Consider the following 72,089-nt stretch of genomic DNA (forward strand, 5'->3'; position numbering starts at 1 on the left):
TTAATTGCTATTTTTAGTAAATTGTGCTTTGTGAATTAATTTTGAATTTTGTTGGTTTTATTTTTATTCTTATTTTCATTTGCTTCCCATTGAAGATCCCCCACTTGTCTTGACTCGAAAGGAAACGAATTATCCCCAATCCCTGTGGATTCGACCCTACTCGCCGCTATATGTAAAATTTACATTTTTCTCGAGTAGGTATTTATTATTGTACAGGCTCGACATCTGTCAATTTTTGGCGCCGTTGTCGGGGACTGGTGCCTGATTAAGTTGTTTCTTTTTGAGTTCATTTTTTTTATTTTTCTCTTATTTTTTTTGTATATATTTTATGGCTGCTAACATTCCGTATTTTGGTGATAGACTGGATTTTAATTTTACAAGGGGTTATGAGACTCATGCTTTTTCTAATGATCAATGGGCTGTTGCAAATTGTGGAGCTTATTTTGCTTCGAATTTTTCACCCGACATATGCCCTGCATTTCAAGATGGTCAAAGTACTCCAATCGATACTTTTGGGGATTTTCCACCTCAATATCAAACGTGGCATGACCCTTATTCAAACGGGTATGAGCAAGGATGGTGGGATGATTCCACTTTTAATTATGAACAAAGGCCAATAGATTTTCAACAGCTGGAGTCTCAAGGACTGTCATCCATGTCAGGTATGTCTCTTGAAGAAATAGTTGAATTAATAGCTACTAACACATATCAAATTCAACAGGAGACATATCAAATTCAACAGGAGACACGTCAATTTCAACAGGAGACACAAAGGTTGATTAAAGAGATGGAAGATGGAAGGCGTGAATTGGCATCTACAATGAGCAAATTGATTTCTCCATTTTGTGAAGAATTGTCCTCAATGACTATTATCGACCATGAAGAAGATGAGGGTATAATTATCCTGACAAATGACATGGAACTGCAAGAGTTTCATGAAGAAGGATCTAAAGATGCAGCTGAAAAGAAAGTTGAAGTGTAAGACATGAGACCCCAATATCAAATTGTTCAAATGAATGAATCTAGTGAACAATCTCCAAATGCGGTGACATCTCCTCCATTCCTTAATCAATATTTTTCTAACTCTTATTCTTCAATTCCTGTTGGTGAAATTGATTTTATTATACCAGAAGATTTTAAATTTCATGACAGGAATAAGTTAAGGGTTGCGATGGCAAAATATCTCGAACCAATAAGTGCTCGTGATGGAGGAGTGACTGAAGATTTAGTGTCATCACTTGTTTGTTTGCCGCCATCTACTAATCCATGGAAGACCGTAGCTCGTGGACTCAAGAATTACTCTATTTACGAGGGCTATCAGGATTACATAGAAGATGAAGTACTGAAACGAGCTACACGATTTTATCCTCCGTGAATAAACATGACGATGTCTAGCCAAAGACATTAAAGAAAGGCGCTGCTTGGGAGGCAACCCAAGGATTCTTTTGTTTTAGTTTTCTTATATTTTCGGAATTTTTATTAAGTGTTAGTGTCATTTAGTGGATTGTTGTTTTGTGGCAGGAAGCTGGCAGTTGGACATGCCCACTCTAGTTGATCAGGCCTAAGGAATGAAACTTTGGAATTGATGGTCAGAAGACTCTAGCTTCTAAGGCGTGCCCACGCCTTCCAGCCTTTGCGCCAACGACAGTCAAAGATTGACCAGAATCCTCTCTAATCCCACTTTCTACTTTTCTCCTTTCTTGTCTTGTATGGTCTTATCAATTTCCATTGTCTCAGCTTCTACTTTTCAATTTTCTTTATTCTGTCTTAGTCCAAGGTTTCCCCTTTGTCTACCGTCGCTAGAGACTCTCTCTCTCTCCTCCTCGCGCCATTCATCGCACGTCGCTACCCGCTCCACCGTCACTATCTCTCTTATCAGACAGCTTTCTTTGCTCACATTGGATTCCAGCCACCTCACCCTCCTCCGCTTTAGTGTCTTACTGTACCTTCTCGGTGGTCAGGGAAGTTCCTCTCCTTTTCTCCTTATATTTCATTCATCTTTTCTACATTGAGGACAATGTAGGTATTAGGTGTGGGGGGATGGCTTCCATTATTATCTCCTTTTGCTTTGCTTTTAAAACACAAAAAAACACAAAAAAAAAGAAAAAAAAGGAGGAAAATGAAGAAAAAAAAAGAAAAAAAAGTGTAGTTAGTTGAGTTCTTTGCTATGATGAATAACTCAATCAAGGTGCATGGGCATGTGGTTAGATATACTAGCTATGCATTTTGTTTCTCCTTGACAATAGTGTTGAATGTTGAATATGCTGGACTTGACCCATTCTTGAAACTTTTGAGAGCTTTTGAGCCATGCATGAGCACATTATTCTTGTTTGCTCTATTTTTGTTTGATTGAGTGGGTATCGCACATGGTATTGGCATTCTAGAACTTGCTATTTTATACATGTCGAGACCACATTTTATTGAACTGGATGCATTTGAAATGATAAGGGCATTTAGGATTTGACCTTCTTTAACTTTCTACAAACCATGCCTTCATCTTGTCTCCCCGTAGTGAATCTATTTGAACTTTTATCCTTCGCTATTGTTTGATTAGCCGTGTTTGATAACCCATGACCTTTTTAGACTTTCTTGTTTAACCTGGTGTCGTTAAGAGATGTCTGAATTTCGTTGTTTGTGCAAGGCAAATGAATCTAAGGTGGCAAGTGTTGTCGGAATAGAAGTTGTATGGTGCTCTGTGCATCTGAGATAAAAAAAAAAGAAAAAAAGAGAAGAAGTCGGCAATGAGCTGGTGGGCAGAAGACTCCAGCCTGCAAGGCGTGCCCACGCCTTACAAGACATCTACTCCATTAAAAAAAAAAGAAGAGAAAAAAAAAACTCGTGAGCAGAAGACTCCGGCCTACAAGGCGTGCCCATGCCCTGCGTGCCGCTTGTTAAAAAAAAACAAAAAAAAAAGAGAAAAGGGGAAGAGTTTCGACACTTGCACAGTGGAAATGGCAAATGAAAATGCCTTGCCCGTGAAATTTCTCTGATGAAGCGTTGTGGTTATGTGCTGGATATCGGACATTCTCTTGACACACTACACCCTATTTTTACCTTCTTATCCCGCCTTTTACCTAAACCCCATTACAACCTTATGAAAGTCCATTTGATTTGTGTATTTAGTTCACTTTTAAGTGGTGGAGATGTGATAAATGTGCAAGCCTATGGTAATGCCATTCTGTGATGTTGATTTGAGCGTTCCTAGTATTCATATATTTTCTTTGAATTATAACCTGTCCGGTGTGTTCTCATTTTGGCGACACTGTCAGGGATCAAAGGTGCTTGTGTTAGTATAGCTTATTGCATGACCTTTGCTCTTTCGGTTGCACTTCTGAGCTCCGAAATGCTTGAGGGCAAGCATTGTCTAGGTGTGGGGGGATTTGATAGAGCAGTTATTTGGCACATTTTGCATTGTCATCTTGTTCTAATTTTGGCTATTCATGGTGCTAAGAAAGGGAATTTCACTCATATTTGATATTTGTGTGAATTGTAGGTGGTTAGCATTAAAAATGATATCTTGAGGTGAATTTTCAGAAGACTTCTCATTTCAGGGCGTGGCCACGCCTTAGAAGGTGGACGAAACCGAAAGCCGGACCATGGTCCACGTGAACCGCGAGGAGCACAGGATTAAAACTCCAAAGGCTTCAATTAAAAAGCAAAGAAAGGGCCAGACGTTTTTTGGGCTTCTGCTTGACTTTCTTGCGGCGGCTACAAAAGGCAAAAGAAAGCCAGATTCACGTATTAGGATTTTAGATAGCTTTAGTTTTCTTTTCCCTAGCCGTCAGACGTTGTAGACTTTTCTCTTGCTTTTTGGCTTTCACGTTTTTTACTCTTTTGCTTTGCTTTTGGCTTCTGTACAATTTTTCCTATTTGACTTTTGCTTCTACTTTCGCTCCAGGGGTACGAACACGAAACCCAACAAAGGGAAGCAAAGGTTTTTCAGCCGTTCCTTCGTTAATTCATCTTTTCCAATTCTTCGGCAATTAGTTGAATGAATTCAATTAAATCACGCGGGATTGACACGATGAGGAGCGGCTAATTTTCTCCTCTACCCAAAGGTTGACGCGAGGGCGCGATCCATAATATCTGTGAGATCTAACCGAATCTTCATTATTTCTTCCAATTTATTGCTATTCCTGCGTTTCCTGAATTAATTGTTCATGGGTATTTTATTAATTGAATATCAACGGCCGGGTATTTGATTTAATTTAATAGCCTACTGTCACATTCACTAAATTGAATCCGTAATTGTTCGTTTAGTTGATACCTAGTGACGACCACCATAATTGGTTTTATGTTGGGGAAACGTAAGATCTAGCTTAAATAAACCCTCTTAGCGTGTTTATTGGTTAGGATTGGGTTCTTCTAACTTTAATGCAATTGGGTAATTAAATTCCTACGGTCGTACCTAGGGTTGTTATCTAGTTAGGGAAGCAGTCAATGGTCGTACCTTGACTGTCGAAAAGGTAAGGAAGAATTGGTTGTCAGAGCTTATTGATAACTATAACCAATCTAGTGACGAATTGATGAAATATCTGTGCATCGATGATCATTTAATTGGACCGTGCCTGAACAGTTGATCCTTTGGGTAGAACTTTTATTAATTGCTATTTTTAGTAAATTGTGCTTTGTGAATTAGTTTTGAATTTTGTTGGTTTTATTTTTATTCTTATTTTCATTTGCTTCCCATTGAAGATCCCCCACTTGTCTTGACTCGAAAGGAAACGAATTATCCCCAGTCCCTGTGGATTCGACCCTACTCGCCGCTATATGTAAAATTTACATTTTTCTCGAGTAGGTATTTATTATTGTACAGGCTCGACACCTGTCAACATTATCATGATTTTACGGCCTTATTCTTGTGGAGGCAAATCTGCACAACCCAAGTAGTACCCTATACACGTTTCGACTAATTGTCTCCATTGATCAATTGAAGCGTTCGGCTATCACGGGTTGAGTATGGCGATAACTAACCATGACTAATGTCATTGTGAAAGCTTCCTTGATTTCAACCCTTTGTTGATAGGACTAAAATACATAACCGTTCTGCACTAGTATTTCACATAATCGAGTGAAATTATCAATGATTATAAGCATGTTTTCCATTATTTGTCGGTGATATCCATTGAACAACTCTTCCATCCATTCACGTCCAGTTAAAGAGCCGTCATGGTGAGGTATTTTGTCCCTGTCATGTTACGATGCAGTATCATTTAATTCTGCTGCCAATGCTAATATGGTCTCGTCCCTTCGTCCTCTTGTTGTGCTCCTATTATTCTCTGCCATAGTCCTAGTGCAGAGAAATAATAAGAAATAAGTTAGAAATTATAAACAAATTGACATATACATTTGGTCAAGGTGTGCGACTACATTTACCTTCACAGTTACTAGAGCACAGATGTTATTAAGATAGGGAAGTTATAAAGAGAGGAGAGCATGGGCAAAATTTTTGTGGCAATTTGAAGTCTTCAACCATATAGAAACTAAAGCGCTGACACCCATTAATTTACGCTAGAAGCTCACATGGCTCTTTGCATTCTGTGCTCCCCATTCATATCAAAGCTGACATTTTGTTGTGAAAGCCTGCTTTCAAATTGAATGGCTATTCGTTTGCTTTCAAAACTGGGATGATAACATTCAAACACGTTTATTTCTTTAATTATATGCTCCAAGGCCGGGAGCAGGAGAGGACAAAGCATGAAAGATGTGGCAGAGAGACACTCATGTTGACCCTTTAAATATTTTTTCCTTTTTTTTCTCTAAAATTTTTATTTAACTATTCACTTCTTTTACCAATTACATCTCTATTCCTCTGTAGGATACGACATTAGTTTGTTTAGGCAATACATCTTCGTCCTTTCAATAGTTCATATCAACATGTTTGTCCACTAGCAATGATTTTTTAGTGCATTCGCACTATTTTTTTGAGTAGTCTGAGCAAGACTGATACCCCCTGTACCTGCACATGACATACCTATTATTGGGACACGCTTGCCACTAAAGTTTTAGAATAATTTCAGAAACCTCACTTGGGGTTAAGGTTTTGATAATGAAATTAGTTCAGTTAGAAAAAGTAATATTAAAAAAGTACTTTAAGAAAAGAGATGAAACTTTTATTCTATCAATACCCTAATGCATGTATATAAGTTGTATTAGTAAATGACAGGTTGTCGAAACCTGTGCAATAATAAAACCTGCTCAAACTAAAAGTAATTTCTGTAGATAGCAGTAAGCAGAGTCGAATCTACAGGAACTGGGAGTAATTGTTCCTTTTCAAATTCACAGTGACAAGGGGGTGTCTTTATATCAAGTGTGACAATTTAAACAATTCAACTAAAAGTAAAATAATAAAAATAAAATAGCCAACTAGAAATTAAATAACAGTTTACTAAAATCTAATGAGTGATAATTAAGGATCTAGCCAAGGAATAACTTCAGCAATGGTTCACCTAATTGATCATCGAAGCAAAGGCAATTCCAATTATTTATCAATAAATAGGTTATAACTACCAAACAAGCGATGGCAGTCAACCCCTCCTTACTGTGTTGGTGATCAAGGTACACCCGTTAATCACTGCTCTAATTGAAAAATAATCCTAGGTACGCCCGTAGAATTTAATTCCCCAGTTGCCTAACGTATTAGAGGAGCTCTATTCTAACCAAATAACGCACTACCAGGGTTATTTTAGATTAGCCCGCGTATTTCCCCGACACAAATCTAATCATGCTAGTTGTCACTATTTTGAGGTAATTAAACAATTACGAATTTAACACCTCAATTGACAATAGATTATTAAATTAACTAATTATTCGGATCCAAGACAATCAATTAATTAAACAACCATAAGCACTGCAATCAGGGAATATGCAAATACTAATAAATTAAAAAAAAGATAAAATTAAATCGATCTCACAATTTTTAAGCGAATCAGAGCATCCGTTGTCCCTTGACTAGAGTGAGGGAATTAGTTCATATTTGATGAACTAAACCCATACAAAAGGGAAGCGAGAAACGCAGCCATTATCCTTTGAAATCTGGAAAATTCAACTTGTCCGAATATCGAATAGATAGTAATGCTACAAAAGGTAATTCATAGCTTCCCTTTCGTCTGACACACAAGAAGGAAAAAAGGGCTCCTAATAACTAAAGGAGGAAAAGTCAAAGTCCTAAGCTAAACTAAAAAAAATGGAAAAACTAAGAGGAAAGCCAGCCGTCCTTCCTTTGCTATTTTTTTGGTTTTTATCCTCTGCCTCCCTCAGATGTGCGGCGGCTCCCAGGAGAAAGAAACCCTTCGTCCGTCATTCCTATGTAGAAATTACCTAAATGGGCGTGACATCTTCTTTTCCAAAAATGTCCCTGGGGCAAGCTTTATCACTTGGGCTCCTTTTCTGCTAAATTGGTACTTATTATCATAATTTCGTTCTACTCCCTGAAATGAATGCAAAATACTAAAAAGTGAGTAGAATCCAGCAATTAATGCACATCGGGTCGGGTAATAGAGAAAATTAATAATAAAATAAATGATAAAATTGCACCCTATCAGTAAAAAAAAAATAATTAATACACATATTTCACCACTCAAAAAGTTTATATTTAATAAATTAAACAACACAAATAAGTAACAAAACTACACTAATGATCACAAGATTTAATAAAACATACTAATTATCTCTTTTGACATGATATTTGCTATGATTCTTGCTATTTTGAATAGAAAAATTTTAAAATTTTACCTTTCCTTTCCTTCCATTCTCCTTTACTAATATCTAACAATTAAATTATGAGAACTCGAGAAAATTATATGTAAGCCCTAAATTTATTTCATTTTATTTACTTTGTTCTTAGAAATATTATATATGACAAATAGTTGTTAAATTAAATGTCTATAAAATTGAGAATTTAGAAGTATTCTAGAATGGTGTAGAAAAAAAAATTATGTGAATCAAATAAACATATGATATGCATATTATAATTTGTGTCATTTGAATATATTATATAGTTGAATAAGTGACACGTCTAGTTAAATTTCTTTAAAATTAAATGTGTGAAAATCTACTAGATCAATGTAAGAAATTTTCCAAGAAAACACAAACAAAGTCAGGAATTAATGTATGAAATAACAAAACTATAGCCTTAGCAAGCAAATGAGCTAATATTGAAAGACCAAATCAACCTTGAGTTTCGGTTGAACTACCATGCAGCCAACAAAAAATAAGCCATCAGAATTTTGAGCAAAGAACTGAGGAAAGGACAAACAATTGGAGAATCTAGAACCGAGTGGAAGTAAGGCAATCAAATGTTAAACAAAGCCTGGGCGGTGATCTGCCAAAACTAAGCGGTGACCGAGTGAAACTAAAAAGAAGTCATTTGCTAAATACCTGGGCGGTGGCTGAAGGAAAATCAAGAGAAATCAGCCACCAAAACTACTAAGTCTAAGCGGTGGAAATGAGGAAACAAATAGGAGTCGGCTTGCTAGTTTGGGCGGTGGAACATTTGCTGAGTTAGGTAGTGACCGAAAGAGAGAAGCTAAATGAAATCATTTGTTGCTAACATTTGGGCGGTGGCTGAGAGGAAACAAGACAATTATTTGCCATGTTTAGGCGGTGACCAAAGAGAGAAATCAGAGAGATAGCGGCTACCAATAATCTGCTAAGTCCAAGCGGTGATTGAGTGGAGCAAATAGAATCTGATACATTAGTAGGGCGGTGGCCGAGAGCAAAGGAAACTAGGTAGCTCTTCCTTTCTTTCTTTCATTCAATCTCTACAAGACAATCGAGAGAGAGGAAAAATATTTCTGTTTCCTCTTTGTTTCAGCTTGCAAGCTCATACCTAACAAACCTTATTAAACCAAATCAAAACAGAGAGGGGAACTTGGCTTGATTCATTTTGATAGCAGAAACCGTGAGCCAAAGTGAGAGAGTGAGAGAGAAAGCTTGGGTAGCTTCTTCATCAGCTAACAAAAATTAAACAAACGAAGGCAAGGAGAATCGAGTTCCCGAGGAATTGAAACAGCAATTTGAGCAACCTGCAACATCGAACCTTAGGAGGAAGAGGTAAGAATCTGCCATAATTTCCTGCTTATTCAGTATAAATGGAATAATAAACGAGCTGCATGTGAATTTTACAAAGAAAATGAGCTCTTAGCAAGGGTGAAATTCTTAGGGGTGGGCACGGGTCGGGTACCCGCCCCTAACATGATTTGACTGACCCGACCCTAATATATCGGATCAGCCATTTGGCAACCCTAACTCGCTCCTAATATTTTCGGGTACCCGAATAGCGGGTACCCGAAAAAAAGGGGCGGGTCATAGGGTACCCGCCTCTAAAAAAAACTATTTTTCAATAAAAAAATTTATTTTCTACTTAATATCAACATGTTTTTCAATAAAAAAAAACATGCTTTTCCAATTAATATTGGTAGAGATATTGTAATTAAAGTCCATACATCACCATTCTCACACATTTCATCCAATAATCAAATCGATTTCATAAATTTAGTACATATTAGAATATCTAATAGACAAAACGAAGTTTCATAATAATTTTGAGTATATCACCATTTTCACACATTTCATACTTCTACAACACAACAAACACAAGGATAATAAGTATTTGGTAACTTCCCCAAGGATATTATGGTACAAGACCGCATCTCAAATAAGTCAATTGTGAAATCAAGTTCGGAAAAGAATTGAATAGAACTAATTATTTTTGAAAAAAATATGACCAAAATAATGTTAAAAATCTTCCCCAACTTCTTTACATCTTTGGAATAGACCTTATGGTATTAAGGTGATGAAAAAGAAAAATAAATTTCTTACACTAAATAAAAGAGACAAATTGAAGAGATATAATTGCAAATGAATGACACAAATATTTTAATTATCTAGCTAACAGAAAATTGAAACTCCAAACAAAAATCTTTGATTGAATTGATGCAAAATTTGTAGGAAAGATCGATGGAGGTAGAATAAAAATAAAAAAGATGAAAGGGATGAACAATTTTTATAACAGAGTTTCACAAATTTTTTTTTTCATTTTGTTCATGTTTCACCGAGAATATTCGCTTTTTTCAAAAAAAATGAGAAGAGTAGATCATATAGGATTAGAATATGAGGCTGCGAGCCACTTCACTTGCACTTAGAATTAAAAATTACAAAATTATAAAATGATCCCTACTTTTTTAATATTTATAAAATATACCCTACGGGTCGGGTACCCGCGGGTTTTTATTTTTCTGATCCGTATCCGTACCCGATTTTTCGGGTACCCGACCCTCATCTGCCCCGCTAAGAAAAATCGGATCGGGTATCCTATTTTTCGGATCGGGTTCATCGGATTTTCGGATCGGCGGGTTTTTTTGCCCACCCCTACTTAGCAAGGGTGAAATTCTGTTTTGAAGTAAATGAAGCTATTGTTGAATCCTTAATCCAACATTGGACTTATATGTGAATAATTATGTATTGCAAACTGTCAATTAATGTTAAACCCAATTAAAGTGATCAAATATAGTTTGGGTTTAATGTATCTAATAGGATGTGGGCCCTTTTATGTGTAGAAACTTATGGGCTCCTATTTCAATGATGGGCTGAAATAGGGCTCCAAAGGTAACAGGAATGTTACCTATAAATAGGGTTATGGTCCCCAGGTCACAGGCATCGTTTTAGTTGTTGTATTTCTTAATACCACAAAATAGCCCTTCCCTGATATCCCATCGTCAGGAAAGATACCAGAGAGAAACTAAAGGTCTCTCTCAAAGGATCGGTGAATACCTGTTGACCTGGAAGGCCACTCCAAATCTCTAGGGATTCAAGTATCAAGTTTATCAATATGGATTCAGGTACGCTTCCGCTATTTTACAGTTAATGTATTTCTTAATAATCACCATATAGATCTTGGATTTAATAGGTGATGGTTTTCACCAGTGGTTAGATTTAAATAACCACCCTAACAAGTGGTATCTGGTTGATTATTAGGAAATAATTTGGATTTAGTAATTCATAGTTTTTTTGTATTTAAAAAAAAAAACTATGATTGATTTAGTTTTTCGGTTGCATGGCTGAAAGATTTTGTCTCGTGGTTGAAGTTATGTGCATGATTCGGCTTTGTGTTTTGGCCTTTTATGAGTCGTTGTTTTCATGATCTAGTCATGTTCCGTTGCCGTTCATGTTCAGCCTTCATGTCGTGGAAAGTCAGCTTGCATGAATAGAGATTTTAATGAAATTCATGTTGTTATATTGCATTCAGTGGCTCCACGGATTGTTAGACACCAATCAATTGCTTTGCTATGATTACTGTGTTAAAATCAATTACTGTGCTAAAAGCCGAAAGCCAAAATGGCTTTTGCTGTGACTTTTCATTATGCTTTCGGTCAACACTTGAAGTTAGTGGGCTCCACGAATTCTTACATGTGAATTCATGAATTCGGTCGACATGAATCAAGTTTTGTTTGCTGTGATGATTTGGTTTGGCCAATTTAATATTTATTATGTTGATTCAATTTGTCAATAATTAGACTCTTTGGCCTGTTTCATTGTTTATAAATATGTATGCATTTATATTCAGAAAACTAGGGTTCTTTTAATTTAAATGAACCCTAATATAGTTAATAAGATATTTAAGACCTACAAAGTCCATATGTTTGGCCCACTATACATATAGTTTTATAAAGTATTTATGGACTTAAAAAAAAAATGGGGCTTGAATAATAAATTGGGTCAATTATGGATATGGACCTTTGGTCCAATAAGTTTTGATCCAATTGATCGGTTTGATCAGAGTTAACTAAAGTTGACTTTGATCAAAATTTTGTTTAATTTGTATAATTTTAAATTTGAACATTGGTATAATTATATATATTTTAGAATAAATTAATTGAAATAATATGCCACCAAAGTGACCTCTATTATGAAAATTAATTTATTTTAGAATATAACTAGTTGAGTACTTGTAATTTTATGAATATTGATCGGCCCAAAGGAAGGTCCATATTTAATAAAATTACATGTGCACTTGTGGTAATAAATACGTGATAATTATTTGGATTTTGCATGTGATTTATAAATTGGCCCAAAGGAAAATTTATTTTTGGACATGTTATTATTATCAGTATTTATTACTGCACCAAGATATCACTTAGAAATTAATATTTTTGTCCAAAGGCAAAATATTAATGGAATATCGATATCTTGAGATGGGGTTACCTTTATTTAAATTTATTATTGTTTTGGTTTATGTGAGCTTGTTTTAATTATATTATATTTTCTGTTCAATTGCAAATGATCTTACAAATATTACTGCTAACATCAATAACATTCCTATGCTGAATGGCACAAATTTCAAGTCCTGGAAAGAAAACCTCTTGATAGTACTTGAAGTAATGGATCTCGACCTTGCGTTAAAGGATGATTCTCCCCCACCTCTTACAGATCAGAGAACCTCTGATGAAAAGAGAAATAATGAGAGGTAGGAGAGATCAAATCGCTTGTGTCTGATGATCATTAAAAAGGCCGTTCCAGAAGCATTCAGGGGAACAATGTCAGAAACGACTGTAACGGCTAAAGAGTTCCTTCAGGACATTGAAAAAAGGTTTGTCAAGAACGAAAAGGCTGAAGTTAGTACGCTCTTAACACGCCTAGTTTCAATGAAATATAGTAGTAAAGGCAATATCAGAGAGTACATCATGGAGATGTCTCATCTTGCTTCGAAATTGAATGCACTTAAGTTGAAACTCTCTGAAGAGTTATTAATGCATTTGATTTTAATATCTCTTCCTACACAATTTAGCCAGTTTAAGGTGAGTTACAATTGTCAAAAGGAGACTTGGTCTCTAAATGAACTCATCTCACACTGTGTAGAGGAAGAGGAAAGGTTGAAGCAAGAGCAGACAGAAAGTACCCATCTGGTGTCAACCACTAATAATAAAAATAAGGGATTTAAAAGAAAGAAGGAAAAAGGAGCTGCAGGTACAGCGCCACAAAAGAAACAACAAAAGAAATCAAATGATCAGGGAAAGAATAGTTGTTTCTTCTGTGGGACTGAAGGGCATCAAAAGAAGCATTGCACCAACTATCACGCTTGGCGTGCTAAGAAAGGTATGCTTCTTAATTTGGTTTGTTCTGAGATTAATTTAACTTCGGTACCTAGACACACATGGTGGTTAGATTCTGGTGCAACAACTCACATCAGTGTGTCTATGCAGGGTTGCCTGAATTGCCGAAAGTCTAATGATAATGAAAGATATATCTACGTGGGCGATGGCAAAACAGTTCAAGTTGAGGCAATTGGAGTTTTTAGATTATTGTTAAAGACCGGATTTTATTTGGATCTCAATGAGACATTTGTTGTACCGTCTTTTAGACGGAATTTAATTTCTATTTCTGTTTTGGACAAATTTGGTTATTTTTGTTCATTTGGAAATGAAAATTTTGAATTGTTTCATGATTCAAAATTGGTTGGTTCTGGTTCTTTAATGCATTACGATAATCTATATTTAATTGATACGATTGCCTCATTTAATGAATCTCTGCATTTGAGTACTAGAGGAGTTAAAAGAAAATTAGCCAATGAGAATTCAGCTGCATTATGGCACAAGAGATTGGGACATATCTCCAAACGGAGAATGGAAAGGTTTGTGTCAAATGAAATTCTCGACCCCTTGAGTTTTACAGATTTTAATGATTGTATTAACTGTATAAAGGGGAAACAAACCAATGAAAGGAGATTTGAAGCCAATAGATCCTTAGACGTCTTAGAACTTATACATACAGATATTTGTGGACCATTTCCTACATCTGCTTGAAATGGTCAACAATATTTTATAACGTTCATAGACGATTTTTCAAGATATGGCTACATATATCTCATTTCTGAAAAATCACAGTCACTGAACGTGTTCAAAAGTTTTAAGGCTGAAGTTGAGAATCAACTCAACAAAAGAATTAAAAGCGTCAGATCTGATCGTGGTGGTGAGTACTATGGCAGATATGACGGTTCAGGTGAACAACGTCCAGGACCATTTGCTAAATACCTAAAGGAATGCGGTATCGTCCCACAGTACACTATGCCGGGTTCACCCATTATGAATGGTGTAGCTGAAAGACGAAATAGAACACTTAAAGACATGGTAAGGAGTATGATATGTCATTCTACTTTACCAGAGTCACTCTGGGGTGAAGCACTTAAGACTGTAGCATATATCCTTAATAGGGTTCCAACTAAATCAACTATCAAAACCCCTTATGAGCTTTGGACAGGGAAAAAGCCTAGTTTAAAGCATCTGCATGTTTGCGGGTGTCCAGTTGAGGCAAGGCCTTACAGGCCAAATGAAAAGAAACTGGACTCAAGAACGATTAGTTGTTATTTTATTGGATACTCTGAAAGATTCAGAGGTTACAAGTTTTATGATCCCACAACTAAGTCAATTTTTGAGACAGGAAATGCCCGGTTCTTTGAGGATGTCGAGTTTGAGAGAGAAAATACAGTAAGGGACATTGTCTTTAAAGAGAAATATATTAATATTCCCACAGGTGTCATTGCTCTTGCTCAGGACCCTATTTCTGAACTTGATCATGACTTGACAAATCAAGACAATGTCAAAGAGCAAACTATTATAGAAGAACAAACTCTTCCTCTTCAAGAACCAGTGCCATTAAGAAAATCCACTAGAGAAAGGAGAAGTGCAGTGCCAGATGATTACATTGTTTTTCTCCAAGAACATGAGGATGACTCTAGATTGATGGAAGATGATCCAATCAACTTCCGTCAAGCCATGGAAAGGTCAAATTCTCAAAAGCGGGTCGATGTCATGAATGAGGAGATTAAATCCATGAAAGACAATGACGTTTGGGATCTTGTCCCATTGCCAGAAGGAGCGAAACCCATTGGTTGTAAATGGGTATTTAAAATCAAGAGGGATTTGAAAGGTAATGTGGAAAGATACAAAACTCGTCTTGTCGCTAAGGGATTTACACAAAAAGAAGGTATCGATTATAAAGAAACATTCTCTCCAGTCTCTTCAAATGACTCTTTTAGAATTATCATGGCATTAGTGGCACATTTTGATCTTGAGTTACATCAGATGGATGTAAAGACAGCGTTTCTCAATGGTAACATTGATGAGACGATTTATATGGTGCAACCAGAAAACTTTGTATCAGGAGATCCAAAGAATATGGTTTGCAAACTTAAGAAATCCATCTATGGACTCAAACAAGCGTCTCGACAATGGTATTTCAAATTTCATCAAGTGATCATCTCATTTGGTTTTGAAATGAATTTAGTAGATGATTGCATATACCATAAGTTCTGTGGGAGCAAATATATTTTTCTGGTATTGTATGTTGATGATATTTTGCTTGCCAGCAACGATATTGGTCTATTGCATGAAACCAAGAAATTTCTAACTAAGAATTTTGAGATGAAAGATCTTGGTGATGCATCTTTTGTGTTAGACATACAGATACACCGTGATCGCTCTCGGGGTATTTTAGAACTATCACAAAAGGGTTATATCGAAAAGGTTCTCCAAAGGTATGGCATGCAAAATTGTAAACCAGGTGACACTCCTGTGGCTAAAAGAGACAAATTTAGTCTTGAACAGTGTCCCAATAATGCTTTTGAGGAAAAAGAGATGCAAAAGATTCCTTATGCATCAGCAGTAGGGAGTCTAATGTATGCTCAAGTATGTACGCGTCCGGATATTGCGTACATTACTGGGATGTTGGGTAGATATTTGTGTAATCCTGGATTAGATCATTGGAAAGCAACCAAACGGGTCTTACGATATCTACAGAAAATAAAAGATTACATGCTCACGTATCGAAAGTCAGATGAGTTAGAGATCATTGGGTATACTGATTCCGATTATGCTGGATGCAAAGATACTATGAAGTCAATGTCAGACTATGTCTACTTGTTGGCTGGAGGTGCCATATCCTGGAAGAGTGCTAAACAGTCCCTCATAGCATCTTCCACTATGGTTGTAGAGTTTATAGCTTGTTATGAGGTATCCAATCAGGGAATTTGGCTGCGAAATTTCGTCACAGGATTACGTGTAGTGGATGGCATTGAAAGACCACTCAAATTATTCTGTGACAATAAGTTAGCAGCCTTATATTCCAATAACAATAGGAGCTCGACCAAATCTAAACATATAGATATCAAGTTCCTGACTGTTAAAGAAAGAGTGCAAAATGGACAGTTATCAATAGAGCACATCGGGACAAACTCCATGGTTGCGGATCCGCTTACTAAGGGATTGCCACCCAAAATGTTTCATGAGCATACTGCTCATATGGGTGTCGTATTAAATGATGTATAGTTTTAGTGGGAGTTTGTTATTTTAAATGCTCTTATGATATTTTTCAGTTATTAAGGATTTAAGAATATTTTATGCATAAATAAAGTTTGAATTTATTTGCACTCTAATTTTGGTATGGTTTGATCTCATAAAATTTAAGGTGGACCAGTTGGAAATAGACATGTTTTGATCACATTACATGAAATTTCCATGCTACACATCCACATCATAATTCATGTCATTCAACTGCATTGATATATGTGACCATTGATGGGTCGAGTTACGAAATTGTAACAAAGGCCGCTTTGATCTTATATTGGTGTAATTGATGGACCGAATTGGTTACAGATACATTGTGATAATGACAGTAAAGTTGAGCTCATACGGTTAATTGCAAAACATAATTATAAGGTTACACATATAGTCCAAGTGGGAGATTGTTGGATCCTTAATCCAACATTGGACTTATATGTGAATAATTATGTATTGCAAACTGTCAATTAAGGTTAAACCCAATTAAAGTGATCAAATATAGTTTGGGTTTAATGTATCTAATAGGATGTGGGCCCTTTTATGTGTAGAAACTTATGGGCTCCTATTTCAATGATGGGCTGAAATAGGGCTCCAAAGGTAACAGGAATATTACCTATAAATAGGGTTATGGTCCCCAAGTCACAGGCATCGTTTTAGTTGTTGTATTGCCTAACACCACAAAATAGTCCTTCCCTGATATCCCATCGTCAGGAAAGATACCAGAGAGAAACTAAAGGCCTCTCTCAAAGGATCGGTGAATACCTGTTGACCTGGAAGGCCACCCCAAATCTCTAGGGATTCAAGTATCAAGTTTATCAATATGGATTCAGGTACGCTTCCGCTATTTTACAGTTAATGTATTTCTTAATAATCACCATATAGATCTTGGGTTTAATAGGTGATGGTTTTCACCAGTGGTTAGATTTAAATAACCACCCTAACAGCTATCGGACCGAAATGGAGAGAATTGAGAGCTGTTGTTTGAATCTCAGCCTATTAACGATGTAAAAGGGACAAATAATGTAAGAAATGCCTGCAACTTGTATATCTTAAGTAATATAAGAGGATTAGCTGAAGGAACTGGTGACAAGTTGGAAATTTGGGTTGAGACCGTAGGAAGAAAACTTGCTGGAATTTTTTTCCAGCCTCATCCGAGAGAAAGGAAGTGAAGAAACTCTAGCTGTCTTCTGCAAATTTTGGTTTTTCAATTTCGTATTAAGCTGTAATGTATTGTAAAGCATCTTAACTTCATCAAGCATGATAGAAACAAGTATAAACTTAAGTGAACATTGGAGGAGTTATAAGTTTCAAACTAGTTGTTTGTAGATAGGTTCGGCTGAGAGAAGGAAAAAGGAATTTTCCAGGTTTCTTTATGGATTCTGGTTCCAAACTTCTACATTGAGACTTAATTCATTGCATAATATTTTAGTCTTAGCATGCGTGTTAGATTTGAGTATGTAATGGACAGATTAATGGAAAAATTTCTTGTTTAAAAGCTGATTGCTGCCAAAATTTTTCCATCATGGCCGAGAGAGAGGAATAAACTTCTGATCAGCCTTTCTTTCGAATTTTAACTGTAAACTTTCATATGTGCTGCTTAAGGCTACTCTGTAGCTTGATAATTATATTTTGCATGATGAATTGGAGTTAAAACTGAAGAAATTATGGAGAAAGTGTCGTATATTAAACTGCTACATTGCTGAAAGATTTAGTTGACTGATGCCATAGCTGATGACAGATTTTGTGCGTGGCTTTTGGCCGAACAACTTGCTGAAACTATTTGTTATTTGCCTTGATTTATGCTGGACAGAATGTATACCAAGTGACTAGTGTTTTAAGCAAATAAATGGAGTTTTGTTGAAAATTTTGAAATGTTTGTGCTGGAATTCTTGCCTTGCTGACCGAGCGTGTGAGGAAGTGAAACTCTTATGACATTTTTGAAAAATTCAGGTTAATTGGTTGTGAATTTATATGGAGCATCTTATAACATCTTGAAACTACTTTTATGAGTATTTTAAAGAACTTAAAACTGGAAAATTAGTAAAATTTAAACGAGATTTAAACTATAGGCAACTTAGAATCTAGTTTAATCTAAAAAGGAAAGAATGAAAAGTCTATTTGCCTTAATCTTAGAATATTGGATAGAAAATGGTTTAATCTTAGACTAAACGTCTTATATATGTATATTTTTTTGTTTAAAATGATAAAGTTGATAAATTTCAAGATAAAATATAAGAAAAGGTTGGATATATTATGTCTTGTATTTTAAAGCCAAAACTTGACTTTAACAAGTTTAAATCATAAGGTAACACATGATAAGTGATTATCTACGAATTGTATCTTCATTTTAGAGTTCTAAATTCATCTCTGTGGGTAGCTGTGAGCCAGAAAGCAAACCCGAGACAATTTATTTGGAATTTGGTGAGTGTTTCCGGATTTGTATATTTAACTATTTATGTTTACTTAAGTGAAATTATGTGATAAATGTGCTTATTATTCATTGTAAAATGTGTCTTAATTGTCCTTCGTCTTCTAAGTCGGGAGTGTACTTAATCGCACTCAGCTTAGTTGAGTTTGAAGGTTGATAATTGACCAAATATTACTGTAAGTGTGCATAAATATAAGCCGTATATGTACTTTACCACATCGGCTGAATTGGGCCTCAAAACCCTCTGTTTAACTGACTATTCGAGCCAACAAAGGGCTTGGTCGGATAGGACGGAAGCTTTGGACAGTGTTTCGGTATACTTGAGTATTACCCTAAAGTTGGGAGATTATTGAACTGATTATTGAATGTAGGGAATTGTTTATTATTTTGGAGGACATAAAGAGGTGAATTGGCGGAGTGTGCAATAATATTGGAATGAATATACAATGACATTGAAATGTGTGTGCAATGATATTGAAATGACTCCAAGGAGGAGTTTGTATCCTTTTGAAAGTGACTATACAGTAAAATGTTCATTACTTGCTTAATTTTATTGGTTTTAAGTGTTTATTGAATGTTATTTATTCGGCAAACCTCATTGAGTTTTAACTCAACCTTTTAGCTTTGTTTTCCTTACAGGAGCTGGAGATTGAAGAGTGATTGGATTGAATTAAAAAGTTATTTTGGGAAGATCCGTTACCGTGTATATATTGTAGTCATAGTTTCTTTTGTATTTTGAGATGGTTGAATCTTTTGTTTTGAGTTTGGTGTGATATTAAGAATGGATGTTTATAACATGTATTTTGTTTCTTTTATTGGAAAAATTTATGTTTCAAGCTGATTGGAGTTGTACCTAAGAGTGAATGTTCAGCTGTTCAATGGTAATGTTATCTCTAAAGTTAATGTAATTGAGTGAGCCCTGGCGAGAATCAGGCAGGCGGTCCGCTAACTTGTAAGGTATTCCCTAAGAGAAGGTGGGGTCATCACATAAATAATTAGAGTAATAATTAACTATTAGTAAATAATTAATGAAAATAGCTATTGAAATTTCTTTAATGATGAACAATGACTTATATTTATAAAATAACATCAAATATATCTAATGGAGGAAGGAGGGAAAAAAAAGGCAAAATTCAAAAATTTTTCTGTTACAAGAATCATATCAAAAGATATGACTATTGTGTTTTGTTGAATCTTGTGATCATTATTGTAGTTTAGTTGTTTATTTTTGTTGTCTAATTTATTAAATGTGAACTTTTTGAGTAGTGAAATATGTGTATTAATTGTTTTTATTCTTTTACTAATACAATTTATATACATGTATAACAGGTATTTATGCAAAAAAGTTTCATCTCTTTTCTTAAAGTACTTTTGTAATATTACTTTTTCTAATTGGACTACTTTTGTTATCAAACCTTAACTTCAAGGAAGGTTTGTATAATTTTGCAAATTTCAGGAAAAGCTAGTAAAATTGTTAGAAACCTCAAGGGAGGCTTCTAAAATTACCCCTAAAGTTTTTAAAAAAAGCACTCAGCTTCGAATGTGGGGAATAGGTATGAAATTACAACAAATACAGATGCCTTGCCTTTTGGGAAAACAACAAGACAAGCGCCTGTCCAATTTAAATATACGTAAAAAATTAGAGAAATAAACATATAGCCTCACAAATGTGGTCCTCAATGTGACCCCACTACACTACTACACAAACAGAAATTGGAATTGTTCATACAATAGTTTCCCAATGAATAGTTTTTCAAACTAAAATCACGAGTAGTAGGAAAATACTCGGGCCACATCCCGCAAAGAACAACTACAGTCTAGCAAGTGTAATGGACACTTGGTGCTAGGAATGAACTATTATTATGCCTCACCTTTCTTCATCATATGCCTTGCGACATATGCATACTGTCTAGCATCATCGAACCGCATGAAGATAATGCGTTGCCCTAAATTCGTATCTTCGTTGAGGTACAAGTCTATTTTCACCTTCCAATCAAAGGGGATATCCATCTTCGAAACAATGTTTTGATAGTGCTCAACTTTGTACATTTCATCTCTATTTATGCAATCCTTTTAGTCGCAGATTGACGCATCCGTGAAGTTGCCGATCTTGTTTAATGCGTCTTCGATCCTATCTGTAGATGATATAATGGATTTCGTGCCTCTGGAACTCTCTTGCTAGTCGGAGTTTCCCAAATTGTAAGCTGGTTGCTTACAACTATTGGCTCTCGGAATAGGTGAGATGTAGTAAAAATCCTCCCCTTCCTAAGAGGGGAGGAAGCTGGTTGCTTACAACTATTGGCTCTCGGAATAGGTGAGATGTAGTAAAAATCCTCCCCTTCCTAAGAGGAGGTGCTAGAAGGAGGCTGGGACGAAAATGAGGCTTTGGCCTTACCTTTTTGACTTCTCCTAGAGGTAGACTGGTCAATTCCCCACTATTCGAAAGCAATTGGTTGGCTAGCGGACTGGGCTCTGATTCCTATAGCAGTCTCACCGAGCATGATAGGATTGAACTACTCATAGAGGCCACATCTGAAGGGCTCAGCGAATTCGGCAAATTCGTTGTTGCACTGTCCGTTAAGCGAGAAAGTAATCAAAATTCTAACATGGTAGCAATTATAAACGAAAATGCAACACGAATTTATGTAAAAAATAGGTAGCTACCATTGCGGATGCCAATCACAAAGATGTACCTAAGTGCTCTACAAGGATTGATAAAGCAAATGAGGAACTGGAAGCAATTAATTATTATGGTTGAGTTGGATCAATAGAAAACACTAACCGACTACAAAGCAGCACAATGGTCAGAGCTAGCAGTGAAATTCTAGGTGTCCTTTTCCCTTCCTATGCCACGAAAACTAGCAAAAAAAGTTGTCATTTTTTCTTGAACCGATAGAATCTTGATTGGCACTGAGCTATAGTGACTTTATGACCATGGTTTTGACGCAAATGATTGGCTATCTGCCCATAATTCCATTCTAGTGGTCTGAACTAGTCCTATATTTTGGACACCTTGAAGGTGATATAAGCATCAATGAAGTGCTCGTCCATTTCGGGAGTCCACACGAACTTATCACCCATTTTCTATAGAAGAAATTAAAATTGTTGAACCAAGCCAGGTACATCAATGTTCAAATACTAATAGGATGTCAGTGAATCAAATACCTTATGGTTTGCTTCAAAGTTACTAATGCACTCTTCTATATTGTTCGAGTCAGTGGATGATTGGACTGTGCAGTCGGAGATGTAGCTGATGGGAGAAGCTGAAGACAAAGAAAAAGTGAAACTATTATATGTTACGTGATAATGCAATGGGAGTAGGCAATTTTAGTTCATAGAAATTGAATCAGGCCGTACACTAACTATCGAACTGCTTGTGTTTGCTCAGGGGCATGACTGAGCGATCATTGATATGGCAAGCAATCAAAAATTTGGATGCTCAATAGTTTGGAAGACGGCTCCCAAAAAAATGAACTATGCATTTTTTCATTGTCGTTGAAGTGATTCAATTGTTGTACAAATACGACAGCCAAGAGGGAAAAAACAGCAACTAAGGTTGACAATTAATTTTACCCTACACAACTCAACAAGAAACATTATAAAAAGGATAAAACTACGTATCATTTTGGTTCACTACTCAATGCTAATAATTTATCGTGTAAAAAAACCAAAAGTTCACTAACTGCGGAGTTCCATAAAAGAAGCGGGGATTCAATTAATTTTTCCATGAATGAAAGCAAGTTTGGAGTGAATAGAATACTCAATTCAATACCAAATTCAGCAATTATAAAATTCATGGATGAAGTATGATTCAGTTGATGCAGTAGGTTGCAGTATTAGAAAAAAAAGCTTAATAGCAAAACGTGGTTGGGGTATAAGAATGGAAAGAGGAAAGAGTATTGGAACAGCAAGAGGAAAATGCACAAACAATTTTGCCTATCCAACAATCATTTAGTCATCTAATGTAATGAAGGACTTCAAATGAGTTGGGTATTGCTGAATTACTGAAAACAGGAGATATGTGCTCATGAAATGAATTAGTAAAGCAGTGCAAAGAAAGGAACATTTAGGCTGTTATACCCAAAATCGTTAGGGGCATTCGGCTTTTTGTTTTGTGACAGGTTGTCGAAACCTGTGCAATAATAAAACCTGCTCAAACTAAAATTAATTTCTGTAGATAGCGGTAAGCAGGGTCGAATCCACAGGGACTGGGAGTAATTGTTTCTTTTTAAATTCACAGTGACAAGGGGGTGTTTTTATCTCAGAGGTGACAATTTAAGCAATCCAACTAAAAGTAAAATAATAAAAATAAAATAGCCAACTAGAAATTAAATAACAATTTACTAAAATCGAACGAGTGATAATTAAGGATCTAGCCAAGGAATAACTTCAGCAATGATTCACCTAGTTGATCATTGAAGCAGAGGCAATTCCAATTATTCATCAATAAATAGGTTATAACTACCAAACAAGCGATGGCAGTCAACCCCTCCTTACTGTGTCGGTGATCAAGGTACGCCCGTTAATCACTACTCTAATTGAGAAATTGTAAGGATCGGAGACAACCTAAGAGGGGGGTGAATTAGGCTTTCAAAAAACCAGCTAAAATATAATCAATTTTTTCCACAGACAACCTTTCTTTTCTCAAATGCCTTCAATGAACAAGATAACACAAGATCACAGGTATACGTGAGATGAAGAAAAGAACAGTTTATGTAGAAAAGCAGTAAATGAAAGTGAAGAAGCAAACCAGGCTTCAAACACAACTGAGGTTTGAACACCACTTTTATATACCAAGTTACTTCAAGTTGAACAGACTTGCAACCAATATTTTGTGTACAAGGAAGGGATCACTTCCTTCTTGCCCCAAACCACACTTGGTCAAGCAAGAAAGTTTTACAAACACTCGCAAATCCTCACTATGCTACACTATTGAAGAAGCTGTGTCACACTTGAAAAACTGCACGAAGATTGTACAAGCAAGGAGTACAAATGTTTCTGTTTTGTATTCTAGCACTCGAATCACTCACAATCTGATGTAGGCTTGATGTACAAAGTTGTCTTGAGGTGGTTGACTTTATTCTTTTTATAGGAGACCAGAGAATTCCTTAATTAATGCTGTCAACGGGTAGAAGGCAGCTGAAGAGTCAACTAGCCGTTGGTGCTGTCGGACGTCCGATGGTTAGTTTTTATGCGTCCGAACGAGATCAATGAGTTCTGGAAGTTTTCTTGAAATCCTTCAGACGACCGATGCGTTCAGAGTGTTGTGTCCGAAGAGCAGCAACACTTGTCGGACGTCCGATACGCAGGTGTTGAGCGTCCGATCATGATTAGTAGTCATCGAGCCTCTGGCTTGTCTTCTTCGGACGTCCGAGTCTGAGTTCTTTTCTCGTCTGAAGATGCTCAAAGGATATCGGACGTCCGATACTTTCCTTTTGTGCGTCCGACATCATCCTCAGCAGTCTTCATACTTTTTGATCTTCTTTTTTGCTTTAAAGCCTCAGACCTGTTTGGTTCATTTCTGAAAAGGATTTCTACAAGAGGTATTAGAAATATCCATTTGTTTTGTAATCATCAAAAGATATGAGTTGAGATAAACAATCTCCCCCTTTTTGATGATGACAAAACAATTGGATAGAGCAAAAATGTAGCAACTCCCCCTAACGAAGTGCATAAGTAAATTTAACTCAACTCCCCCTGAGACTGACTCCCCCTAACTAGTTGCTCTACACCACCAGTGTTAAACCAAATCCAATTCCAATTCTCCCCCTTTTTGTCATCACAGGATTTTGAATCAATATTAACAATCACAGTATACAGAAGCAATATCATCCCATTAGTAGCAATATCAGTATAGACATTAACAATATTCAGCACAATTTGAAATCAATTAGAAACATTCAAACACAAACACATAACCAACTATAACACTCATTCAAAACATTCATAACAAAACACTTAATTATAACAAACAGAAAAAAATAGTAGTGCTAGATATTACAGACCAGGTGTTCAGCACTTAGTACAAAAGTGCAATGCAAAAAGATGAACTATAATCCTAGATAAAGGTGCAGTGACCTAGTAGTGCCTAGATGGTGATTTTAGATGATCCAGGCCTTCTCCTGGCCAGACGATACTGTGCAGGATCCTCTTCTTCCTCAGTTTCTTCATCACTATCTTCAGATGCTTCCTCAGTTACTGGAGCCTTGCCTTTATCCTTGGGCTGAGAACTGGAAGCTGGTGTGGTCTCATTACCAGTAGTTGGCCTTGTGGGCTCAGATCTTGGTTCTTTCTGATGAGCAGTCTCATTTGTCTCAGGTATAGGGGGCACAAGGAGATTCCTTTTTTCAAGGAAAGAGGATTGTTGAGCAGAGGTCATGGTCATCATGAGACCATCTTCAAGAAGCATAACATGCTGTTTGAGGTCCTCAAGCAAGGAGATGACCTCAGAGTTGGAAGAGAAGGATTTACTAGCAGATTTTCTAGGATGAATAGTGAAAGGAGAAACATAGCCTGACTGATCATGGGGAGTTCTAGGAGAGGTAGGGGTTGAATGCAAATTTTTTCTTCTAGACTCGGCCACAGTCTCCTTGTAGCACCAATGACCATCAAAAAATTTTAGGTTCTTTCTTTCAAAATAAGTTTTGGAGAAAACTGATGAAGCACCTTCTTTTGGAGATTTGCCAGAAAAGGGTATGTCAAAATGAGCAAAAATGGGGGTCAGAAATCTGCCATAGGAAAGCTTCCTACGACTATCAGTACTGATTTTGAGCAGAAATTTGCACATCACAAATCCAAAATTAATGCGAATTTTTTCAACAAAGCAGTAGAAAAGATAGAGTTCCATTTTGTTTGCATCTGTCCTGTGGCCATCAGTTGGCACCAACAGATTCGAAATGATGGTAAAGATGATCAGATTCTGAGGACTGAGATCATCCAACCTTGCCTCAGCAGGGGTGTTGAATTTGGTTTGAAAATAAGTCATGAGTTTAGCATTGTAAAAATGATGATAGGCAGAAGGGAATTCCTCATACGAAAAGAAATTTGCAATTTTTCCCTTAAAACCAGGTTCAATACTAGTTTTCAGAATAGAATTCACAATGTCAGGAGTTAACATGATGTCTACAGAGTTGACCCTAGAGATGAGTTCAGTGTGTGATGTACCCTTTCTAAGATTAGCAAAAAATTGATACAGCATGTCCGGATAGAAAACATTAGGAATGGTCAAAAGATGAGTCCATTTCTAGAATTCAAAGAGTTTGATGACAGGTTCAAGATCTAGCTTACGAAATTCAAAAGGAATGATAAGCCTTTGGGTGATGAACCCTTTTTGAGAGACTAACTCAAATCTGCCTCTGGCTTCATCATCGATGAACTTTGGTAGAGGAACGGAATCAGGTGCAGGCTGAGATACTGGATTCTTCCCAGAACGTGTCCCTTTAGAGGTTTGAGTGCCAGATGCACCAATATTTTGAGTCTCAGCCCTTGTCCTTGGAGACTTTTTGATGAAGGGTTCAGGTGTTGGCTGACTCTCAGTAATGTTTTCTTCATTCTGCTGATCAACAGAGGGATCAGCAGATTGCTTTTTCTTGGATTGGGGAGTTCTCTTCCCTTTTGCAGTCCTTTTTCTTTTACTAGAAGACCTTGTGACAGTTTCATCACCTTGGGTAGCCTGCTCTGGTTCCTCATTTCCACCAGCAATGTTCCCTTCAGAGATCTGCCCTTCCATTTGTTCATCAGATGATTCAGGAGTTGGAGTAACTAATTTTCTTTGGGCAGTCTCCTTCACTTTGCCTCTACGAGTCACTTTCTTCCTTTTTGGTGCCACAGGAGATGGATCAACAATTTCAATGTCTTCATCCCTCAACTTAAAAAACCGTCCGGCACTAGTAGATCCTCCCCTCATTCTAACCATGATGCAATGTGGATATGATTTCTAATGCAAAATGTTGTGTATAGAAGGAAAAAACAGTAAGAGCCAACAAAAGTGCACTATGATGCCGCAGGGAGAGGGTTATATGAGGTTAGGGTTTTGTATGTAAATTGGGAATTTTGGAGTGGTTGGGTGTTAGGAGTGCCTTTTATGAATGGTTAATGAGCAGGAGAGGTGTAATGGAGTTGGTTGAGTCAATTTCTCGGAACTTGGTTTGAGGAGAGAGGAATTTGAATTTCAAATTTTAGAGAAACTGAAAGGTCGCGTCCGAGACTTATGAAGGAAAATGAATTGAGAAGAGTGGATAACGGTCTTATAGGACACATTTTTGAGTGTCGGACGTCCGAACGAAGTGATGCGTCCGACACAACCGTCCGAGCCAGGGATTTTCTGGACCTTGGATGAAGAACACTGTCGGACGTCCGTTCCAATTCATCGGACGTCCGATAAAGATTGACTGAAAAAAAAAACTTAGAACATTTTTTCTGAAACACCCAATTTAGTCCTCAAAGACACAAATTGATCTAGCGGAAGAGCTTTTGTGAGGATATCAGCGATCTGTTCTTTAGAACAAACAAACTCAACACGGATTACCCCCTTTGAGACAAGATCGCGAATAAAATGATGCTTTATATCAATGTGCTTAGTCCTAGAGTGTTGAATGAGATTTTTTGTTAGATTGATTGCACTAGTGTTGTCACAATACATGGGTACACATTCATATACTAAATCGAAGTCATTCAATGTGTTTTTCATCCATAACAATTGAGCACAACAAGCACCAGCAGTAACATATTCAGCTTCAGTAGTGGACAATGAGATAGCATTTTATTTTTTACTAAACCAAGAGACCAAGCAATTTCCAAGAAAGTTGCATATACCAGTAGTACTTTTTCTATCTATTTTACAACCACCAAAGTCGGCATCAGAGAATCCACACAAAGGAAGTTCATGACATTTTGGATACCACAAACCAAAATTTAAGGTTCCTTTAAGATATCTTAAGATTTTTTTTACCGCATTCAAGTGTGATTCCTTTGGACAGGATTGAAAACGAGCACATAAACACACAGCAAACATGATGTCAGGCCTACTAGCAGTTAAATAAAGTAAACTTCCAATCATACCTCTGTACTTTTTCTCCTCAACTTTTGTACCTTCTTCATCTTTGTCGAGTTTGGTAGATGTGCACATAGGTGTCCCAACAGGCTTTGAATCCTCTATTCTAAATCTTTTCAGCAACTCCATGGTGTATTTTGTTTGATTTATAAATGTTCCATCTTGGGTTTGAATCACTTGGAGTCCAAGGAAGAAGTTCAGTTCTCCCATCATGCTCATTTCAAATTCTTTTTGCATGATGATGGAAAAATCCTTGCACAATTTTTCATTAGTAGCACCAAATATGATATCATCCATATATATTTGCACAATCAAAAGATCTTGTGAGCTTTGTTTTGTAAAAAGTGTAGTGTCTACAATGCCTCTTTTAAAACCATTTTCAATCAGAAATCCACTCAGACGTTCATACCATGCTCTAGGAGCTTGCTTTAATCCATATAAAGCTTTTGAGAGTTTAAACACGTGATTTGGATAAGATACATTTTCAAAACCAGGAGGTTGGTCAACATAGACTTCTTGATCTATAAATCCATTTAAGAAAGCACTCTTAACATCCATTTGAAATAATTTAAAATTCTTGAAACATGCAAATGCTAAAAACATTCTTATGGATTCCAGCCTGGCTACTGGTGCAAAAGACACATCAAAGTCTATTCCCTCTTCTTGAGTGTATCCCTTAGCCACCAGCCTAGCCTTATTTCTAACAATCTCCCCTTTATCATTCAATTTGTTTCTAAAAACCCATTTTGTGCCAATGATAGGATGGCCTTGTGGTCTGGCAACCAGAGTCCAGACTTTGTTTCTTTCAAATTGGATTAACTCTTCTTCCATAGCTGAAATCCAGTGCTCATCATTCAAGGCATCAACAACATTTTTAGGTTCAATATGTGATACAAAAGCAAGATTATCTACCAGGTGTCTAGAGGAACAAGTCCTGACCTTTTCAGAAGAATCACCAATTATAAGCTCCCTGGGATGATTATGAGCAAATTTCCAGGCTCTTGAAAGATCATTAGGAGTAGTGGTATCTCTATTATTCACTTCTTCAGCTGGACTGACTTGAGCATCATTATCCTTTGAATCAGTTTCTGGTGAAGCAGAGTCATGGTCATTGATTGCTAGTTTCTTTAGTCCTTCTTGAACACCTGTGTCATCATCTTCACCACAACTCATAGAAATGTCACCATTAGATTCATCAAAAGTAATGTGTATAGCCTCCTCTATAATCAATGTTCTACGATTATAAACTCTGAAACCTCTTTTGTTTTCACAATAACCCAAGAAAATTTCCTCATCAGATTTCTTGTCAAACTTTCCAAGATGTTCCTTGATATTCAAAATGAAACATTTACAACCAAATACTTTAAAGTAGCTGACAACAGGCTTTTTGTCATACATGAGCTCATAGGAAGTCTTGTTCAAAATTGGTCTTAGAAGAACTCTATTCATGGTATAACAGGCTGTGTTTATGGCTTCAGCCCAAAAATATTTTGGTAAATTGCATTCACTAAGCATGGTTCTAGCAGCCTTTTGGAGAGTTCTATTTTTTCTTTCTACAACACCATTTTATTGAGGGACTCTAGCAATAGAGAATTCATGAGTAATACCATTATGATCACAGAACTCTGAAAAACCACAGAACTTGAATTCTGTCCCATTATCACTTCTAATCCTAACAATTTTCAAGCCAAGCAGATTTTGCACTTTAGCAAATAATGAGGTAAAGTTCTTAAAGGCATCATCTTTATGAGTAAGGAATATTACCCAAGTATATCGAGAGTAGTCATCAACAATTACAAAACAATATCTCTTACCACCAAGGCTTGCAGTCTGTGTAGGGCCAAATAGATCAAGGTGCAGAAGTTCAAGTGGTTTTGAAGTAGAAACACATTTCTTAGGTTTAAAAGAGACCTTGACTTGTTTTCCAAATTGGCATGCATCACAGATTCTGTCTTTTTCAAATCTGATTTTTGGAAGACCTCTAACAAGTTCCTTTTTAGAAATTTCTTTCAGCAAGTCCATATTGAAGTGACACAACCTTTTATGCCATAACCATGGGTCCTCATTTGCTACTTTGAGACATTTGAGATATGAGGAATCAAAATTTTCAAGATACACAACATAGACATCATTAACTCTTTTTCCTTTGAAAATAATGTTGAACTTTGAGTCAAATATAAGACATTCAAGCTTTTTGAACAATACAAACAGATTCCTATCACACAATCGGCTAACGCTTAACAGATTGTAGCTCAAATTATCAACAAGAAGGGATAAAAGTTTGATCATTCTTACCAACATCGCCAATGCCAACAGTTTTGGCTTTGTTATCATCTCCAAAAGTTACCTTTCCACTTGCTTTTTGCTTGAGTTTAATAAATTGTGATGCATCACCAGTCATATGTCTTGAACATCCACTATCAATGAACCATTTTGATTCTTTAGCACTGTAATCCTGGTTCACCTACACACAAACCCACAAGATAATACTTGGTACCCTTTACATGTTGGGTCCTTGAGAGTTAGTCTTATGTTTGACTATCCACATGCATCTCATGCCATTCCTCATATTTTTCTTAACATGACAGTTGCTGTACATGTGACCAGATTGATAACAAAAGTTGCATACTGACATAGGATTAATCAAATGAACAGGTTTAATGAATCTGACTTGCCTTCTTCTGTGGATAGCAAACTCATTTGTATTTTGGTTCAGTCTTATTCGATGAGTATTAACATAAGGTACAGTGTCATTTTTTTGAAGATGATTCTGTTTCACATGATGTAACAATTTACATAAATCATCCATCCTTTTTCTCAAGCTGCATTGCTCACTTTTGAGTAAGTCACAGTAATTTTTCTTTTTGTAAAGTTCAGCAAGCACATTAGTTTCAGTCCTTTTCAGGTTATCATTTTCATGCTTAAGACATTTGTTTTGTCGAAAAAGATTTGCATTGTCTTGTATTAGAAAGCTGATTTTTTGCTTCAGTTCTTTGTTTTTAGCATAGGATTCTTTCAAGCTGTTATGCATTTTTTCTAGAAAAGAATTGACATCATCATCAGATTCACTATCACTATTGACTTGAGAGTTGCATTGTGTTACCTCTTCATCTCCAATGGCCATGAAAGCTACTTGAGCAGATTCCTCTTCTTCTTCAACTTCGCCTTCTGAGTTGCAATCATTCCAGGTAATCTGGAAATTGTTGAACTTTGGTTTTCGTTCAATCTTGTTTTCCTTCTTTTTCTTCATTGGACACTCATTTGCATAATGTCCAGGTTGGCCACATTCAAAGCATTTATCATTCTGCTTCCTGTTGAACTCTAGTTTCCCTCTATTCCTGAAGTCGTTAGTCTGATTCTGGAAGGAATTGCTGGATCCGCCTTTCCTGAATCTTCTCTTATTGAGAAATCTTTTGAAGCCTCTTGTGATGAGTGCAATATCACTGTCATCACCTTCCAAGTCATTTTTCATCCAGTGAGGCTGTTTCATTTTCATCTTGTGAAGCTTTCAGAGCAATACTCTTCCTTCCTTTTGTGTCTTCTTCTTTCTGCAACTTAGATTTAAGTTTCAGTTCGTAAGAGGTTAGAGAGTTAATCAGAGATTCAATGGATAAGGAATTTAAATCCTTGGCTTCCTCTATGGCAGTCACTTTGCTTTCCCAATCCTTTGATAGAGCATTCAGAATTTTTCTGTTCTTTTCACCTAGAGAGTACTCCTTCTCAAGCACCTCTAAATCTTTGATCAGATCATTAAATCTACAATACATTTTGTCGATGTTCTCATGAGGCTCCATCTTAAAAGATTCATACTTGGTGACCAGAATGGATTTTTTCTGTTCTCTTACGTTGTCACTACCCTCATGAATTTCTCTTAGCTTATCCCACATTTCTTTGGCAGATTTACACCCTTTTACTCTAATTGACTCATTTGAGTCTAAGGCACTGTAAATAACATTCATGGCTTTGGAATTCAATGTGAGATTGGTTCTATCTTGAGCATTCATCTCAACTCTTGTTTTTAGCCGCAACAAACCTGTTTCTGCATCAAGAAAGTTAGCATCATGCGGTCATTCATTCACAATAAACCACAGCTCAATATCAATGGATTGCAAGAAGATAATCATTCTTTCTTTCCAGCTAACATAATTGGAACCAATAAACATGGGAGGCCTAGTAACAGATTGCCCCTCAACAAACATAGCATGACTGGTTGTCATCTTACTCCAAGCCGCTTGAGCTTAATCTCTAGGAGACCAAGCTCTGATACCAATTGTAAGGATCGGAGACAACCTAAGAGGGGGGTGAATTAGGCTTTCAAAAAACCAGCTAAAATATAATCAATTTTTTCCACAGACAACCTTTCTTTTCTCAAATGCCTTCAATGAACAAGATAACACAAGATCACAGGTATACGTGAGATGAAGAAAAGAACAGTTTATGTAGAAAAGCAGTAAATGAAAGTGAAGAAGCAAACCAGGCTTCAAACACAACTGAGGTTTGAACACCACTTTTATATACCAAGTTACTTCAAGTTGAACAGACTTGCAACCAATCTTTTGTGTACAAGGAAGGGATCACTTCCTTCTTGCCCCAAACCACACTTGGTCAAGCAAGGAAGTTTTACAAACACTCGCAAACCCTCACTATGCTACACTATTGAAGAAGCTGTGTCACACTTGAAAAACTGCACGAAGATTGTACAAGCAAGGAGTACAAATGTTTCTGTTTTGTATTCTAGCACCCGAATCACTCACAATCTGATGTAGGCTTGATGTACAAAGTTGTCTTGAGGTGGTTGACTTTGTTCTTTTTATAGGAGACCAGAGAATTCCTTAATTAATGCTGTCAACGGGTAGAAGGCAGCTGAAGAGTCAACTAGCCGTTGGTGCTGTCGGACGTCCGATGGTTAGTTTTTATGCGTCCGAACGAGATCAATGAGTTCTGGAAGTTTTCTTGAAATCCTTCGGACGGCCGATGCGTTCAGAGTGTTGTGTCCGAAGAGCAGCAACACTTGTCGGACGTCCGATACGCAGGTGTTGAGCGTCCGATCATGATTAGTAGTCATCGAGCCTCTGGCTTGTCTTCTTCGGACGTCCGAGTCTGAGTTCTTTTCTCGTCCGAAGATGCTCAAAGGATATCGGACGTCCGATACTTTCCTTTTGTGCGTCCGACATCATCCTCAGCAGTCTTCATACTTTTTGATCTTCTTTTTCTGCTTTAAAGCCTCAGACCTGTTTGGTTCATTTCTGAAATGGGTTTCTACAAGAGGTATTAGAAATATCCATTTGTTTTGTAATCATCAAAAGATATGAGTTGAGATAAACAGAAATAATCCTAGGTACACCCATAGAATTTAATTCCCCAATTGCCTTACGTATTAGAGGAGTCATTTTCTAACCAAATAACACACTACCAGGGTTATTTTAGATTAGCCCGCGTATTCTCCTGACACAAACCTAATCATGCCAGTTGTCACTATTTTAGAACAATTAAATAATTACGGATTTAATGCCCTAATTGATAATAGATTACCCAATCAACTAATTATCTGGATCCAAGACAATCAATTAATTAAATAACCATAAGCATAGCAATCAAGAAATGTGTGGATACCAATAAATAAAAGGAAAAGATTAAATTAAAACGATCTCACAATTTTTAGGCGAACCAGAGCCTTCGTTGCTCCTTGACTAGAGTGGTGAAATTAGTTCATGTTTGATGCGAAAAACTCGCACAAAGGTGAAGAGAAAGCAGCGGCCATCGTCATTCGAAATTGGGAAAATTCACTTCGTTTGAGCAATCGAGGAAAACGAAAACTACAGAGGAAAGTTCAATGCTTTCCCTTTGTCCTAACATCCGGGGGAAGCAAAGTACTAAAAGACAAAAAGGAAAAGTCAAAGAAAGCAACTAAGCTCCTGACATGCGCAGGAGAGGTCCTAGTCAAAACTCAAAAGCCTCCAAAGGCAAAAGGAATCCCAAGCTAAGCTCCAGCCGTCCTCTCCTCTGCACACTTTTTCTAATTCCTATCTACTGTCTACTCTAATGCTTGCGGCGGCTCCCTCCTCTGGAGAGGAAGAAGTAACACCAGCCCTGCGTTCCTTTTTCTTCTTTTTATACTGTCTTCCGTGAATTACCAAATAGGACTTGTATCTCCTTGTTCCAAAAATACCCCCGGACGCCTGCCCTTTGAGCTCTTTCCTGATAATCATCAAATTGGCTCTTATTATGGTATTTTCGATCTACTCCCTGAAATAAATGCAAATTACGAAAAGTGAGTAGAATCTAATAATTAATTCATATCAAGTCAGGTAATAAGAGAAATTAATAATAAAATAAATGACAAAATTGCAACCTATCATTTTGTAACGACAACATCAAAGTATATGGAAATCAAAATTTGATGTGTACTTTGTCGATTATTTCTCTCTTTCCAAACTACAGATTTAAAGCAAACATCTAGCCCCAGAATTTGATGCATACTTTGACGGTCATTTATTTATTTCCCAACTATAGATTCAAAGCAAGCAGTACCGGCTACATATTTATATTAGGGAAATAAAAAGATAGATAAGTAGTTGTGCTGCAGCGCTAAAATTTATTATGGGAATGTTAGGGTAGTTATTTATATTTAACATTTGGTAAAAACCATCACATATTAAACCCAAAATTTATATAGCGATTATTAAGAAATAAATAAACAGTAAAATTGTGAAAGCGTACCTGAATTCATGTTGACAAACTGGTATTTGTATTCCTAGAAATTTTGGGGTGGCCTTCCAGGTTAATACGTATTTGCCAATCATTGAGAGAACATTTTTAATTTCTCTCTGGTATCTTTTCTGACGATGGGATATTAGGAAAGAGTTATTTTATGGTACTAGAAAATTCGACAATAAGAATACGTGTGATTTAGCGACTATAACCCAAATTATAAATAACATATTTGTTATCTTTTGAATTCCTATTTCAACCCATCACAGAAATAGAAAATACGCTTAAATCTTTACACATTGAAGGGCCACACCCTATTAAATACATTAAATCCAAATCATATTTGATCACTTTGATTGGATTTAATCTTAGTTGACAGTTTGCAACACATAATTATTCATATATAAGTTCAATGTTGGATTAAGGATCTAACAATCTCCCACTTAAACTATATGTGTAATCTTGTAATTATATTTTGCAATTAATCGTATGAGCTCAACTTTACTGTCATTACTAAAATGTATCTGTAGCAAAGTCGGTTCGTCAATCACACCAACATAGGATCATAGTGGCCTTTATTATAATTTCGTAATTTGACCTATCAATGGTCACATATATTGATACAATTGAATGACATGAATCATTGATGTAGATTGTAGCATGAAAATTTCATATAATGTGATCATAACATGCCTATTTTCAACTGGTCCATCTTAAATATTTATGAGATCAAATGATACCAAAATCAGAGTATAAATAAATTTAAACTTTATTTATGCATAAAATATCCTTAAAACATTAATAACTGAAAAATATCATGAGAGCATTTAACATAATAAATTCCTACTAAAACTATATATCATTTAATAACATGACACTCATACGAGCAGTATACTCACGAAATATTTTAGGTGGCGATCCTTTGGTAAGTAGATCCGTAACTATGGAGTTTGTCCTGATATGTTCTATTGATAATTGTCTACTCCGTACTCTTTCTTTAACAGTCAAGAACTTAATATCAATATGTTTAAATTTTGTCGAACTCTTATTGTTATTGGAATATAGGACTGTTGACTTATTGTCACAAAATAATTTGAGTAGTCTTTCAATACTATCCACTACATATAATTCTGAGACAAAATTTCACAATCAAATTTCGTGGTTGGATGCCTCATAACAAACTATAAATTCTGCAGCTATAGTAGAAAATCCTATAAGAGACTGTTTAGCATTCTTCAAGATATGATAACCCCAACTAGCAAGTAGATATTGTCTGACATTGATTTCATATTATTTTGGCATCCAGTATAATCGGAATCAGTATACCCAATCATCTCAAACTTATCTGACATCTGATACATGAGCATGTAATGTATTATTTTCTGTAAATACCGCAAGACCCATTTGATTGTCTTCCAATGATCTAATCAAGAACTGTTTAAATATCTACCCAACATCCCAATAATATATTCAATATCCAAATGCGTACACACTTGAATATATATTAGACTTCCTACAGTTGATGCATAAGGAATCCTTTACATTTTCTTTTCTCCAAAAGCATTTTTAGGACACTGATTGAGACTAAACCTGTCTCCTTTAATTAGAGAGGTGTCTCTTGATTTACAATTTTGCATGTCATATTTTTGAAGAATTTTTTCGATATAACCCTTTTGCGATAATTCTAAAATACCCTGAGAGCGATCCGGTATATCTGTATACCTAACATAAAAGATGCATCATCAAGATCTTTCATTTCAAAATTTTTAATTAGAAATATCTTGATTTCATGTAATAAATCTATATCGTTGCTGGCAAGCAAAATATCATCAACATACAATATCAGAAAAATATATTTGCTTCCATAAAACTTATGGTATATACAATCATCTACTAAATTCATCTCAAAATCAAATGAGATAATCACTTGGTGAATTTTGAAATACCATTGTTGATACGTTTATTTGAACTCATAGATGAATTTTTTAAATTTATAAACTATATTCTTTGGATCTCTCGATACAAAGTTTTCTGACTGCACCATATAGATCGTTTCATCCATATTACTATTGAGAAACGCTATCTTTACGTCTATTTGGTGTAATTCAAGATTAAAATGCATCACTAATGCCATAATAATTCTAAAAGAGTCATTCAAAGATACCGGAGAAAAGATTTCTTTTTAGTCGATACCTTCTTTTGTGTAAATTTATTAGCGACAAGACGAGTTTTGTATCTTTCCACATACCTTTCGAATCTCTTTTGATTTTAAATGTCCATTTACAACCAATAGGTTTCACACCTTTTGGCAATGGAATAAGATCCCATATATTATTGTCTTTTATGAATTTAATCTCTTTATTCATGGTATCGATCTAATTTTGAGAATTTAAACTTTTCATGGTTTGATGGAAGTTGATTGGATCATCTTCCATCAATTCAGTGTCATTCTTATGTTTTTGGAGAAAAATATTATAATTATATGGCACTGCTCTTCTTCTTTCTTTAGTGGATCTTTTTAATGACACTAGTTCTTGGAGAGGGAGAGTTTATTCTTCAATAACAATTTATTTTTTGACATGCTTTGATTTGTTATGTCATGATCAAAGTCAGAAATGAGATATTGAATAAGTTCAATGATATCTGTGAGAATATTGATATATTTTTCTTTAAAGATAAGGTCCCTTACTGTATTTTTTTTTCAAACTTGACATTCTTAAAGAATCGCGCATTTTCTGTCTCGAAAATCTATTTAATCGTGGGATTATAAAACTTGTAATTTCTGAATCTTTTAGAGTATCCAATAAAATAACAATTAACCGTTCTTGAGTCCATTTTTTTATTTGGCCTATAAGGTCTTGCATCAGTTGGACATCTCCAAACATATAAATGCTTCAAACTGGATTTTTTCTCTGTCCAAAACTCATAAGAAGTCCTGATAGTTATTTTAGTTGGAATTCTATAACGAATATATATTGCAATTTTAAGTACTTCTCTCCAGAATGATTTTGATAAGGTAGAATGACATATCATACTCCTTATCATGTCTTTAAGGGTCCTATTTCGTCTTTCAGTTACACCATTTATAGTGGGTGAATCTGGTATAGTATACTGTGGAATGATACCATATTTCTCTAAGATTTAACAAATGATCTTGGAAGTTGTTCATTTGAATCGTCATATCTACCATAGTATTTACTACCACGGTCAGATTTGACGTTTTTAATTCTTTTGTTGAGTTGGTTCTCAACTTTAATCTTAAAATTTTTAAACACATCTAGTGATTGTGATTTTTGAAAAATGAGATATATGTAGTCCTATCTTGAAAAATCGTCTATAAACGTTATATAATACTGTTGACCATTCCAAGCAGATATAGGAAATAATCCACAAATATTTGTATGTATAAGCTCTAAGATGTGTAATTACCTATTAGTTTCAAATATCTTTTTATTGATTTGTTTTTCGTTTATACAGTTAACATAATCGTCAAAATCTATAAAAATCAAGGGGTCGAGAATTTCATTTAACACAAGTCTTTTCATTCTCCGTTTGGAGATATGTCCCAACCTCTTGTGCTATAATGCAATTGAATTCTCATTAGTTAATTTTCTCTTTACTCCTCTAGTACTCAAATGCAAAGATTTATTAAATGAAACAATTGTATCAATTAAATATAGATTATCGTAGTGCATTAAAGTACCAGTATCAACCAATTTTGAATCGTGAAATAGTTTAAAATTTCATTTTCAAATGAACAAATATAATCAAATTTACCCAAAGCAGAAATAGAATCAAATTTTGTCGAAAAGATGGTACAACAAATGTTTCACTAATGTTCAAATAAAATTCAGTTTTTAACAATAATCTAAAAACTCCTATTGTCTCAACTTGAACTGTTTTGCCATTGCCCATGTAGATATATCTTTCATTATCATTAGGCTTTCGATAATTCAAACAACCCTGCATAAACACATTGATGTGAGTTGTTACAACGGCATCTAACCACCATGTATGTCTAGGTATCGAAGTTAAATTAATCTTATAATAAACCAAATTAAGAAGCATAACTTTCTTAATACACCAAGCGTGATAATTGGTACAATACTTCTTTTGATACCTTCAACTCCACAGAAAAAATAACTATTCTTTTGTTGATCAACTGATTTCTTTTGTTATTTCTTCTGTGGTGTCGTACCTGCAGTTTTTTCATTCTTCTTTCTCTTAAATCCCTTACTTTTATTATTAGTGGTTAAGACTAGATGAGCACTCTCTATCTGATCTTAATTCAACATTTCTTCTTCCTTTACACAGTGTGAGATGAGATCGTTTAGAGATAAAGTCTCTTTTTGACAGTTATAACTCACCTTAAACTGACTAAATTGTGTAGAAAGATATATTAAAATCAAATGTACTAGTAACTCTGTAAAGAATACCAATTCAAATGCATTTAATTTTGAAACAAGATGAGGCACCTCTATAATGTACTCTCTAATATTATCTTTACTACTATATTTCATTGAAATTAAGCGTGTCAAGAATGTACTAATTTCAATTTTTTTGTTCTTCACTATTTTTTTTTTCAATGTCCTGAAGAAACTCTTTAGCTGTAACTGTCGTTTCTGATATTGTTCCTTTGAATGCTTCTGGAACGGCCTTTTTAATGATCATCAGATACAAGCGATTTCATTTCTCTCACATTTTCTTATCTCTCTTTTCATCAGAGGTACTCTGATCTGTAAGAGGTGAGGGAGAATCATCTCTTAACGCAAGATTGAAATCCATTACTTCAAATACTGTCAAAAGATTTTCTTTCCATGACTTGAAATTTGTGTCATTCAGCATAGAAATATTATTGATATGATAGTAATATTCGTAAGATTATTTGCAACTGAATAGAAAATATAAAATAATTAAAACAAATTCACATAAACTAAAATAATAATAAATTCAAATAATGGTAATTCCATCTCAAAATACCGATATTCCATTAATATTTTGTGTTTGAACAAAAATATTAATTTCTAAGTGATATCTTGGTGTAGTAATAAACACTGGCAATAATAATATATCAAAACTAAATTTTTCTTTGGGTTAGTTTATAATTCACATTTAAAAAAGTCAAATAATTATCAGGTGTTTATTATCACAAATACACATGCAAGTTTGCTAAACATTAACCTTCCTTTGGGCCAATCAATATTCACAAAATTACAAGCACCTAATTAGTTATATTCTAAAATAAATTAATTTTCACAAAAGATATCACTTTAGTGGCATATTATTTCAATTAATTTATTCCAAAATACATATAATCACACCAATATTCAAATTTAAAATTACACAAAAATTTTGATCAAAATCAACATTGATCAACTCTAATCAAAACTTAGTCAAACCTGATCAAATCAGTCAAATCAGTCAATTGGATCAAGACTTATTGGACCAAAAGTCCATATCCATAATTTGACCTAAATTTATCTTTTAAATCTAAAATTTTCTTGAAGTCTATAATACCTTATAAGACTGTATATTTAATGGGCCAATCTTATGGATTTTATAAGATTTAATTGTCTTATTTAGCTTTAAATTAGAAAAATCCTAATTTCCTTAACATAAATATATGCATATTGGCTCTTAAAAAGAAGACAAATCAAAGAAAATTTAAATATTAACCAAATTAATTTTATAGATAAAACATCGAAATCAGAATGTTTTCTTGTCAATTTTAATCCTTAAGAGTAAGGAAAAGGACGAACGACTTCTCGAAACCAGAAACCAAATTAGCTTACATCATCAAAAGCATATAAATCCCACAAAATATCATTTATGCTAACCGATTGAGAGTTTCACAGAATTGCATCCATGCATTCTTTCTTATCAATTTTAATCCTTAAAAATAGGAAAATTAAAAGAAACCCCACGTCTGCCAACTAAAGTTTGACTAAAACGGAATCCATTGAATTATATGAAACCAAAACACTGAATCAACGTAACTAACATCATAGCAATCATGTGAAAAGCCGAAACAAAAACTAAAACATGAAACAAAAATTGGATGGCCACGAATAAGGTCTAGATTCATTGGGCATGCAGCAAAACCAAAAGTGATTGCAATTTTTTATTAAAAAATTCAAAAACTATGAATTATTAAATCCAAATTATTTCCTAATAATCAATCATTTCTTGCTCTGATATCACTTGTTAAGTGGTTGTTTATATTTAACCTTTGGTGAAAACTATCACTTATTAAACCCAAAATCTATATGACGATTATTAAGAAATAAATTAACAGCAAAATTGCAGAAGCGTACCCAAATTTATATTGATAAATTGGTATTTGAATTCCTCGAGATTTTGGGGTAGCCTTTCAGGTCAATACGTATTTGTCAATCCTTAAAAAAGTTCTTTAATTTCTCTCTGATATCTTTTTTGATGATGAGATATCAGGAAAGAGTTATTTTGTGGTATTATAAAATATGACAATAAGAATACGTGTGACTTGGGGACCATAACCCTATTTATAGATAACATTCCTGTTATCTTTTGAATTATTGTTTTAGTCCATCATAGAAATAGAAAATAGCCTTAAATCTCTATACATTAAGGGTCCACGCCCTATTAGATACATTAAATCCAAATCATATTTAATCACTTTAATTTGATTTAACCTTATTTGACAGTTTGTAACACATAATTATTCACATATAAATCCAACGTTGGATGAAGAATCTAACTGGGAATAGTGTCAGGATCCTGATTGAATAACCTAGGTTTAGACATATTTCAATTGTGGAGGCAATAGTGTGCTAGACACAAAGCAATTAGACATCACAAGTCTGGACTGTGTCGTTTAAAGAAAAGGAAAATATGCCTAATAATAGCTGCCAAAAAATTGCTTCAGTTAATGCGAAGGAGTGCTCAATATTATTGGTAATGGAAAACCAAGTGCAGCAATTGATAATTAAATAGGTGCTATACTGGTGCCTCAGAGACGACTACCAGATTTTGTAGAGAGATGAAGCTTGTGCCATTCGCCGATGAGCCTTGCATTTGAATGAAAGAAAAGGCCACCAAAGTATGTACCGGCTAAAACCCAATAAAATGCATGCGGTGGCAATCGCGATTGGAGGCAAAGGAGTGATAGATCCAAGGATTGGCGACTGTTGCTGCGAAGCTGGAAGAACGTAAGAGGTAAATGTTCGGGTGTGAGTTGTTTTGTTTCACAACATTGATGGGCCTCGTGTTGAGGACCCAACGATTAAGCATTTGAGCCATCCAACCATTTGACACGCGTTGAAATACGTTAAAAGGGTGTAGATGAGAGGACAGTTGCGGGGCTGCATGACAAGGCAAAGACAAAAAAAGAAGTCTGTTACATGTCGGATAAAATATCTGGTAAATCCAAATACCTTTTCTAGCTCTTATTCCATATACACTTAAATAATTCAATCCAAACGACGGTTTTGCATATATTACAGTGCCTAGGATTATGTGTAATTATGTTAAGAATGAATTTGGATATACACATGTATGTTTGTTTTTTCAGATTAAATAGTAGGAGAATATTTTGAAGGTTTAATATAAGTATTGTTTATTGGGGAAATAATTTGATTTATATTAATTGGATATATATATATATAGTGAATATGGTGTGTTCAAATTAACAGGCATTTAAATTACATAGGAATAGATTTCTAATATAGTATTTGGTAAAGAATGATTAAAATAGTGAAATCGCACTCTAGAGAATGCATGGATAGAAACATTTTGACTAAAAAAAGTGAAAAAATAAGAATTGTGGAAAAATGCATTGATATTTAAAAGAATTGTATTTAATTAATGTGAAAAAATATAGTTTATTAAGAATATGAGTTGAAATGTGCGTGATCCTGATGACGACTATACTTAGGAAGCAGTTAGCATGAAGTGGCAGCTCCTAAAAGAAAAAAGCAGGTATAATAAGATATATGTTCTACAGAAGAAAGACTTGTTCCCAACAAAAATGACATTGACACCCTTCTTTAATATTTTCTCCACTTAAAAAAGCTCGAAAGATAATTCAAAGGTAATAATAATTTGTTCAAATTAAATAATTTAACAAAGAAAGCATTATTATTTAAAATTATAATAATAATCTTCATCCTATTTTTAATGAAAAGTAAACAAAATAATTTCCTAAATTAATAATGAAAATGAAAGCACATTCAATGAAAATGATATAAAACACAAATTATTTAATTTTGAAAGGAAAATATTAATTCTTTACATCAAAAACAAACTAATTGTTTGTACAAAATAATTTAATCAGAAAGATAAACATTTTATGGAAACAATAACATCCCATTTAATAATGAGAAGAAGAATAGTATAAATTACTCCAAAAACAAACTAATTGTTTGTACCAAATAAATTAATCATAACAATAAACATTTTATCCAAATAATCACAGGGCATTTAATTATATAATAAGAATAACATAAATAATAACTTCTTTTTTTAACATAGACATTAATTCCTACTACAACGGAATATAATTTAATGACGAGCACAAATATTTATTCAAAACTTTATTAATCAAAGGACAAATTAATTACATGTCCCACATAGGGGTTAATTCTTTTTAATAGGTAATTTAATGAAAAGGATAAAGATATACTAACAGTATTTAATAATAATGAAAAACACAAATACGAGATAATTAATGAGAAGCATAAATATTTATTCAAATCTTTATGAATGAAATGAGGAATATTAATAGGTCACGTTTTTGTGATATATTTTATAATTAATTCCTTCCTATTATCTTACCAAATGTGCATTAATTGGCGAATTCTATTTACTCTTGGCATTTATATTGATCACAGGGAGTTGGAGCAAAATATAGTAAAAAGATAAAAATTTACCAAATGTAATTTGAACTGACAAAGGTAGTTCAGCACAAATAGGAAATGTGCCAAAGAAAAAGGTTATGTACTGTCGACAGTAGGGTGTTATGTATGGAAACGCAAATCTATATGATCAATTTTTTTTCGACATCGAGGAGTCTAAATATCAAGGCCACCAACCTGATTACAAGAAAAAGCAAAGAAGAAAAGTGTAACGCCAAGAATGTCAATGTCCATAACTAACAGCTTAGATCCCCACCACATATTTTGGATAAGTAACAAATGACTAAGGTCACAGTCTAAAAATGGTGGCTACAGTTGAGCCGCAATACACGTGAATGATTCAAATTACGTAGGGCTCTAATTCAGCACGTGCTGTTTTGTTTTTTTTTTTTAATAATACAAATGTGAGAGTTCGAAGTCAAGATTTAAGACCTTTTACCTATACTTATTTTTTGAATCACTCAATTTATCCCTACCCCACTCCACATGTGCTATTTAAACCTTATCAACCTAGAAAGGATTTTTCCTCGATTCCTTGACATTGACATTCTCGAGTCAAAATCTCTAACCTATGGAATTTTCTTACGTTCATATAAATTTTCTCTCACTTTTAATTTCATTCTAGAGTTTAATCCACTAGTGCTATGATTTTTCCCATGCAGAGTGGATGAACGCGGATCCTCAATATGAACGTGGCATTGACTGAAATATAGCTCAACTATGGTCTCGATTTGATACATCGTTTTGAAAATTTCTTCCTGTTACATATGAATATCAATGCAAACTGTCTTCACAAATTATGACTTAGAAATATCTACTAATTATTTGTATCAACACTTGTTATTCCTAAACACCACACCACCAATCCAAGGGGGGTTTTCCCAATATTTTTTTTTTTAAATAGAGTAACCATTTGGTCGTATAATAATTGGAGAAATATCCATTTCAGGTGCAAAATGAAATACTCCTTCAAGAATCAAAGGTGATATATATATATGTATATTATATACACATATACATACAAACATACATACATATGCATGGAATTTTGATCGACTAAAGGCCACTACAATGAGTAAAAGCTATTTAAGAAAGTATCTCTAACTCCGACCGCATATTGGATTCTAATTTTACACCTACAACTAACATGTGGATAAAGTTTAATTTTTAACATAAAAAAAATGCAACATATATTTCTCTTTACGCAATCTATCCTTCACTTAGTGGAACTTTCTGTGTGAGGTTCGAAATAGGAAATTGTGGTAGAGTACACCGATGATCCTAGAGTCATTGAAAGTATGCCTTATTTTAATAGCGATGTTTTTTTTTTAAAGAACCTTATACGTCTTTTAAAAAATAAGTTAGTTGAATTCAAGTGGTAATATAAATGGAAAACGTCATTGTAGTTAAAAGAATAAAATAAATAGGTGATATCAAAGCTTTCTTGGAATTTGATTGACCAATTAATTTGATTATATAGGTACCGGTATGCCAAGATAAAGGAGGCAAAAGTACGCAATAAAAAATGTCATGAAATGTGAAACCCCAATGATATTTGAATTCCCTCACACCCCCACCCCCCGCCTCCAAAAAAAAAAGAAAGAAAAAAACCCAAAATGGAAAAATACTGAATTGTCAACTTTGAACGTTAAGACTTGTTTTCTGAAATTCCTAACAGCTAAATCCACTCAGCAGTTTTTTTTTTAAAACAAAGTACAAATTGGTTTCTTCATTGGGTTAATACAGGTCCAAGATAGCAGTGTTCATCCTATGTACCGCCTCAAAACAGGCATTACTTCATGCATTTCCAAATGACAATACATATATCCTAACTGCATGATTTTGTCAATGCTGAATAATCAATCACAATCTACCTAATCTCAGCAGAAGCCACTTACACATTGCAATACATAATATTCGATCAATTAATATGTCGTTACCACGTAAAATGTAAAAAAAAAAAAAATTTAGCATAGTATAAACACGTTTTTCAATTAATTTTTTTTTATGTTTTGAATTGCTTTTTTAATACATCACTTTATATAAAGTGTTATAATATCATCATAAAAAATTTTTTCAGATAATCTTCAATCCAAAAGACTCAACCTTTTTTTTTTTTTTTTAATTCAATCAAGTATTTGAGCTTCCAAAAAGGGAAAAGCAAAAGTGCGTCCATGCAACGAATACTGTCTATATCCATGCATGTTTATATGCAGCCAATATTCTCCACAAGAAGACAATTACAAACTAATGATGAGAATGTGAAGTAGACGCGTTTCCTCCTGATTTTTATTTTGTCAACGAACAAAATATATAGGTCAAAAATAGCTGTAACTACATTTCATGATTAGGTTTAGTCTCCGCAGACAAAGCCAGAAAATTTTGTTGATAGCTGGTAAAAGAACTAGTTTTTTTTTTTTTTTGTTATTTTTGTTTTGATCATTTCTTGTATAGTTGAAACTTTCTAATGGAGTGGACCCCAACATTTTTTGGCCTAAACATGAAACAACAGGTCTCAAGTCTAAACTGATAATAAGCTAACAAACGTTAAAGTACCACACGTAAGATCCAACTAAAAAAAAATGGGAAATATATTTGTAGAAAAAAAGGAAAAAAATGGAAAAAAAAGATTTGCAAAATGCGTTTTGCATAATCATATGCATAGTCGGGGATGTGAACATTAGTATTTGTAAGTATTCTAGAATTTTAGAGCTCCATTTAGATTGGAAATTTTGGATGTTTTTGAAAGAAAAAAAAACTCTAAAAATGTGATGTATATAAGGTAAAAATGTAATTAGAAAAAAGTATCCTGAGAATATTTTAAAGTTTTTCTATAAAAACCTAGCAATCTAAATTGGACCTTAAAACTTAAAAATAGTAAATTTACTTTGTCAATGTAATTTATAAATTATTCTAGGTGGATTATAAAAGGTTTTAACCATGAACAGCATGATTTTTTTTTTTTTTTGGCTACAATTGATTCGAACTTTAACAGACTAGTGCAAGAGCGTTGCAGATATGTTTTATTAATTATTTTTTAATTTTTATTGTAAATGAGAGGACTAGAACTCAATACCTCTTATTTATAATAGCTACCAATTTACCAATCCCTCGCCCCCAACGGATATGTCAATAAAATGGGCAGCTGTACTCGATTGAGAATTTACAATTTTCACTTGTTGTAGCTATAAATTTTTCAACGCTTACTTCTCAAAGGTAATCCTTGTTTAAACGACATTGGTTCGCACTTTCTTCTCCAAAATTTCAAAAATATGAAAAAGAAGAAAGAAAAAAAATCCATGCTCGATCGCCCGTTAAAAGTAAAAACCCTCCACCAATATCCTAGAAATAAAAAGAAGGATGAAAGAAAGTATTTTGAAAATTGAAAATCGCAAATCAAGGTGCATTCTTTATTGCTTGTAGATCCACATCATTGTTCAAATCTTTCCTGCGTTTAGCCAGGAAAATATTTCAGTGGGGACCCAAATAATAATCAGTAAATAAAACAAGCAGGTGTGGAAAAAAATCCTCTAATGCTCTACAATCCATTTAAGTATCATTGTTTTAGAGTATCACAAGTAAATGAAACTCCCCAAAGTAATGAGTTTATATTAATAGTCATTTGTTTGCTATTCAAAATTGCTACTCAATTAGTCATTAGTTTACATTTTCTATTTGATTTCTACAAATTATTGGGGTACTGACAAAATTTTTAGCAACTGAATACCTTAAATGTATAATTTACGTTGGTCAGTGGAAGCACACTAACAAATTAGTATGGTAAAAATAAAAATTTTTTAAGAATTGTACTCTTAAAGTTGAAATTTTCCTTTGTGCCTGGCCCGCTGGCCAATAAATAGATCTGCCAGGAATTGTTTCAAACATCCTCAATTCATACCACAGAAAATAATAACAAGTATCTACTCATACCATCCTCTTGCATTTCTCTGTAAATTATTAGGAGCTTTAGCTTAATTTGCTTTCTCCTTAGTTGTCTAACAGCCAAAAAGATAAAGGAATAGAAAAACAGAGAAATGACGACAATTAAAAGTCATAAAACAAAAATGGAACAATTTGAAGTGGAAAGCTCAGCAGTGATCAGCATTGCATTTGTTTTTCTTATTAAGAGTTGTTTCCACGAAGCAAAGAACAGCAGCACTCAATGAAGTAATTCAACAAATTAATGCTATCCTGTCCCATGAATTATGTGGCAGCTGTAATGTGAAAGAAAACCAATCAAAATAGACAGGATAGCTACTTGATTTTGAAACCAGTTGCAGAATTCAGATGTTGAATATACTAGTCACAGAGCAGACTAGTGATGTCAAATCTCTAGGTAGAGGACATTTCAAGACTTCGATAATTATCATAAAGACATATGCTAGATTACTAGTTAGTGAAACAGTTTGGTTTTTCGTTTTGTACATCTGATACGTACCCTGCATGAATGTGCACTTTTGACAGCAAGGAGTTATGTATTGAAACGCAAATCTGTATGATCACCCCTTTTTTTTTTTCCACATTTAGGAGCCTAATTCTCAAAGGATAAAATACATATGACCTTCTTGTAACTTTGAATAATGTTGTAAGAACCCCTAAAGTTTCAACATAATCATACAACCCCTTATTGTTCTGTACAAAGTGAAATATGAATAGAAAGTACTCCACTACTAGTAATAGTTAGTATGTTTGAATAGGAGATTATTTGGGATAATTTTTTCAAAAAAAATACTATAGTATTTTTTTATGTGAAATAGAAAGGTGATTGAAAAACGTGTTGATGATGCAAGTAAATAAAAGCATCCAAATAAATACTATCCAAGTGATGGAAGTAGACATGCTCCAAAAAATAATTGTGATGGAATCTTATCATCCACTTAACTCCCTTATGATTTGCATGAATATTTACTTTAACTCTCTATGGCTTTTGTAGCTGTTTATATAGTCCTCTTTTGATCTATGTAAAGTTGGCTAAAACTATTGTATTAAATCAGTACTTAACTAAGGACAATGCTAGTATTTCGACTAACGATGTGATAAATATTATTTTTTTTGCCAAAATTTCATTTTATATAAAATATAGTTGCTAAGCTGGATATTTGAAGCCTTAAAGAGATCACGTGATAATGAACCAAACTACAGGGGAAATATGTATAATTTAGCCAAATATCGAGGCCTGCAACGTAGTTACAGCGCAAAAGCATAGAATAAAAAGTAAAGTCCTTTAACATCTTTTACTTTTCATAACATCAAGAATATTGGTATCTTTAACTATCTATCAGCTAAGCTTAGACTTTGGTGTCCTTTAAATTCCCAAATTTCGTGTGCCTTTAAATTCCACACGTCCTCTTTAAACCTTAGCAACCTACCAAGGATTTTTCTCTGATTTCTTATCATTCTCGTGTCAAAATCTTTAAACTATGGAATTTTCTCAGCGTCCAATGTTAAGACTGGTTTTCTGAAATGCCTAACAGCTAAGTCCACTCAGCAGTTTTTTAAAACCAAAGTACAAATTGGTTTCTTCATTTGGTTAATACAAGTCCAAAATAGCACTGTTCATCTCGTGGAAAAGTTACTTAGATCATTTACAGAAAAATGATACCATTCACTTTCAAATCGGGTATAAAGCAAACTTAATAATCTGTGCAGAAACAATTAATACAGAAATGACATGCCCATTCTGTTTGGGTTCTCGATCACTCCTTGAATGAATTCACATCCAAGTCCGTTACATACGTGAAAGAATTTATTAGCACTGGCTGATAATTTTATTACTATGTTGCTTTCTTGATTTTTATTTGGATAGCTATTTTCAGCAGTTTCTGTAAAAAAAAATATTATTGTAATGATTTGACATATGTTAGATAAAAAGATGATTGAAAGATATATCTATACAGTTATAGTGTAATCGTAAGTTTTACTTAAATTTAGTTATATGAGCTGCAAATCCAAGTTTTACACTAAAGTTGTGAAAGTTCCCATTAGATGTTTCAAAAATTATACAACTGATTTAAATTGGACAACAACTCAACTTGTGAATTGGATACTCGAATCCCAACAAAAACTTGTGCGTCCTTGTCCAGCTAGCTTCCCCGTAACCCATTCAACACTTACTGTCAATGCTGAATATTCCATCACAATCATTCTCTGCAATAAGGTAAACATAAACTAAAGATCAGAATATAACCTAGACGCGTCATGTGCTGAGTCTAATTTCCTCATCCATTCCTGGATTGTCATCGAGTCAATGAAAATAACATATAACTCACTATATATAGTAATAGCTGTTACTATATTTCATGATTAGATTTAGTCTCCGCAGGCAAAATCAGAAAATTCAGAATATTGAATTGCTTTACTACTTTTCAACTATATGATAAAAGCAACGAAGAAGGTGCATCCCTACCCCACATCCAACGTTTTAGACTAGACCGCCCAATGTTTTTGCTTGCACTTCTATATATAGTCACCCAAAGCTCATCCTCAAAGTACTCCACACAAGCTAAGCTAATTACAAGGCTTTCAATTTCCTTAGTCTTCCAGTTTCATCATCTTGACCAAATCCGCCCATATACTGACATGTTGATCTCTAAGTTAGCAATGGCATTCCCGTTGGCAATTTTTCTGTTCATGACTGTTTTTGTTTCTCCTGCCCTCGCTAGAAATATTCCTCCTCCGCCATCAATAAAATCATGGTGTGCACAAACCCCATATCCACAACCATGTGAATATTTCTTGTCGCAAAGCCCTAAATATGGCTATAACTATCCCATAAAAGGGAAGTCCGATTTTTTCAAGATGTCACTCAATCTTGCCTTAGAACGTGCCGTGCATGCCCAAGAAAACACCAATAACCTCGGTTCAAAATGTCGAGATGAGCGCGAAAAGGCTGCGTGGGAAGATTGTTTAGAGCTATATGAAAGCACCATTGTCAAGATTAACAAAACTGTTGATCCTTACACCAAGTGCGATGCAGTTGATGCACAAACTTGGCTCAGCACAGCACTCACCAATCTTGAGACCTGCAAACAAGGGTTCATTGAGCTTGGTGTTGCTGATCATCTTGTGCCCTTGATGTCAAACAACGTTAGCTGTTTAATTAGTAACACATTATCCCTAAACAAAGTGGGATATAATGAGCCAAGTTATAAGGAGGGGTTCCCAACTTGGGTGACTCCGGGCGACAGGAAACTCTTGCAGTCTTCATCTCCAACACCGAATGCTGTGGTAGCACAAGATGGTTCGGGCAACTTTAAGACGGTTGCTGCAGCTGTAGCTGCTGCAGCGACCCGATCAGGTAATGGAAGGTATGTGATACATGTAAAGGCTGGAACGTATAAGGAAAATGTGGAGATTGGAACTAAGTTGAAGAATATCATGTTGGTTGGTGATGGTATTGGAAAAACCATTATCATGGGAAGCAATAGCGTTGGCGGTGGTACCACCACTTTCAAATCTGCAACAGTTGGTAAGTTAAGCTTACAAAGAAAGCAATTTTAGTTTACACACACACACAACTAGCTAGAAGAGATTTTACATAACTTGGAACTTAAATGAATATCAAGGAAGGTTTCTCTCAAGCACAAATTGCTCCACGAAATTGTTTGTTAACAACATGCATGCTCGATGTATAAAGAACTTATTCTTTCCATGCATGGCAGCCCTCTGAAGTGATGTTGGTTTTCAAATTGTATTTAAATATTCATGTGTAGAAAATTGTAACGGAGCTGACAATATTCCTGTCTACATAATTTCAGCGGTTGTTGGTGATGGATTCATTGCTCGAGCAATTACATTTAGGAACACAGCCGGACCTCAAAATCACCAAGCGGTAGCTCTTCGATCTGGTTCCGATCTCTCTGTCTTCTACCAGTGCAGCTTTGAAGGCTATCAAGACACCCTTTACGTCCACTCGCAAAGACAATTTTACAGCGAATGCGATGTCTATGGAACTGTTGACTACATATTTGGAAATGCTGCTGTTGTTTTCCAGAATTGCAATCTTTATTCAAGAAATCCTCCGAACAAGATAAACACTATCACAGCACAAGGTAGAACCGATCCCAACCAAAACACTGGAATATCTATCCACAATTCCAGAGTTACAGCTGCCTCGGATTTGAAGCCAGTGCAGGGCTCAGTCAAGACATATCTTGGAAGGCCATGGCAACAATATTCAAGAACGGTGTTTATGAAAACATTTCTTGATGGTTTAATTGATCCAGCTGGTTGGCTGCCCTGGAGTGGTAATTTTGCTCTAGATACCTTATACTACGGAGAATATGCTAATACAGGGCCTGGTTCGTCAACCGCAAACAGGGTAAGCTGGAAGGGGTATCACGTGATAACTAGTGCAACAGAGGCTTCTAAATTCACAGTCGGAAACTTCATTGCTGGCAATTCTTGGTTGCCCGCCACCAATGTGCCTTTCACTTCTGGTCTCTAATTCTATACCCCCACAAGTTCAATTCTTTATTTTTTATTTAGCACTGAAAAAATCAATGTCTATTTCCTGTTCCTGGTTTTAGTTAATTTGTCATTCTTTCACACCTCCTGTAATGATGGTTGTCTTAAATATCAAGTTAATTATTTGGATTACCATTTTTTCTTGATTTGGGAGACTAATGGTGTTGAATATCTTATACTACTGTCCACATAATTGATCCGATCAAAGTATGAAATTTCAAGTTGATGGTCATGGATGAAATTTCAAGTTCATGGTCATGGTTAATTAGGATTTCGATGACTTCTTCAAGATTTAGGCACTTTGTGTTTACCGTCGGCTTTGTCAACATTAGTCAATAAAGCAACGGTCGGAGACTTTATACCCACAAGTACATTTTAACTTATTCTGTCTTTTTCGACTTGATCAGCAGGAAAAGGATGGAACTGTCAAATTGGATTGTTAAACCATAGATTTTTTCAACATATACTAGAATTTTATCCATGCCTTAACACGGTCTTTTTTTTAAATTTATTGTGAATTTATATAAATATAAATAATTTAAATACAAAAATTAATAGGAATCCTAAATGTTCATTTGTATTAACTTTAAAAAATTAATATATTCTAAATGTTCAATTATTTACTAATTTTTAAAAATTTGTTTACATACTTTCACTATAATATTATAGTATCTATCAAATAATGTATTCCATATAAAAAACCTGGTAGATATTCCTTTTCTTTACAAATATTCTTTTAGATAATTTAATTTTTATAATGACCATAAACCTAGAATTATATATTCATATTTAATTAAGTAGAAAAAATCCAAAAATCCATTTTTCTTCATCAATAAATATTCAATTTCCAACAATATTGATAAATCTGTCAGTGAAACAATTAATTTTCTTTTTTACACTAAGTTAATTCAAAATTAAAGGAAAAATGATGAAAATTTTGAATATTAATCAACAGTACAGTGGTGAAAGGAAGTAATTTGGGATATCTAAGATTTCAATAATTGTAATTTAAAAAAGATTTTACTATAGTCCTACATGTAATAATTTGATAGAAAGCAGAATCATTGAGATAAGATTAGTTGTTTGTTAAAGCAATATCATTAAGATTAAATTAGTTATTTTTTAAAGTTATTTTAAAATTAGAGATAATTTTTAAACATATAATATATTCCAAATAGGAGTCAATATGGGTAAAACCCAAGTGATCCATAACTTATTAATTTTCTTCAATTAGACTTGCCATGTAGGAGTAAGAAATACCTCTAATTAAAATAGTTACTTTCGTAAAATACATACATATATATATACATATATATATATATATATATATGTCAAACTAGCAAACTTCTTCAAACTAACCAAAGATCACAATCTGTTTATTATAACCTTATATAAATACGAAATGGATTAAGTAGCATCCATTGGCATTCTTGTTAGCGTGGTGATGCTAATTGGAAATTGGAATCATGTTTTGCTTTATGTTTTGTTGTTTTTAATGGTTTTCTTCTATATCTTACATATATATAAAAACTTGCCTTGTTTGGATAGTAATTTTCCGAAGAAAAATTGTTATTTTTTCCATGAACACATTTTCCAATCACCTTTTTATCTCACATACATCAAATAGTTACAGTATTTTTGACAGGTTGTCGAGGCCTATGCAATAATAAAAATAAACCTAATTGTTAGTTAAAATAACCAAAACCTGATTCCAAGTACTGGAGCAGGGACTCTAGGTGTGCAATGGGTTACTTGATTCATTCTATTCCCGAAAAGTTTGCTTGGTCCGATATACCCGGATGGGATAGTTTTCTCACAAACAAATATTAATTTGTAGACATGGCAAGTAGGGTCGTATCCTCAGGGACTGGGAATATTTGTTCCTTTAGAAACCCAAAATAACACAAGGGGTGTTTTTGAATAAGGGATGACAATTAAAACAATTTAATTAAAAATATAAAAATAAATAACTAGCTAGAAATTAAATGATAATTCACTAAACTGAGAGTAACAATAATTAAAAGTCCAAGACAATTAAAATAAGAAAACAATTAAAAAAGAAATAAAATATCCAACTGAAAATCAAATGGCAATTCACTAAAATCAAGGTAATAATAATTAACTGTCTACCCAAGAAATAACTTCAGCAATGGTTCACCTAATTGATCATCGATGCACATGCAATTCCAATTATTTATTAGTAAGTAGGTTATAACTGCCAAACAAGCGATGACAGTCAACCCCTCCTTACTGTGTCGGTTATTAAGATACGCCCGTTAACCACTACTCTAATTGAGAAATAATCCTAGGTACGCTCATAAAATTTAATTCCCCAACTACCTTACGTATTAGAGGAGTCCAATTCTAACCAAATAACGCACTACCAGGGTTATTTCAGATTAGTCCGCGTATCTCCCTGACATGAATCTAATCGTGCCAGTTGTCACTATTTCAAGGCAATTAAACAATTACGGATTTAATGCCCTAATTGACGATAGATTATCAAGTTAACTAATTATCCAGATTCAAGACATTCAATTAATTAAATAATCATGAACACTACAATCAAGGGATATGTGAATACCAATAAATAAAGAAAAAAATAAAATTAAATCGATTTCACAATTTTAGACGAACCAAAGCCTCCGTTGTTCCTTGACTAGAGTGAGAGAATTAGTTCATATTTGATGCGAAGAAACCATACAAGATTGAAGAGAGAGCCGTGGCCATCAGTTGGGCAATGGGCAAATTCAATTCGATAGAAGGAATAAAGAAACGCAAAGTTGCAGAGGATGATTTAATGCCTTCACTTTGTCTGTTCATACACAGGAAGAAAAAGGAACTGCTAAAAAGCTAAAAATGAAGGAAAGTCACGTCCGTAGAAGAATTCCACTACTCCAAAAGCTAAGAAGGAAAAGTCAAAGTAAAGCTAAGCTAAAGCTATTGCTCTTTCTTTGCAATTTCTATTTTGTATCTAGTAGTCCTTGCTACTGTGCGGCGGTCTCCATTCTGTCCAAGGCTTTGCGTCCGCTGCCCTCTTCTGCAAAATTACCATAATGGGCACAATTTTTCCTTTTGCCAACAATGCTGCCCCTCGGATAAGCTCTATGGCTTGGACTTCTTTTCTGTTAAATTGACACTTGTTATTATATTTTCGTTATACTCCCTGAAATAGATGTAAAATACTAAAAGTGAGTAGAATTTAACAATTAATCCACATCGAGTCAGATAATAGGAGAAATTAATAATAAAATAAATGATAAAATCTCACCCTATCAATTCCCCCCACACCTAAACCATGCTTGCCCTTAAGCATAAGAACAGTAAACAGACACGAAAATTTGATAATGGCTACTGCCCTGTTTACCATATTGCCAAGATACCATGAGAAAATCATATATCAAGTATCAGTGATCAAAATCAGAAAAACATCAACCCGATTAGCTTCTAAACCACAAACTCCTTCAATTCCAAGTTAACTAATCTAAGAAAAATAAATGAAGTGCAACATTTATCAGCAAATGGTCCAAATATTAATCAAAATCCCCACGTTGAATCTATAAATCGGCAAACTGACCCCTATCACACACTAACACAACTTACACTCTTTTTTTCTTTTTTCCTTTTTTTTCACGCTTTTTATTATTTATTATTTTTTTTCTTTTGAAAGATAGCACAAAAGACTTAGTCTCTAACTATTGGAGCCTTTTGACACGAATTTCGACATTTTTTCAGACGAAGGGGCCCGGTTACTTAGCTCCTATCGCTATAAGACCACGTACTCATAGAAATTACTACTTTTTGACGCGAGAATCGACACTTTAGGTGAAGAGCCCAGTCAATTTCCTTAGTCTTCCAGTTTCATCATCTTGATCAAATCCACCCATATATTGGCATGTTGATCTCTAGGTTAGCAATGGCATTCCCGTTGGCAATTTTTCTGTTCATGACTGTTTTTGTTTCTCCTGCCCTCACTAGAAATATTCCTCCTCCGCCAATTTGGACTTAGGAGCATCAATTAATGTAATATCTAAGTCTATCTATGCTTCTCTGAACCTGGGTCCATTAAAAGAAACTGGAATAATCATTCAATTAGCTAACTGAACTAATGCATATCCTGATGGGTTAGTTGAAGATGTGTTGGTAAAAATTAATGATTTGGTGTTTTTAGTTGACTTTTATGTACTTGATATGGATGATGATCACTCTCACAATCCCTCACCTTTGTTATTAGGTAAACCCTTTTTTAGCACAGCACAAACGAAAATTAATGTCAATAAGGGTACCTTGTCTATGGAATTTGATAGGAAAATTGTGCATTTTAATATTTTTGATCCTATGAAATACCCCTCAAACTCCAACTTGAGCTTTGTTTTCTCTGTGAGTGCTATTGACCCTACGGTGCAAGAAGTGTTTGAAACTGTTGGCAGGGATGAGTTGGAGGTTGTTTTAACCAAGCACCTCGAGTTGGAGACAACTCCTGAGGTGGAGTGAAGTGAACATTTGAAATGCACAATAGGGGCACTACACTCGTTGCCAACCACAACGAAAAGGTATGAAGTTTCACCTATTTACATTTCCGAACCTCACCAAAAGGTATTACCATCTGTGGTGCAGGCACCTGTATTGGAGTTGAAACCCCTACCGAAACACTTAAAATATGCGTATCTGAACGACAACGAAACACTCCCGATGATTATCTCGAATGCACTATCAGACACCCAAGAGGAGAAGTTAATTCGGGTTCTAAGAGAGCATAAAGAGACACTAGGTTGGACCATCACAAACATTAAAGGGATAAGCCCATCTATTTGTATACATCGGATTATGCTGGAAGAGGATGCCAAACCTGTACGGCAGGCTCAAAGGAGGCTTAACCCCCTTATGATAGAAGTGGTAAAAAAAAATTTTTGAAACTGTTAGATGTGGGGATCATCTTTACAATATCGATAGCCCTTGAGTGAGTCCGGTCCAGGTAGTCCCAAAGAAAGCAGGAGTGACAGTGGAGGCCAACCAAACGGGTGAGTTCGTGCCAGTGCACAAATCTATTGGATGGAGGCAGTGTATTGATTACTGTAAGTCGAATGCCGTTACCAAAAAGGATCATTTTTCCCTCCCTTTCATTGACCAAATGGTTGAATGTTTAGCTTGTAGAGTTTACTATTGCTTTTTGGATGAATTTTCAGGATATTTTCAGATAGCAATTGCACCAGAGGATCAAGAGAAGACGACCTTCAGGTGCCCGTTCAGAACCTTTGCTTATAGACGAATGCCCTTCGGGTTGTGCAATGCATCTGCAATATTCTAGAGGTGTATGGTAAGTATTTTTTCTGAATATGTGGAAAACAATTATTGAAGTTTTCATGAACGATTTCAGTGTGTATGGTAATAGTTTTGATACATGTCTAGATAACCTGAGATTGATCTTATTAAGATGTATAGAAACTAATCTCGTGCTTAATTGGAAAAAATGTCATTTTATAGTTGAGCACAGGATAATCTTGAGTCATATTGTATCTTCTAAAGGCATCGAAATTGACGGGGCAAAAATAAATATTATATCTAGCTTTACCTTACCCCGCGAGTGTGTGGGATGTGCACTCTTTTCTTGGACATGCAGGTTTTTATTGAAGGTTTATCAAGCATTTTTCAAAAATTGGAGCCCCATTATTCTAGCTTTTACAAAAAGATGTAGCCTTCGAGTTCGATGACAAGTGTGAGAAAGTTTTCGACAAATTGAAAGAGCTATTGACCTCACCCCCGATCATCCAGCCCCTTAACTGGAATTTGCTATTCGAGATCATATGCGATGCTAGTGATCATGTTGTTGGGGCTATATTGGGGCAAAGAGTGGGAAAGGCAGCTCACGTCATTTACTATGCATCTCGAACTTTGAATGGGACCCAATTAAATTACTCCACTACTGAGAAGGAGCTTCTTGCAGTAATTTTTGCTTTAGAAAAATTCAGGTCATATTTGTTAGGTGCTAAAGTTATTGTATTTTCTGATCATGCAGCATTAAGGTACCTAATGACCAAGAAAGATGCAAAATCGAGGCTCATCAGGTGGATATTGCTCCTACAGAAATTTGACCTAGAGATAAGGGATAAAAGAGACTTAGAGAATCTAGTAGCCGACCATTTGAGTCGTATACCCGTTGGAGAGGAGAACGAGCCATTGAAGGATGCATTCCCTGAAGAGCATTTACTTTCTTTAAATTCTCAATTGCCTTGGTATGCTGATTTGATCAATTATTTAGTAACAGGTAATTTTCCTACAGGTTGGTCAAAATCGAAAAGGGATAAATTGAAGAGCGACACCAAGTATTTCATCTGGGATGACCCGTACTTGTGGAAGAGATGTGCTGACCAGGTGATGAGACGATGTGTAAGTGAAGCTGAATTCCTGTCAATTTTTAATTTTTGTCATACTTTTGCCTGTGGAGGTCATTTTGGACCCAAGAGAATTGCTCATAAGGTATTGAAAAGTGGATTTTATTAGCCTTCTTTGTTTAAAGATGCATATGTGTTTTGTAAGTCTTGTGATCGTTGTCAAAGGGTAGGTAATATAGCCCGTAGAGATCATATGCCCCAAGTCCCGTTAATTTTTGTTGAAAATTTTGATGTGTGGGGTATTAATTTCATGGGGTCTTTTCCTACCTTATTTGATTTTATGTATATTTTGTTGACAGTCGATTACGTGTTTAAATGGGTAGAGGCTGAGGCCACCCGGACTAATGATTCGAAAGTAGTTGCAGATTTTATCAGGTTTAATATTTTTGTATGTTTTGGGATGCCAAGGGCAATTATTAGTGACAGGGGGACGCATTTCTGCAATAAGACCGTAGATGCATTATTTCGCAAGTACGGTGTACTCCACAGGGTCTCGACGTGGTACCACCCTCAGACTAATGGTCAAGCGGAGGTATCGAATCGAAAAATTAAGTCAATCTTGAAGAAAATGGTGCTACTCGATAAGAAGGACTGGAGTCAAAGATTGGAAGATGTGCTTTGGGCTTATCGAACGGCATACAGGACTCCCATAGGGATGTCACCGTACAGATTGATATTTGGAAAACCGTGTCACCTTCCAGTGGAGTTCGAGCACAAGGCTTTTTGGGCAATAAAACAGTGTAACATGAATCTAGAAGATACCGGTGCTCAACGGAAGTTGGATTTGCAAGAATTGGAGGAGATTCGGAATGAAACGTACGAGAATGCATTAATTTACAAGGAAAGAAGTTGGACATTTCATGATCAATAAATTTCGAGAAAAACCTTTGAAATGGGTCAAAAGGTTCTCCTATACCAATCCGGGCTCAAATTATTTCTAGGTAAATTACGTTCCCGTTGGATTGGCCCTTTCGTTATAACTCACGTTTTTCCCTATGGTGCAATAGAAATTCAGAGTACCAAAACAGATAAGCAATTTGTGGTGAATGGACATCGTCTCAAACACTATTATGAGGGTCTTGTAAATGGAGAAGTGGAGGTGATACGTTTGGATGAGCCACAGTGTTCCAAATAGCACTCCTTAGCCATATCTAGCCAAAGACATTAAAAATAGGCGCTCATTGGGAGGCAACCCAATTTCTTTTGGTTGTTTGTTCGATTTTGTTTTGATAGTTTAAATATGTTTTCCTTGAGTTTGACTGATTTCTAGCTTCAATTATCGTTTTTGATGGTTCATAGGTATTTTTCTGGCATGACGCGGGCATGGAAAGCTCACGGTCAGAAGGGTTCTTGCCCTTTTGACGCGCCTGCGTTATGTCGGATGGAGAGCTCATAATCAGAAGAGTTCCTGCCCTCTTGACATGCCCGCGTCACGATCGCGGGAAAGGTAAGTATTCAAAACTCGAAAACAGTTTTCGATTCCCGGTTCCTCTCTAATTTTGAATTTCGAAAGAACAAGTCTGGTTCATAATAAAAAAAATAAAATAAAAAAAATTTTAAAAAAATTTTATTCTTTAAAACAAAAAAAAGAAAAATTTTCAACCGTGGCTTAGATATTCAAAGTCAAACGTTTAATAATATAATTTAAAAAAAATTTCCTCCTTTTCTTTCTTTTCTTTCTTTTTTTTCTTTCTTTCTTCTTTCTTTTTTCTTTCTTCTTCCCTGCTGCCCTCGTTCGCCTTTTCCTTCTTTTCTTCCGCACGCCGCACTCCAAGTCTTCAATCTCCCTTGCGCTGCCACCACCGTCGCTCACCAACTCACCTCCGCCCGTAAGCTGGCGCCGTTCTCTCTCCCTCCCTCCGCGCTCGCAGATCCTATCCACTCGAGCTCTCTCCACCGTGCGCTGCCAGCTCACGCAACCACCGGCCCACCTTGCGCGCTCCACTGCCATCTCTACCTCCATAGCGCACCGTTCTCTCCTCCGCTACCACTACTTCCTCCCTCCCTCGCGGCAGCGCCCTCTCGCGCGCCTCTGCCTCTCTGATCCCACAGCCGCACGCCACAATCCACGACCAGCTGCCGTGGCTACTTCCTCTCTCCCTCGCGCGAGCTCTTCTTTTCTTCCTCTGTCCGCGCATCTCTCTCTCCGTCCGCCTCTCTCTACTCACACCCACGCACTGCGCCTCCTCCGTTTCACCAATACCAATCCAGTTTTTTTATTTGGTGACCGTTGTAGGTATTTGAAACTCGATCCCCAACTCTTGGTAGTGATTGGTATCGTTTGAAATTTATCAGTAGTTTGGAGTGGCATTTGGTTTTCTTCATTTACTGTGATTTCCACGTGTGGTACTGGTTGGACTATTCTCGCTTGAATTTGCTGCTTCTTTTGGATTGGTTGAAATTCTGCGATTAACCGTCGAATTGGGACCATTTGTTGGGAGTCTGGTTGAATCTTGCTTGCTTTTGACTGTTAAATTTGGAAGCCGTTGTTGCTTGATGAATTGGGGGCCATAGGTATCATTTGCTCTGCTCTGTTATAGCAATTTCTTTGGTGCTGGACTGCATTTTGCACCAGTGGTACTGGTTGGCGTATTTTTCCTTGCCTGTGTTAACTCTATTTGGTTGGATACCTGATTGTCTGCCAAGGGCCTGTGACTGGGTTGCTATTGCTAATTTTCTACACTGTTATTGCTGAATTTAGCATATTATTGGAGCAATTGTTATGGTTTGACTAGTGGGGGCATTCGTTGAAATTTTAGAGTGCATTTGTTGAGATTGTGGATGGCCCAAGTTTGCTTGTTGACTGACTGAATTGGGTAGTCCCTGTGCTTATTGACGTGACTTTGCTAGTTTCCAGTTGTTGATACTAGTTTCTGGTTGTTGTTTTGGAGTGCAACTGTTGCTTTGTTGACCATATTTGGGCTTGGGTGGCCCGTGTTTGCTTTTGATTGTTGAATTGGGAGGCACTGGTGACTACTGAATTTCGTTTGTTGGATCCTATTGTGTCTCTGCTAATTGCATCTGCTGGTTTCTGTAATTGTTGGAGCTTTTATCTCTAGTTCATTGAGTTGATTGTTGGGAGACATAGTGAGAACAAAGTCATCCTCTAGGTCTAGATCCTCTCAATCTCAATCCCCACCACAAGCCTCCATTCCTGTGAATACACCTACCAACCTACCCTCCTCTTCTAGTGTCCGAACCCGCTTAAGTAGGGGTAGGGGTGCTCAGGTAAATACCCCCACTCACTTTGGGGGGCATTTGAACTTCACTAGATCTGCCGATCAGCAGAGATACGTTAAGGTTTGTGAGAGGCATATCATATCCTGTAAATCTTGTGACAAATTTGCTATGAGTGCCCTAGGCAAACGAGAGGAGGTTGAGCAGATATTTACAGCTATCGGGTGGTGCCCGTATCTTGATATCTTCTGCCCCGTTTTTGTCGAGCTGATTCGGGAGTTTTACTCCACCTTCGAGTTTGAGTTGCCTACGAGATACACCGTTGAGACACCAAATGTCATTCGTTTCCGTCTGACGAGTCGGGAGTTCAATTTCTCCATTACCCAGTTTAATCTAGCATTTGGGTTTATTACTCGAGAGTATGCCGAGACTAGGGAGTATGCTGAGAGTGCCTGTGATTACGTAGAGCCATTTCTCTCCCGCTACCACGATGTGTGGGGGGACATGTCTGTCGATTGGCACCGCTATGACCCTTCTAGGTCTAGGAGCTCTTTTCTTAAGGACCCTAGTGCCCAATATGTGCAGCGGTTCTTAGCCTACAGCTACTCAGGTCACAAGGACAGCTCCGGTATTCTCTCTCGACCCGAGTTTTTCTTCATCTGGCGTATGAAAAATAATATCAAAGTCAACTTGGGGTGTTGGTTGGCAGCACAGTTCAAGACTGTTTTGGCCAAAAAGAACAAACTCCTAATTCTTGGGTCCTACATCACCCACTTGGCGACGCAGTTGGGAGTTCTTAATCTGGAGAACCACGACCTACATTTGGCATTCGAGATGGAGCTCCTGGATGTAGACTGCTTAAAGAAGATGGGAGTCGTCGAGCATCTGTCCAATGGTTTCTACCAGTTTAACCCTCCGGGACCGGTTCGGGCTCCGGGTACGCACCATTCGACACAAGCGGGGCCCTCTTCATTTCCTGGGTCGGCCGAGAACACCGCTGGACCATCTACCTCCTCTGCGTCCCCTCCACCACCTGGGGCTACTGAATGGCAATAACTCCGGGAACAGGTTCAGAATTTGGGGGCTCGGATGCTCAACATCAACGCCAATGTAGCCGGCATGGCGCAGAATTTGGCGCAATTTATGCTTCATGCGGGTTTCCCTCCTCCAATCCCACCTCGCCCACCACTTTGAACTGACTTCAGGGTGTTTTGTTGCCCCTTCTCCCATTTTTGATGTTTATCTGTCACATTGAGGACAATGTGTCCTATAGGTATAGGGGGGATCAGATGGGGTATGGGGTACCAATATTTTTAGTTTTTAGTAGATTTTTGTTTTTTTTTTTGGTGTTTTTCCTTTATTTTTAGTTGGTTATTTGTCTATCTTTCGTTTAGTTTCTTTCCTTCCTTTTGGTGGAGGTATTGGATTGAACCTCGGCAAAGCAAGTGTAATTTAGCTCCTGAGAGCTCCCGTATCCTTATTGAGTGTGTTTATTGTTAAATTATGATTTATTTGAAATTTATAACTTTACTTCCTGTATAAGTGTTAGTGTTACTTGACCTATGTGTTTGCATGTTTTCTTAGCCTCACTGAGCGTTCGCTCACCCCATTAGTTTGTTTTCCTTAACAGGAGCTTGGAATGGAAAGAATTTTGGAAAAGCCGGTCTAATTACTTTTGATTAGTATTTTGGATGTAATTGTTTAGCCAACTTCTAGTAGTTGTATTTTGGGAAAAGTAATGTACTTTTGATAACTTGTGATGAAAGATTGAAATATTTATTTAAGGCAGCGACCTTTCTTTGTATCTACTTTCATATTTTTGGTTGTTTATCCTTAAGTTTGAATTGGAACCGTATTGAATCCTGGCGAGAGCTAGATAGGCATTCCGCTGATACCCTTGGGTTCGCTGTAGGAAGAATTAGGGGCGTCACACATAGAGTGCTAGAACACTATTTTTACACCTAGAAACATTTTAGAACTTATAGCTATAGCCCTAAATTCTTGTATTACTTTTCAAATAAGCCCTCCAATTTGGTTCTAAACTTGTTAAATATGCATTAAATTGTAAATTGCATAAATTGCTACTTAATTATACTACCTTGTTTGTATTTTCTTGTAAAGTATCTTAGAAACACCAAACATACACTGAACCTGCCTTTCTTAGTATTAATATGTTTTTAGAAATTTTACATAATATATTAATTTTTAAAATTAAATATATTTATGACATTATAATGACGTCATCTGGTTCTTGATCAAATTCATTAGCCCCTGACCCCTGATCTCAATTGAGTCGACGGTCAGTCCAAGTTTCAAAACATTGCTTATAAGAGATAAGGAAAGGGGAAGAGGTTGAAAGTTGGCTTTTTGCTTTCGTACTAATCTTCCTACCATCTAAGTTGGATCTTAAAGCCTGTGTCAAGATTATTGTTGTTGTTTATCTTATAATTGGGTCTAAAAGAAATTTTAAAAAAAAATCTTCCGTATCTGAATGAATTTATCTTGTGGAGATCCTAAACATTGAATAGGCCGGTTTAGTTGGGACTAGTGGAAATTGTGAATGGAGAATTCGCCAGTGACTTTTCTTTGTTCCTATCTGTAACAAACCAAATCCTGATATAAGATTGACTTAAGCTTAAAAAAAAAGAAAGAAAGAAAAATGAAATAGAAAATGTAAGATTGATTTGGGTTAAAAGAAAAAAGAAAAGAAGAGTGTTAGTAAAAAATAATATTTAATAGCTTTTCCATGTGTTATCAAAGTATTTGTCATCCACAACCCTATTGAGCCTTTTAATGAATAATTTGAGAAATTGATGATGATCCAATGATAAATGTTTTTGACTAAATGAATGATCATGAAATGTAGTTTTGCATGCCGTGCATTGTTAGGAAATAAATGAGTAGAGGGTCTTTTTTCCCCTAAAAAAAGAGAGTGTAATTTTTATATTTGTTTTATACTTTGTCATTTACAAATAAAAACATCTTATTTCTAGATATCATCTATATATTGAATTTTCATTTTAAATTTATTGTGCTTTATTTGCTGTAATATTTTTTTTTATTATATCTTTGACTGTAATCCTCTAACATAAAGGCCTGGAACCTTAATTGCAAATAAGCATAACTGGTGCATGTGTTTCAGAGAAAGGATCAAATAGTTATTTCAACTTTGATCTGATTTCACATACAAAGTAAGAGGTTATCTCTTTAGTTAAATTCAAATGCCTAATCCCTATATAGCATAGGACATTAATTTAAACGTCTAAACCCCTACTTTACTCTAAAATTTAAATTATTTTGAATGATTTGTACTTCGGGAACATAGCTTATGAGTTTGTTTAATGAGTGCCTTAAAGCTGTAGTTTTGTTATTAATATTTTGGAAATATAAAATTAAATATCCACAACCATGTGAACATTTCTTGTCCCAAAATCCTAAATATGGCCATGGCTATCCCATAAAGGGAAGTCCGATTTTCTCAAGATGTCACTCAATTTTGCCTTAGAACGCGCCATGCATGCCCCCAAGAAAACACCTATTACCTCGGCTCAAAGTATCGATATGAAAATGTTTTAAAAACCGGACCGTTAATTGAACCGGTGAAGTGAAAGGGTCGAGGTTCAACCGGTCGGACCGGTTCAACCTCGGTTCAATGAATTTTTAAAAAAATAATTTATATAAATATATATATGTACAAAATAAGACATGTAATGGACTAATTTAATATTTTATATAATGAAAATTTACTATTTTTTAATAACTTGGATTTTTAAAAATAAATTTTTTAAATTATAAGTTAAAACAAATAAATTTCATCTCAATTTCAATTATATCTAAATCCAACCCCAAAATATCACAATATTTTGAAATTATACAAAATTCATGTATATGAGAATTTAGATATTATGAATTTAAATTTTAATTTACGTTTTGAGATTTAGATATTGCAATTTAAAAAAGAAAATTTGGAGTTCGAAGGAAATCAAGAAAATCGAAAATAGAAATGTAAACTTGATAAGAAACAAAAAATAAGATAAAAGTGAGTGGTTGTGGCATTAAATAATTTGGGTTAAAAAAATTCTTTTTTAACTTTTTTCAATTTAATGGACAAAAACAAAATTAAAAGATGGAAGAAAACATTAATAAATTAAAAATAAAGATGTTTGATTAAAAAGGGAGTGACAAAAGAAAAGATGATAGAGAGAGAGAGAGAGAGAGAGAGAGTTGAAAATTAAAAAGAAAGAGCCATGAGGGGATGAGATTTTGTAAGAAAAATGGAAAAAAGAAATATGAGTATTTGCTTTATATAAATAAGTTATCAAAAAAAACTAATAAGATGTGATGGTGCAATGGTTAATACATTGGTCTTTTATTACAAAGGTCTTGGGTTCGAATCTTGATTGTTTCATTTTGCAAAACTCTAAAAAAAAAAAAAAAAAAAGGGAAAGCTGAAAACCGGAAAACCGCTGGTTCAATCCGGTTCGGCGGTTTTCACGGTTCAACCGGTCTTTGACCGGGTTTCTAGCAAAGTCAACAATGTCATTGAACCGGACCGGTGCCATGGCCGGTTCGCGGTTCAACCGGTCGAACCGGCCGGTCCGGTCCGGTTTTCGCGCCGCAAATTCAAAATTGCGCCAATATAAGGTGTTTTAACTAATAGTGAGAAATAATGATGTATGATGTACATATATTATACCAAATTTGAGAATAAATATGCAAAAGAAAAGAAACATATGATATATTATTAGCATGAGCAAATGAAATGAAAATGAAAAAAGAAGAAGAAAAAGAAGTTTAATTAGGAATTTTAATACCCATTTAATACTATTTTATTCTAATTTGCATCTCAATTCATGCTAAAACTCTAATATCACTATTTAAAAATTAAAAAAAATATATATATATATATATATATAATAATTCAAAATCAAAACATCAGGGACTAAAAGTGCAAATTCAAAGTTATTGACTAACAGCAATTTGATATTGACCACTCATCATTGCTCTATTTCAGTTAGTTGTTCTAAGTCGATCTGCCTAAAATTACAAAATTTAATGTGAACGAAAACCACCAAAATGGACAGGATAGCTACTTGAATTTGAACCCAGTATCAGAATTCAGGTATTGGATATACTAGCCACAAAGCAGACTAGTGATGTCAAATTTCTAGGGAGACGACATTTCTAGTCTTCAATAATTAGCATGAAGACGACTAGTAGATAACTAGGTAATGAAACAGATGGTCCTACCTACATGTTGTTTTTGAATCGATAAGGCAATCAATGGCATCTTTTCAAGTTACAAATTTATTGTCAGTAATTGAACATTAGCGTGCTACATGGGATGTGAGGCAATATCTTATCAAGCCATCACTCCATCTTAATCTCAGTATGCTGGTGTGAGGCAATCTAATATACCTTTAGGAGTCTAATGATCAAGGGTAACGTACATATAAGCCCCTTATAATTTTGCATGATGCCATAATATTCCGTGAACATTTTATAACAGCCATAAAACTCTTATGATTTTATGTAAAGCGAAAAGTGGACCAAAAACAACACCGATTACAGCAATTAAACAAGACACGCTCCAAAACTACATATGTTGAAATCATAAAATCCACTTAAACTTCTTATGATTTGCATGAATATCCACGTTGCTTCCTTATAGGATTTGCATTTATCCACACAGCATAATTTCGTATAATTTTATGCAAGGTGGTTAGGCTGTCGTTAGATTTAGTACTTAAGTCAGACAATACTAGTATTATAACCAAAGCCGTTACAAAGGTTATTTTCTATCAAATTTCTATTTTACATGAAATCACATGAAGGTAAAATAGATGTTTTGAAATGTTAGAATGATCATGTGACAATACATGAAATCATAGGAAGTTATGGTAATTTACCCATTTTTTTGACATTTAGGAGTCTAATTATCAAGGTCTCCAACCTAATTATGGAGAAAAATGCAAAGCAGATAAAGTAAAGGTCTATTTACTTTTGTTGTCGTCTTTTACTCTTCATAACTAACAGCTACGCTTAGGGTCCTTCCCCACCACATCTTTTGGATAAGTCTAAGAATGGTGGCCGCAATCGAGGTTGTGTTGTAGTTGCGCAATACAGCAGGTGAATGACCCAAATTACGTGCCGCTCTAACTCCACACGTTTTATTTAGACCTTAGCGACCTAGTAACGATTATTCCTCAATTCCTCAACTTTCTCAAGTCAAAATCTCCAACCCATGGAACTTTCTTACGTTCAAATCAATTTTCTCTCACTTTTCATTCCATTCTAGAATTTAGGTGGTAAATAACTGTAGAAATATACATTTTAGGTGCAAAATGAAATACTAGCTACTCCAAGAAACAAAGGTGATTTATATATGCATGGAATTGTTTTCGACTAAAGGCCACCAGAATACGTAAAAGCTATTCAAGAAAGTATTTCTGACTCCAACCGCAAACTGGATTCTAATTTCACACCCACGGCCAATAAGTAGATAAAGTTTAATTTCTAAACACACACACACACACACACACACATATATATATAACTTCATGCTCTCTAAAAAATGCACACTTATAAATAAAGACTGCATTTATCTTTCAGAATCTGTTATAATAACACTCCTAGTAAGGGATATTTACTCCACCAAGGGACAAATTACTATAAGCTCTAGAACTTTATACTTCTATGAAAAAAAATAAAATTAGTTGAATTGAAATGGTAATATAAATGGAAAACATACTAGCAGTTGAAACAAAAAATAAAATAAAAAATAGAAGATATCAAAGCTAAGGAGGCAAAAAGTACACAATAAAAAAAATGTTATGAAATGTGATTTGAATTGTCCCCCACATCCTCAAACACCCCCCCCCCCCAAAACACACACCCACAAAAAAGTACTGAATGTGGACGTTGTCAACGTCCAATGATAAGACTGGTTTTCTGAAATTCCTAACAGCTAAATCCACTCAGCAGGTTTTTAAAACCAAAGTACAAATTGGTTTCTTCATTTGGTTAATACGAGTCCAAGATAGCACAGTTCATCCTATGGATAAGTTGCTTAGATCATGTACAGCGTCTAAACAGGCGTTTCTTCGTGCGAAGTTCAGATAACAATACATTCTAATTGCATGTTTTTTTTTTCCAATGCAGAGTGTTCCATCACAATCCACCTAATCTCAGCCGAAGCCACTTACACATTGCAATATGTAATATTTGATAAATCAATATGTCCCTACCACGAATTGGTACTATAAAATGTAAACATATTTTTATGACATTATAAACATGTTTTTCAATCACTTTTTTATATTTTGAATCACCCATATATGTTTAATACAATAATTCTTCATAAAAAATGCTACAGTATTATGATGAAAATTTTTTTCAACTAATCTTCGATCCAAACAGACTCAACTATATTTATTCAATAAATTATTTCCACTTGCAAAATGGGAAATATTCTGTCGATGCCAATAACCAAACAACAATCAAAAGAGAAAATTTGCATCCGTTCAACGCATACTGTGCATTTCCATAATTCTCTACAATAAGACGCGTTTCCTCCTGATTTTTATTTGGCCATCAAGTCAATGAAAATAATATATAAATCAATATAGCTGTTACTATATTTAATGATTAGATTTAGTCTCCGCAGGCAACGCCAGAAAATTCAGAATATTGAATTGCTTTACTACTTTTCAATTATATAATAAAACGAATGAAGAAAGTGCATCCCACCCCACATCCAATGCTTTTGCCTGCACTTCTATAAATAGTAACCCAACGCTCATGCTGCAAGTACTCCACACAAGCTAGCTAATTACAAAGGCTTTCAATTTCCTTAGTCTTCCAGTTTCATCATCTTGAACAAATCCACCCATATACTGACATGTTGATCTCTAAGTTAGCAATGACATTCCCGCTGGCAATTTTTCTGTTCATGACAGTTTTTGTTTCTCCGGCCATTTCTAGAAATATTCCTCCTCCACCATCAGTAAAATCATGGTGTGCACAAACCCCATATCCACAACCATGCGAATATTTCTTGTCTCAAAACCCTAAATATGGCTATGGTTATCCCATAAAAGGGAAGTCCGATTTTCTCAAGATGTCACTCAATCTTGCTTTAGAACGTGCCGTGCATGCCCAAGAAAACACCAATAATCTCGGCTCAAAATGTCAAAATGAGCGTGAAAAGGCTGCGTGGGAAGATTGCTTAGAGCTATATGAAAGCACCATTGTCAAGATTAACAAAACTGTTGATCCTTACACCAAGTGCAATGCAGTTGAAGCACAAACTTGGCTCAGCACAGCACTCACCAATCTTGAGACCTGCAAACAAGGGTTCATTGAGCTTGGTGTTGCTGATCATCTTGTGCCCTTGATGTCAAACAATGTCAGCTGTTTGATTAGTAACACTTTATCCCTAAACAAAGTGGGATATAATGAGCCAAGTTACAAGGAGGGGTTCCCAACTTGGGTGACTCCGGGCGACAGGAAACTCTTGCAGTCTTCATCTCCAACACCAAATGCTGTGGTAGCACAAGATGGTTCGGGCAACTTTAAGACGATTGCTGCAGCTGTAGCTGCTGCAGCGACACGATCGGGTAATGGAAGGTATGTGATACACGTAAAGGCTGGAACGTATAAGGAAAATGTGGAGATTGGAACTAAGTTGAAGAATATCATGTTGGTTGGTGATGGTATTGGAAAAACTATTATCACGGGAAGCAACAGCGTTGACGGTGGTACCACCACTTTCAAATCTGCAACAGTTGGTAAGTTAAGCTTGCAAAGAAAGCAATTTTAGTTTATATATATACACACACACACATAAGTTGTGGTGATGTTGGTTTTCAAATATATATATATATATATATATATATATATATAACACCTAGCTGGAAGAGATTTTACATAACTTGGAACATAAATGAATATCAAGAAAGGTTTCTCCAAAGCACAACTTACACCACGATGTATGCTCGATGTATAAAGAACTTCTTTGCATGCATGGCAGCCCTATAAAGTGATGTTGGTTTTCGACTTGTATTTGAATATTTATTTGTAGAAAATTGTAACGGAGCTGACAATATTCGTGTCTACATAATTTCAGCGGTTGTTGGTGATGGATTCATTGCTCAAGGAATTACATTTAGGAACACAGCCGGACCTCAAAATCACCAAGCGGTAGCTCTTCGATCTGGTTCCGATCTCTCTGTCTTCTACCAGTGCAGCTTTGAAGGCTATCAAGACACCCTTTACGTCCACTCGCAAAGACAATTTTACAGCGAATGCGATGTTTATGGAACTGTTGACTACATATTCGGAAATGCTGCTGTCGTTTTCCAGAATTGCAATCTTTATTCAAGAAATCCTCCGAACAAGATAAACACTATCACAGCACAAGGTAGAACCGATCCCAACCAAAACACTGGAATATCTATCCACAATTCCAGAGTTACAGCTGCCTCGGATTTGAAGCCAGTGCAGAGCTCAGTCAAGACATATCTTGGAAGGCCATGGCAACAATATTCAAGAACGGTGTTTATGAAAACATTTCTTGATGGTTTAATTGATCCAGCTGGTTGGCTGCCCTGGAGTGGCAATTTTGCTCTAGATACCTTATACTACGGAGAATATGCTAATACAGGGCCTGGTTCGTCAACCGCAAACAGGGTAAACTGGAAGGGGTATCATGTGATAACTAGTGCAACAGAGGCTTCTAAATTCACAGTCGGAAACTTCATTGCTGGCAATTCTTGGTTGCCCGCCACCAATGTGCCTTTCACTTCTGGTCTCTAATTCTTTATTTTTTATTTAGCACTGAAAAAATCAATGTCTATTTCCTGTTCCTGGTTTTAGTTAATTTGTCATTCTTTCACACCTCCTGTAATGATGGTTATCTTAAATATCAAGTTAATTATTTGGATTACCATTTTTTCTTGATTTGGGAGACTAATGGTGCTGAATATCTTATACTACTATCCACATAATTGATCCGATCAAAGTATGAATTTTCAAGTTCATGGTCATGGTTAATTAGGATTTCGATGACTTCTTCAAGATTTAGGCACTTTGTGTTGACCGTCGCATTTGTCAACATTAGTCAATGAAGCAACGGTCGGAGACTTTATACCCACAACTACATTTTAACTTATTCTGTCTTTTTCGACTTGATAAGCAGAAAAAGGATGGAACTGTCAAATTTGATTGTTAAACCATAGATTTTTTCAACATATACTAGAATTTTATCCATGCCTTAACACGGTCTTTTTTTATTTATTGTGTATTTATACAAATATAAATAATTTAAATACAAAAATTAATAGTAATCCTACATGTTCATTTGTATTAACTTTAAAAAATAATATATTCTAAATGTTCAATTATTTACTAATTTTTAACATACTTTCACTATAATATCATAGTATATATCAAATAATGTATTCCATATGAAAAACTTGGTAGATATTCCTTTTCTTTACAAATATTCTTTTAGATAATTTAATTTTTATAATGACCATAAACCTAGAATTATATATTCATATTCAATTAAGTAGAAAAAAATCCAAAAATCCATTTTTCTTCATCAATAAATATTCAATTTCCAACAATATTGATAAA

At 35.2% G+C, this 72,089-nt stretch overlaps 3 protein-coding genes across 3 annotated transcripts; all 3 read left to right on the forward strand.

Moving 5' to 3' along the window:
- The first annotated feature begins 49,922 nt into the window (after positions 1-49,922).
- On the forward strand, positions 49,923-52,028 carry LOC140037745 (pectinesterase 2-like). Its single transcript, XM_072082782.1, has 2 exons — positions 49,923-50,884; positions 51,174-52,028. Exons 1-2 carry the CDS (start codon positions 49,996-49,998, stop codon positions 51,860-51,862), a joined length of 1,578 nt encoding a protein of 525 aa, XP_071938883.1. The 5' UTR covers positions 49,923-49,995; the 3' UTR covers positions 51,863-52,028.
- Positions 52,029-56,574: 4,546 nt separating this feature from the next.
- Positions 56,575-59,636, forward strand: LOC140038000 (uncharacterized). The gene is made up of 7 exons (XM_072083186.1): positions 56,575-56,778; positions 56,836-56,903; positions 57,069-57,120; positions 57,559-58,147; positions 58,574-59,122; positions 59,282-59,373; positions 59,574-59,636. Exons 1-7 carry the CDS (start codon positions 56,575-56,577, stop codon positions 59,634-59,636), a joined length of 1,617 nt encoding a protein of 538 aa, XP_071939287.1.
- A 9,647-nt stretch (positions 59,637-69,283) lies between these two features.
- Positions 69,284-71,267, forward strand: LOC113735122 (pectinesterase 2-like). The gene is made up of 2 exons (XM_027262082.2): positions 69,284-70,240; positions 70,579-71,267. The coding sequence occupies exons 1-2, from the start codon at positions 69,352-69,354 to the stop codon at positions 71,265-71,267; spliced, it is 1,578 nt and encodes a 525-aa protein (XP_027117883.1). The 5' UTR covers positions 69,284-69,351.
- Positions 71,268-72,089: the final 822 nt, after the last annotated feature.

The sequence above is a fragment of the Coffea arabica genome, chromosome 3c, assembly GCF_036785885.1.
Source record: "Coffea arabica cultivar ET-39 chromosome 3c, Coffea Arabica ET-39 HiFi, whole genome shotgun sequence".
NCBI classification, from domain to species: Eukaryota; Viridiplantae; Streptophyta; class Magnoliopsida; order Gentianales; family Rubiaceae; genus Coffea; species Coffea arabica.

Bases quoted from the DNA above. Each gene is read 5' to 3' on its own strand.
- LOC140038000 (XM_072083186.1), top strand. From the start codon at position 56,575: ATGATTATCTCGAATGCACTATCAGACACCCAAGAGGAGAAGTTAATT. The intron at 56,779-56,835 runs GTAAAAAAAAAT...CAATATCGATAG, and splicing joins ACCCCCTTATGATAGAAGTG to CCCTTGAGTGAGTCCGGTCC. The intron at 59,123-59,281 runs GTTGGACATTTC...ATGGTGCAATAG, and splicing joins ATTAATTTACAAGGAAAGAA to AAATTCAGAGTACCAAAACA.
- LOC140037745 (XM_072082782.1), top strand. From the start codon at position 49,996: ATGTTGATCTCTAAGTTAGCAATGGCATTCCCGTTGGCAATTTTTCTG. The intron at 50,885-51,173 runs GTAAGTTAAGCT...ACATAATTTCAG, and splicing joins TTTCAAATCTGCAACAGTTG to CGGTTGTTGGTGATGGATTC.
- LOC113735122 (XM_027262082.2), top strand. From the start codon at position 69,352: ATGTTGATCTCTAAGTTAGCAATGACATTCCCGCTGGCAATTTTTCTG. The intron at 70,241-70,578 runs GTAAGTTAAGCT...ACATAATTTCAG, and splicing joins TTTCAAATCTGCAACAGTTG to CGGTTGTTGGTGATGGATTC.